Below are 72,089 nucleotides of genomic sequence, written 5' to 3' on the forward strand. Positions count from 1 at the left end.
CTCAAGGCGAGGACGTTTAGTCCTCTCAAGGTGAGGACGTGCAGTCCTCTGAAGGCGAGGATGTGTAGTCCTCTAAAGGTGAAGGCATGTAGCCCTACGAAGGTGAGGACATGTAGTCCTCTGAAGGTGAGGGTAACTAGTACCCAAGGCGAGGGCGGGTAGCCCTCTCAAGGCGAGGACGTGTAGTCCTCTGGAGGTGAGGACGTGCAGCCCTCTGATGGTGAGGACATGTAGTCCTCTCAAGGCGAGGACGTGTAGTCCTCTCAAGGTGAGGACATGGAGTCCTCTGAAGGCGAGGATGTGTAGTCCTCTAAAGGTGAGGGCGTGCAGCCCTCTGTTGGCGAGGACGTGTAGTCCTCTAAAGGTGAGGGCGTGTAGCCCTACGTTGGCAAGGACGTGTAGTCCTCTCAAGGTGAGGGCGTGCAGCCCTCTGTTGGTGAGGACGTGTAGTCCTCTAAAGGTGAGGGCATGTAGCCCTACGAAGGTGAGGACATGCAATCCTCTGATGGCGAGGGCGTGTAACCCTCTGAAGGTGAGGACATGCAGTCCTCTGATGGCGAGGGCATGTAGCCCTCTGAAGGTGAGGACACGCAGTCCTCTGATGGCGAGGGCGTGTAGCCCTCTGAAGGTGAGGACATGCAGTCCTCTGAAAGTGAGGACACACAGTCCTCTTAAGGTGAGGGCGTGTAGCCCTCTGTTGGCGAGGAGTGTAGTGCTCTGAAGACCAGGGTACTAGTACCCGAGGGTCCATCCTTATGAGAAAGCAAGAGATCGACTCATCGAGAGAGCCGGTCATCCCAAATTCAAAAGATTTGGACATTTAGATGTAGGGAATCTATGTAGTTAACATGATTTTGAGGGATGCAAATGCATGCAACCTTTGTTGTGAAATTTGGGTAAATGCAGACTTTATATGAAACAATGCAATGTAATGGAAAGTTGTACAATGTTCATGGCATTCTTTCCCTATTTTGTGATTTTGATTTTGATTTGATTTTTTTTTTTTTTTTTGGAAAACACAGATTGACTGCCCTTTTGAAAAAGGTGATAATTCATGCAACCTCATCCTATCTTTTTGCAAATCTCTCCGGGAACTCCCTCAGAGTGTATGTTCTTTTTGATTTAGTCACTTGACCATTTTGGAGTGACGGCAATGGAGTCATTTGATGTTTAATCAATCCATTGAAATCCTAGGGTTTGTCCCCTTTTTTTGTTAAAAACATCGATGGGTGAGAACTTTTGATCGACCCCTATGTTCACTTAAGGCTCATGCACGGTGCCCCTTATTGCCCCAGTGTAAGGCTTTGAGGTACCAATCGTTGTCTTTCGTCATGACCTTGTAGCTGGGAACCTATTGAGTGAGAACTTCTAATCTGCCCCTAGGTTCGTTTGAGGTTTATGCATGGGGCCTTTCATTGCCCCAGTGTAGGGCTTAGAGGTACCAATTGTTGTCTTGTTTTCACAACCTCGTAGTGAGGAAGAATGAAAGACGCAATTGATTCTTGCAAAAAGAATTTTCCAAGGACGAGAAATAGTTGAAGGATTATTCAGCTGATGGATTAAGTCAAATGACTCCTATGTAGAAGCAAGATGTTTTGATGTCTTGATGATGTTAAAGGATCAAGTGCTTCTAAGTTTTATTCAAGACAAGAATCCAAGAAAGTCAAGATATATGATCAAGTTGATTTCTAGAATCTTTTGGAAGAAGTTTCCAAATTGAAAAAACAAAAGGTTTGACCAAAGAATTCTATCATTTCAAATTGAGATTTGCTCTCTGGTAATCGATTACCATTAGTTGAAAATGTTTTAATTCAAATTTTTAAAACCTGTAATCGATTACATAAGTCTTGTAATTGATTACCAGAGGGGATTTTCAGAAAATAATTTCCAAGAGACATATCTATTCAAATGTTTTATGAATGGCCATTCAAATGTTTTAAAGAGAGTTTTTATTGCCCAAACAGTTTTATCCTCTCGAAAGATCAAGAGTATTTCTGAACTGAAATGTCTTATCCTCTCAAAAAGATTCCTTGGTCAACCACTTGCTTATTCAATAAGGAATTTTGATTGGTCTTCATTGTACAATCTATCCCTTTTAAGAGAGATTTCTTCTTCTTATTTCTGAAAAGGGATTAAGAGACCGTGGGTCTCTTGTAGTAGAGGATTCTTGAACACAAGGGAAGGGTTGTCCCTATGTGCATTGTTAATCCGAAAAGAGAGAGTGAAAGTTTAATTCGGGAATAATATTCGTATCTTAATTCAATCCCCTCTTCTTCTCAAGGTAACTGAGGCCATTTGTCCAACATCCTATTCTTGATAACTCACTTCTCTCTAAAAAGACAAAATGAGGTCACATGAACGTCTATATTTTTACTTGAAAACACAGTCAATCAAATGCCTTTTTATTTTTTATTTTGAAACTTATTTGTTTTGAACTTTGCTCGTTGTTTTACGGCACCCCCACCAACGTGCAAGATGAGTAATCTCTGATTGAACGGTCTTGGAAGTCAACACTCAGGAGCGCAGGTTGCTTGAGCAAACAGACCAATGGCTTACACTCACATCCCGGTGGAAGTTGAATAAGCAAAGATGTGTTCGTGAGAGGATGTCCATTTTATCTATATCATTTAACATTGTAACTGTGGTTTATGGCATAAACTTGAAAATCCTGATGAGTCATAACAACAGCTTCCAGAATTGCCCCATGTATGGTGTTGCTTGTTAATGTTAGGATTCAAAAAGCGATTCTCCTCAAATTTCAGCCAGCCCGTATCAATTAGACCTTGCACCTTACGCTTCAGAGCCCTACAATGCTCAATGGAACGCCCCGGGGCTTCTCCGTGACAAGCACACGTTGCGTTCGAGTCGTATTCTCGGAGAAATGGAGGTTGATGAACCTTGGCTAGGGTTATGGCTACCATTGAATTATCAAGTAGATATGGGATCAAGTTTAGCATATGACAACGGAATTTGGGGTGAACCCTACAAGCTTTTTGCTGCAAAATTCCTTTTTGTTGGTGTTTTTTTTTGGTTTGTGCTAAAGGTGGTCTTCGTCATTGGAAGTGCGGTAGACAGACTTTGTGGTTGATTTAGGGATGGCCTTTGTGGATAACTGGGTGGTGGGGTAAGGAGGAGGTTTGTTATTGGCTGAGTAATGACATTGTTGGGTTTGGTGGGAAACTTGGTCGTATAGGAATGGCAGTCACAGCATGGGTTTCTCCCTCTTTCTCACCCTCTTCATTTGCCCCAGTTTTCTCAGTCGTCCTAGTAGGATGATCAAATTTGCCTCTTTTCGGACCCACATCGATCCTTTCACTGGCGAAGACCAAATCCGCAAAGCTTTGAGGGTGCGTAGCCCACCATCTTTTCATAGTAGAGTATCGATAATGTGTCTACCATCACGATCATCGTCTCCCTTTCCATCATTGGGGGTACCACCTGGGCCGCCAGATCCCTCCACCTTTTGGGCGTGTTCTTTGAAAGATCCGTCCCCCTTTTTGCAAATGTTCTGTAGTTGCATCCTATCCGGAACCATATCAAAATTGTACTGATATTGCCTAACAAAGGCAACCATTAGGTCCTTCCAAGAATGGACTCGGGAAGATTCCAAGTTAGTGTACCAGGTAACAGCTACCCCAGTAAGACTTTCTTGGAAGGAATGTATTAGCAATTCCTCATCTTTTGCGTATTCCCCCATCTTCTGACAATACATCTTTAGATGGTTCTTGGGACAAGTAGTCCCCTTGTACTTGTCAAGGTCCAGCACCTTGAACTTGGGAGGGGTGATGATATTGGGTTCTAGGAACAACTCTTTTAGGTTAGCAAAGGCATAATCTTCACCTCCTTCAATGGCCCTGAGCCTTTCCTCTAGATGATCCAACTTTCCCATTTCTGCCATAGCATGAGGGTTTTTACTTGTCGTGGAATGCAAGAGGTGTAGTTGTGGGTGATACTGAGGGCCTTCCAAAGGGTTTTGTAGGGGTATACCACCAACTGCTTGCCCTTCCGTGGCATATCCGAGGCAAGGCTCGAAGTCGGCTAGATTGTGGTGGGGAATTTCATGTGTCCCCCCCACGGTTTAAGAGACATGTGCATGATCAGTTTGGGGTTGTTGGCTCTCAATGGGTATAGGAGTGGAGTTATTGACATTCTTATTGGGAGTGTACGCCACTTTGGGTGGCGTATAGTTGAGAGGCAAGCCATATGGCGGGAAGGCGTCCTCGTTTTGAATTTGTACATTATGGGGGCTGCCCGTACTTCCCAAATCTTTGCCTACCATATCTGAGGTTGGATGATTCATTTGGTTGATGCCGGATGGGGACATCAGGTTCACCTTAGCAACAACGCTGGTAGCGGCAATTGCAATCGCATTGGCTTCCATTATCTTTTTCACGCTCATCATGGCCTCCATCATTGTGGCCATTTTCTCTTTAATGGCCTCCATGTCGGCCTTCATCTTCTCTTGTATCTCCTCTACTTCACCCATTACTCTAGCTCTAGCACGAGTTCGGTAAGGGCGTCGTAAAGCGTGTCCCTTTCTTTTTTATAACAATGATTAAGTTCATTTTATTTTATTTTTTAAGGAAAGAGTGCAACGAGCAATGCAACCAATGAAAAGCATGGATGCATGCGAATGATGTACAATTGAAGTATTGCGAATTTTTACGCAAGATATGGGGTTGAATCAATTTAGATTTTCAACATGGTCCATGACATCTTTGTCAAGGTGAAACTGGAAGTAACAAGGACATCAATAATCCTAAATATGTTTGGCAGTAGACGAAGCAGTGATGTGACTCGATTCATCTTTTGCCCCAATTTTGCAAGACGGTTACTTCCATATTTCAACTTGACTTGATGAACCTTTTTGTAAAAGCATGAGCTTGGTTCAACCCTATAATCCAAGGAATGGCAATTCTGATCGCCAATACTTCAACAACATCTCATAGGGATGAATGACTCGGGCATACTTTAAGCTTATGCGCGGAAAATGTAATTATGAAATTGAGATGCCCGAAGAAACACCATTTCCTAGTTAACCATGCATTAGGTACCATGTTCAATTATTTTGTTTTTAAGTGAAACGGGTTTATGATCCCAACATGGTTGGCTCGTGGTGCCTAACACATGAAACTAAGAATGTAGTGTGAAGTTTCACGCTTCCCCCTTCTTTGTTTTTGTTTTGTAGAGGAAAACGCAAGGATGAGCAAACATGAAAACAAATGGTATGCAATTTTGTAGATCAAAAAGTTTGTTGAACGCATATGCATGATGATGCCATGACTCATGCAAAATGTGAGGCTGGAATATGATAACGGACAAATGCAGGATATGTCCATTATGATGTTATGAAGAGATGCTTATGCGATGCATGATATGAATGCATTTTACGGACACGAGAGCCCAGAAAATTATCTCTTCTTACTTGCGCATTTGGGGGCGCAGTGCCCCATGTGTACAATTAAGAAGGTGATATGGACCTTCCGGCTTCCCGTGACAAAGGACGAGACCAACATACAATGCATGCTAGAGATAAAATGCGGGAGTGACTTGATTCGCACTGATTTTTGGAGTAAAAACGTGGGATAAACTCATTTTATTCAAAAAGTTATAACTAGTCAAGATCTGAGCGACAATACAAACTTCCTAGCGGTTTCTAATCATATGGTCCATTAAGTCTATCATATGCTAACAATAGCTGAGAAGTCCGTGGATCTCCTCGGGGGCGGAGTAGGTGTCCGCCACTGCTTTGGCCTTGGCTAGCAATGGGGGAAGTTCTTGACTCCTGTTCAAAGTAAGAGCAAATCGGTCCGTCCACATTGTTGCCTCTTGGTGCAATGAATCAATTACCCTTTCCCTTGCTTCCCTTTCTGTTGATATCTTGGCGTACTCATCCTCTAGCCTTTGCTCGTGAGTCGCCGCTAGATTTAGCTTCTCTTTGCACTTATCGATGATGGCCCACATATTCCCTTCAGTCTCGCTTAACTGTTGGAACAAATTTCTTTTCGACCTAAGGCAAACCTTTAGCTCGTCCTTCAAGATCATGCCTTTGACCCGTGATGATTCCTTTCACCTCTTCGGAGCTTGAGCTCACTATTGCTGCCCTATAAAGCCCCTCAAAACTTGTTTTGGTCGTGTTCTTCCTTTCGGGCCTTCTTGGTTTCTCATTCCAAGGCTTCATCGGTGGCCATATTGACGTCCCTTAGTTCATCATACTCTCTTCAGACTTTGATGGCTATGGACTTGAACTTCTCTTTGACTACTCGGGCTCTTTCAAGCTTTGCCTTTAGGGCTTGTACCTCATCACTTTCTTCCGAAGCTTTAACCTCATTGTCTCTCACATTCTTTAGATTTGGGAGCCAATCCAATCCTTGTGTCCGGACTCTCAGCCACTTATGATAGCCGCCGATGATCCCATTACTGCTTCCCCTAAGTTCTCTGTCCTTTCTTCACGCCGCATCCCATGCCTTGCGAACTCCTTGGAGTACCTTTGCATTGGGGTCACTGAAACCCCGTGTAATGAAAGGCGTGATGCTTTCGTCTAATGGCGCTCCTCTCATGGGGTATCCAAGCTGTCTTATGGCGAGGACGGGATTATAATTAATACAACCCCATGTTCTCATCTAGGGAACATTTGGACATCCTTCGCATGAAGATACAATCCTGATTCTTCCTTCCTTCTAGCGAGGGAACCAATTAACAGACGCCCCTCCATGCTAGCCAAGAGTTGGTCCCAATTCGCCTTTCCTTTTTCGACGCACGAGCGGTGACCTTGTAGTGGATAGACGGGCCTACCTTGTTGGAGAAAAAGGTGTGAAACCAGCCACACATAGAGAGCCAGTGCACAACAAACAATTCTTGCGCCACTCTTTTCACATCCTCGGTCGAACGTGTCATACATGGCCAAAATGGCGATGACCGGGCTTTCCTTGCCATGATGAAAGGCGAGGAAAGCGTCAATCACTGCTAGGTCCACTAACCCTTCCATATTCGGAAAGAGGACAACTCCAAAAATCAAAAGCGCCAAGATGTTAATAAAAGAAAGCCCATTTGCCTTGATTTTTCCAAGGCCTTTGCCCTTTCCTCCAAACACTTCCTTGGTACTCCGACTACCCCATTCATGTTTTGCTTTACCTGGTCCAACTCTTGTGCTGAGATTTTCACTACCTTGGCAACTCTTGTCGTGGAAGGATAGAACCTAGAGAAAAGATATGGCTTCCTTCCTCCCAGTGGGCATCCCAGGATTTCTTCAAACTCTTTCAAGTCGGCACTAGCTGGAAGTCCTCAAATGTGAAGCACCTTAGGGGCTGGTCGTAATACTGGGAAAGGGATGCGATCGGTTCCATGGAGACTTCTACCCTAGCTAGGTCCCAAATCTTACCATAGGCTTTGCGGAAAGCTTGCCGCTGGAGCTGACCCATCAATCGCCCTAACTCTCTTAGACTGGTGATCCCTAGGCTCTTGACCTTGACTGGATAAAACCTCTTTTTAAGTGAAGGCTTTTGACTTGATAAAATCTAGTGCGAATCAAAACTCCAACATCTATCATGGGTGGAATGGATGAATGCATGAAGAAATGCATATGACACAGATGTAATTTAAGAATGCGGGTGCCCGGGACATTGTCTCCTTCTTAGACACAACGTCTAGGGGTAGCAAAGTGCCCCAACGTATGTATTTAAAACGGTGACCTGGACCCTCCGTTGATTTGTCCATAGAGGGGATCAAGACAGAACTCATATGTGATGCATATGCAAAAGACGCAATGCGGGAATGTACATAGCATGACAATATTTACTGAACATAAGCAAAAGGGTATATGATACTTATGCATGGCAGTGTGAAAAATGGCACGCAGCGTGTTTGCTCCGTGCCCCTATTTAAGGGACCTATAAGGGAGAGAACTAACTAGGCATTTAGCGATAACCCCCCCAAGGTAGTCATATCTCTCTTGATGGTTTCTAGAGGTATTATCCTCTTTGAAGAACATATTGTAGCAGTAGGGACTACTAGCAACAATAAGTTTTCAAAGAAAAAAGCTCTAGATGAGGGTTCACTGTAATCAAGCAAGTCGGAGACCTAGCATGATCACAGATTCGCCTCCACTCCTTATGTTCCCATGAACCCGGGTATAGGGCCCTTTTTCACTCACAGTGTGTGCAAATAGTGTTGGTGTTTGTGTGCATCAAATGAATAAATATTTACCTCATGCATACATTTTAAAACGTACTAAAAGCAACAAAGAGTTTATATACACAAGTACATAATGAAGGAAAACAACAAAGGAGTAAGTCATGGTAAAGCATTTGCACAAGATTAAATGGCCTAACTCTCTAAAAATTGTCCCCAGTGGAGTCGCCAACTGTCGCAACCTAACCTTCGGCGGGAGGGCGACGCGAGACTCGCGGGATGCGTGTTCCACGAAAGGAATACGCGCGGAGTCGCCACCAACGTTTATTTGAGGAAAACGTCGGAAAAACTGGAAAAGACGCGATCTACGAACTTTTAAGTGAATGGTTCGGGAGTTGTATTTACGCACAGGGAAGGTATTAGCACCCCACACGTCCGTCCCAAGGGACGGCAGCCTTTAATCGAATGTGCAAACATGACTTTGATTTTTATGTTCCCTTTTATGTTCTTATATCCTTTATACTCTTTTTATATTTTTTTCTTTTTTGTGGTCGACAAGGGTGTTTCCCTTTGCTCCTACGTATTCCTCAATTTGGGATGAGAAAATCAGACCTACGTAGTTCTTTCGGAACAAAGTGTTTGGTTAAGTTGTTTTTGTCTTTTTTTGCAAAATATGTTTTTATTGAACAAAAGGTCATTTAAGGTGTTGAACCATTAAACGGTCTTTTGATTTTGAAAGGGGAGAAACGTTAAGGCGCTTGGACCATTAACGATCTCTTGTTTTTGAAAGGAGAGAAACATTAAGGCATTGGACCATTAACGATCTCTTGGGGTGGTCGACAAAAGCGGGGCTTTTGCTCCTACGTATCCTCAATGAGGAACTCAGACCTACGTAGTTCTTTCTTATCAAGTGATTCTTTTTTTACTTAAGTGGTGATCATTTTAAGGCATTGGACCTTAAAAATGATCCATTTTACTTAGTGAGAAATTGAAATGACAAACTTCAAAAGCCTATTTTTGTGGACGAGCTTGACTAGGCGAGTTGATTTTAGCCTTAGTTTCACTTTAGTTATTAATCAATTCGATTAAGAATGAGAAATCCCAAAGAGAAAACGTCCGATTGATTTTCCGCTTTATTTTACTAAAAGATGTTTTTTTGATTACTATATTATTTTTTACCTCTTTTTTTTTATTTCCAACGTGGTTACGGCACGACCGAACGGTCGGAATTTATTTTAACCGAAGTTAACGGATAATACAATTCAAACGTTCGGTGGAAATTTATTTTATTTTTAAGTTAAGCGAGAAATGACTTAAGTAAAATGGCTTAAGCACGTCAACAGGGGGTATAAAAAGTAAACAAAACGAGAATAAAAATGCACGAAACACAATGTGGACCATTACGGGTACATAGAATGAATCGAAAAGCTTGGTTCGAGGTACTTACCCATTGAAGATCGAAGAACGATGAAGAACGAATGAAGAACGTCGAAGAACAGTCGAAACCTTCGCGAAATTCTTTACGGAAAACGTTACGGAAACGTTTCGGAAGCGCCTCGGCTTAGATTTTCTTCACGGAAACAATTTTTCCAAGCAAATTCGAAAGAGAGAGAAGTGCCAAAGGGGCTGACCCTTTTCTTCTTCACTTCCTCCCCTATTTATAGCAAAATAGGGGAGGTGGTTGTCGCCCAGCTCGCCCAGGCGAGCCAGGTTGCTTCCTCCAGAAGCAACAGCCTTCTGGAGGAATATTCTGGAAGGCCCAAGTGGGCCTGGGTGCTATTTGCACCCCCATTTTTACTAAGTACACCCCCCTCTGCTATTTTTTGGTGATTCTTTTTTCGTAAAGTTACGGAAACTTACGAATTTCGTAACGATACTTGTTTTCTTTCTGTAATGTTACGGAACCTTGCGGATTACATAATCATCCCCCTTTTGACTTACGGAATGTTACGGAACCTCACTTAATTATGCAACGATGCTTCCATTTGATTTCCGGTGTGTCACGGAAACTTACGAATTGTGCATCAATATTTTTTTGGTTTTTCGGCATGTCCTGGAATTTCACAAATTGCCTAATGATGGATGCCAAGCACCTCACAAGGACCAAAGAAAGGTCGCATGTCATCAAGCAAAGGTCCCCGGACGAAATTAGGGTATGACAACGTCCTCAAACTTCAGAGGACTACACGTCCTCACCTTCAGAGTGCTACACGTCCTCACCTTCAGAGTGCTTCACGTCCTCACCTTCAGGGGACTGCACGCCATCGCCTTTAGAGGGCTACGCGTCCTTACTTTCAGTGGGCTCCATATCCACGCCTTAAGAGGATTTGAGGTCCTCTTCCCTTAAATGCTTAACCGAGACTTGCGCTCCCGGCTAAGGTGCCAGTAGTTCCCTTTTATTAGTTCCTGGGCCACCCCTTGATATTGAAGGGAGACCAACTGTGCGAGCACGACCAGAGAGGGAAGCTATCACGTAGCTACTATGCATACCAGGGCAAGATTTCACCCGTGCCACTGCAAAGAAGCGAGTGCGGATCATGCGCACCAACATGACCACTCTTACACAGATATAGATGATGTTGCTACTTAGCAACATTTTGCCCAGCGACCGCAGTGCCGATCTCCCCCTGCGGAAGTATCAGTTGGTCTGTGCCATCACGACATAGGTAAGTATGCATTTGGTTCAAATGATTTCTGATGTCATCTATTATTTGTAGGGGTAGCGCCCACAAGACACCCAGTGGACCCGAAGGAGCCCAACAGGGCCCTGGGGTTTCCAGCTCTGGTTACGGGCCTCTATCAGTCCTACAGGGCGCCCGTCCCCCCAGCAAGTTCATGCCATCGTGGCATAGGTAAGTACGCACCTCCCCCAACTGATTTCTGATGTCATCTATTGTTTGCAGGGATCGTGCCCGCAAGACACACAATGGACCCGAAGAAGGCCAATAGGGTATTGGAGTTGCCAGCTCTAATTACGGGCCTCTGTTAGTTCTACGGAGTGCCCGTTGCCCCCGGCAAGTTCATCAGGCCCCCTATTAACCGGACTTTCATCAAGAAGTACTGCACCCCCAGGCAGGCGCAAGGCGAAACACCACAGCAGCCTGGGGAGGGCCGGCAGCGGGCAACAGACGCACCGCCACCACCTCTAGAGTTCACCTCAGCTCATCCACAAAAAGGTTAGAGCATTGCCTACGGCACGTGGCCGACCAATAGGCGACCAAATCCAAAGCCAAAGGTAAGCAAAGTATTAGGTCCGTGACTGACAAGTCATAAGGCGTCCAGCTCAAGACGTTAAAGAAGCGCTACTAGGAGGCAACCTAGTAACTTTTAAATTTCTGCTTGTTATTTGATCACCTTTTGTTTCTCAAGTCACAGTAGGACACACCTAGTTGCTCATGATCCTAGGAATTTAAATAAATCAAGCACAAGCTCGAAAGCTGGTCATACCTCACAAAATATATATATGTATGTTTAGGTAGAAAGATACCTTAGATATGCACGTATGTAACAAAAAATACTTCACAAAATATATATATGTATGTTTAGGTAGAAAGATACCTTAGATATGCATGTAAGTAAACAAAAAAAAACACTTCACAAAATATATATATGTATGTTTAGGTAGAAGGCTACCTTCGATATGCATGTATGTAACAAAAAATACTTCACAAAATATATATATGTATGTTTAGGTAGAAAGATACCTTAGATATGCATGTATGTAAACAAAAAATACTTCACAAAATATATATATGTATGTTTAGGTAGAAAGATACCTTGGATATGCATGTATATAGCAAAAATACCTTACAAAACATATATATGTATGTTTAGGTAGCAAGATACCTTGGATATGCATGTATATAGCAAAAATACCTCACAAAAATATACACATGTTTAAGTAGCAAAATACCTCATGAAAAAAAAGGAAAAAAAACAAAAAAACAAACAAGAAAAAGAAATAAACAAATGATAATGATAAAAAAAAGGAGAAAAAAGAATAATAAGTTGTCTAGCTAAAAAACCAACATGCTTTTGAACAGAGATAACTTCCAGCTTTTCTTTGAAAAAATTCACTGATCATAACCAATTTTTGAAAAAAAAATGTGTGTACACATTTGAAGGGTAAATGCTATGAAAGTTTTTCCGAACACCCAAGATAGACTCGGATGAATGCACAAATTGATAAAAGAACATATTTTGGAAATACTGGGTTGACTAAAATAGAGGAAATGAATCCTGAGCCCTAGCATCACATGACCATAAAAATTTGACACTTGAGTGTCCACATAGGTGCATGCATGACCAGTTTTGCATAAAATTTCCAAATCATCATTTTTGCATTTGTGTCATGGAAATAATGTGGGGCATTCCTTTTATCCTTGAACCAAACCAAACCCTGACATGTGTCATGTCTAGCCATTTACAAGCCTTGAGCCAAAAATCCTAACTTACCATAAACTTTGACCCAGGGTGAGAATGTCAATCCTTACCCTTGGAAGAAAAAGAGTAGGAGAAAGCAAAAAAAGAAAAGAAGGAAAATTCCCAAATCAAAGAGTGGGAGAAAGCAAAAACGAAAAGAAGGAAAATTCCCAAATCAAAGAGTGGGAGAAAGCAAAAAAGAAAAGAAGGAAAATTCCCAAATCAAAGAGTGGGAGAAAGAAAAGGAAGGAAAGAAAATTCTCGATCAAGGATCGAAGGAAAACAGAGGAGATGTGCAGAAAGGTCGTTGGACCAGGCGATATCTAAACAATACAGAATTGTCACCAAATAAACAAAAAGAAGGAAAGGAAACCACGACCTAAAGTGGTCTTCTCCCTTAGATTGCCAACCAAAATCTTATGCGTCGGTGACTTGTTCGCCTCGCGTAAAACAAAAACAGAAAAGAAAAAGGCCAGAAAACTCAAAGCCAAATTTCCCACCAAAAGAACCCATTCCCAAGAAAAGTCCTATTGATCCATGATCGCGCATGTAATCTTTGATTTGATAGGAAATGATTTGCAAAGTCAAGTCATAACCTATCTATGGTTCGGAATTAAGATGAAACACTTACCTGTGCGAGATTGATACACTTTGAGTGAGTTTCTTCTATTTTTGTTGAACCCAGTATTTCCTCTAAATGCTCATTTAGAAGCGAAATGCTAACATCCAAAATCTCATTTATGGTTATGAGAAGATTTCATTAGTTTACATTCCTTCCCTGGTAGACACATTGTTTTTCATCCAAAAAATATGTTGCTCTAATTAGCTGGAAGTTTTGTCCCTTTACTAAAGCATGTTCGCATTTTAGTGAAGAAAACACCGAGACTATTTTTAGTCTCACAAGTTATCCAGAACTACGTAGGTCTGAATTCCTCATTTGAGGATACGTAGGAGCAAGAGCCTCGCTTTTGTCGGCCGCCCCACAATTTCTGTCATACTGACACTGGAGTCACGTGACATGCGGAGATACCCAAGTGGTTGTCCGCACTTTCAAAACATTCTTTTGGTATCTGTAAGACAGAAAGCCTGATAGCATGCAGAGACTAACATCGTCTTCTGCACCCTTCGTCAATCGCGGCCCAACAAGCCCGTTGACACGCGGAGATTTACGTCATCTTCCGCGCTCACAAGATCTGTCATATTCACATTTGAGTCACGCTGACGGGCGGAAATACCCGAGTGGTTATCCGTATAAACATTCTTTTGCTATCTGTAAGACAAAAAGCCTGATAGCATGCATAGACTAACGTCATCTTCTGCACCCTTCGTCAATCGCGGCCCAACAAGCCCGTTGACACGCAAAGATTTACGTCATCTTCCACGCTCACAAGATCTGTCATATTGACATTTGAGTCACGCTGACGGGCGGAAATACCCGAGTGGTTATCCGTATAAACATTCTTTTACTATATGTAAGACAAAAAGCCTAATAGCATGCAGAGACTAACGTCGTCTTCTGCACCCTTCGCCGATCGCGGCCCAACAAGCCCGTTGACACGCGGAGATTTACGTCATCTTCCACGCTCACAAGATCTGTCATACTGACGTATGAATCACGCTGACAGGCGGAGATACCCGAGTGGTTATCCGTATAAACTTTCTTTTGCTATCTCTAAGACTCAAAGCATGATAGCAAGCTGAGTGGGTAAACGCGCAGATACATATTCTGCGCCCTTTATCATTCAGGAACAGCAAGCTGAGTGGGTAAACGCGCAGATACATATTTTGCGCCCTTTATCATTCAGGAACAACAAGCTGAGTGGGTAAATGCGTAGAGATAGATTCTGTGCCCTTTATCATTCAAATTTCACAAGTTGGGTGATAAATGTGCAGAGACAAATTCTGCGCCCCTTGTCATTCCGCACACCTTTTCGCTACCCAGAGGCGATCGTGTCCAACAAAACGCGGAGACAAATTATGGTCATTCTGCGTCTTGTATCAACCGAGAGGAACCAATTCGACAGTATCGGGATGATGTGTCGATACTGATCATTCTCAGATTTTTGCAGGTTCTGTTGACAGGGAGGTTCACTGGCCGAAAGGTGTTTCGCTCGAACGAAATTAGTGTCTTATCTTTACTTCCCTTTTACCTCCAATAAAAGACAAGTAAAGAGGGGCAACTGTCATACCCTAATTTCGGCCGGGGACCTTTGCTTGGTGGCATGCAACTTTCATTTAACCATTTTGAGGTACTTGGCACCCATCGTCAGGCAATTTGTGAAGTTCCGTGACATGCCAGAACTCAAAAGGAAGCATCGTTGCACAACTCGTGAAGTTCCGTGACATGCCGGAACTCAAAAGGAAGCATCGTTGCACAATTCGTGGGGTTCCGTAACATTCCATAAGTAAAAAAGGGGATGATTTTGTAATCCGCAAGGTTTCGTAACATTACGAAAAGAAAACAGGTATCGTTACGAAATTCGTAAGTTTCCGTAACTTTATGAAAAAAGAATCACCAAGCAGAAATGGGGGTGCAAATAGAAACCAGACCCACTTGGGCCCTCCAAAAGGCGGTTGCTTCTGGAGGAAGTCACCTTGCTCGCTTGGGCGAGCTGGGTGGCAAGCATCTCCCCCATTTTCCTATAAATAGGGGGAGAAATGAAGAAGAATTTCGTTCAGGCCTCCTGGTAATTCAAGAATAACTTGAAATTAGTGACAAAAATTGGTTCCGTGAAGAAAATCTGAGCCGAGGCGCTTCCGTAAGGTTTCCGTGGGGATTTTCGCGAAGATCTTCAGCCGTTCTTCGACGTTCTTCGTTCGTTCGTCATTGTTCTTCGGTCTTCAACGAGTAAGTTTCCAAATCGAGCTTTTCAATTCATTCTATGTACCCGTGGTGGTCCCCATTTGTTTTTACGTGCTTTTTATTTTCATTTTATTTAATTTCCGTACCCCCTTTTGACGTGCTTTAGTCATTTGCTTAAGTCATTTTTTCATCTAATCAAAAAATAAAATAAATTTCCACCGATCATTTGAATTGTAATATCCGTTAGTTTCAATTAAAATGAAATTCGACCGTTCGGTCATGCCGTAACTACGTTGGAAACCAAAAAAAGGGTAAAATAATAATATAATAATCAAAAATATCTTTTAGTAAAATAAATCAAAAAGAATCAATCGGACATTTTCCTTTGGGATTTCTCTTTCTTAATCAAATCGATTAATAACCAAAGTGAAACTAAGGCTAAAATCAATTCATAAACCAAACTTTTGACGTTGCCTAAAAAAGCCATTTTCAAAGGTCCAAAGCCTTGAAATGGTCTTTTCCGCTTTTATCGATTAAGTGTAAATTTCAAAAGGGCTAAAATCAACATTACCTCTTTCAAAAATAAAGAGAACATTAAATGGTCCAAATGTCCTCTCTCTTTTTCAAAAGAATCGAAAGTTTGTTTAATGGTCTGACGCCTTAAATAACCTTTCATTCAACAAAAACATATCTTGCAAAGAGGATAAAAACAACTTAACCAAACATTTTGTTCACAAAGAACTACGTAGGTCTGATTTCCTTATCGCAATTAAGGAATACGTAGGAGCAAGGGAAACACCCTCATCGACCACAAAAAGATAAAAAGTATAAAAAGTACAAAAAGAAATAAAGGCGTAAAAGGGAACATAAAAAATTGAAGTCATGTTTGCACATTTAATTAAAGGTTGTCGTCTCGTGTGACGGACGCGTGGGGTGCTAATACCTTCCCCGTGCGTAAATACAACTCCCGAACCTTTCACTTAAAGTTCGTAGATCACGTCTTTTCCAGTTTTCCCGACGTTTTTCTCAAATAAACGTTGGTGGCGACTCCGCGCGTACTCCTTTCTTGGAACACGCACCCGCGAGTCACGCGTCGCCCTCCCGCCGAAGGGTAGGTTGCGACACTGGTGAATCACCAGTGCTGAGTCCCCGTATACTTTGAGCAGTTTGACATTAGAGTCAATTACTGCCTGGACGGCCATGACACACGCTTCATACTCAGCCATAATGTTGGTACAGTCAAACCCCAGCCTGGCTGTGAAAGGTATACATTGATTGTCTGGAGAGACCAATACTGCTCCAATGCCATGGCCCAGAACGTTTGACTCTCCGTCAAACCATACGGTCCATTTGTATGGGTCCTCATCTAGTTTCTCCTCAAACAAGGCCATGATGTCCTCATCCGGGAATTCGGGATGCATGGGCTGATAGTCGTTGAAAGGCTGCTGAGCCAAATAATCTGCTAAGGCGCTTCCTTTTATCACCTTTTGGGTGACGTAAACTATATCAAACTCAGATAGCAAGACTTACCACCGGGCGATCCGTCCTGTGATAGCAGGCTTTTCAAAGATGTACTTAACCGGGTCCATCTTGGATATCAACCAGGTGGTATAGCTCAGCATGTATTGTCTTAGGCGGTGGGACGCCCAAACTAAAGCACAACACATTCTTTCGAGCAGGGAGTAATTCATTTCACAGGCAGTGAACTTCTTACTCAAGTAGTAGACATCGCGATCTCTCTTCCCGGACTCATCATGTTGCCCCCAACATACACCCCATCGACTCGTCCAAAATCGTCATATACAAGATGAGAGGCCTTCCGGGTACTGGCGGCATAAGCACAGGAGGGTTCATGAGACACTGTTTGATCCTTCCAAGCGCCTCTTGACAATCCTTGTTCCAGCGGACGGTTTGGTTTTTGCGTAAGAGTTTGAACAACGGCTCACAAATAACAGTGAGTTATGATATGAATCTGGCAATATAGTTCAAACGACCCAGGAAACCTCGGACTTGCCTCTCGGTACGGGGTTCCGACATCTCAAGGATGACCATCACCTTTTCGGGGTCCACCTCTATCCCTTTCTGGCTCACGATGAAACCTAGCAATTTCCCTGATTTGACCCCAAAGGTGCACTTAGTGGGGTTTAACCTCAATTGATACTTCCTAAGCCTTTCTAACAACTTCCGCAGGTTGACAAGGTGCTCCTCCTCGGTCTTAGATTTGGCAATTATGTCGTCCACATAGACCTCGATTTCTAGGTGCATCATATCGTGGAACAAAGCTACTATAGCCCGTTGATAAGTTGCCCCGACATTCTTGAGTCCAAAGGACATCACCTTATAACAGAACGTTCCCCACAGGGTGGCGAAGGTAGTCTTTTCCATATCCTCCAACGCCATTTTTATCTGATTGTAACTGGAGAACCCATCCATGAAGGAAAATAAAGCGAAATTGGTCGTATTATCCACGAGGATATCGATATGTGGCAAAGGAAAATTGTCTTTGGGACTGGCTCGATTCAAGTCCCGATAATCCACACACATTCGCACCTTCCCATCCTTTTTAGGGATTGGTACAATGTTGGCAACCCATTTTGGGTACCGAGCGACAGCCAAAAAACCAGCGTCAAATTGTTTCTTTACCTCTTCTTTTATTTTCAAGGATGTCTCGGGCTTCATCCTCCTTAGTTTTTGTTTTATCGGGGAACACTCGGGATTTAGAGGTAATCGGTGCTGTACAATGTCAGAACTCAAACCGGACATATCTTGGTACGACCAAGCAAAGATGTCTTGGTAGTCTTTTAGCAGGGTTGTCAATTCTTCACGGATGGGTGTGGTCATACCCGTGCCTATCTTTACTTCTTTTTTCCCACTCCCGATTCCTAAGTCCACTAGTTCTGTCTCTTCTTGTTGAGGCCCCATCTCTTGGTCCTCATGGGTGACTATCTTCTCTAACTCCGGGGGAAGTCCCACATCCTCGTCCTCTTCATCCTCCGTCTGATTCGTTTCTTGCTCGAAATCGATGGTCAGGTCCCAGGTATTAGTACCTTTGAGGGACTCGTCGTCGGATCTGGCATTTTAAACGTAAAGAAATAAACATGCAAATGGATGAGAATAGGTAGAGACGTAGGAACAGATGAAGAAAGATCTTTGTATTATAAATTTAGGAACAAAAGACATAAAGCCTTTAACAAAAGGAAACTCTAAAGCCTAGGCCCAACTGTAGAGTTTAAAAGCCACACAGGGTTACATTATGCTTGTTGCGTAAGTGTCCGGGCGCTCCTCCACTCGCCAATTTCCTAGTCAGAAACCAGGAGGGCATGGTCGTACCAAATCCGACCCACTTGGAAAATCATCTTCGCATATCGCAACGACTTGGCCTTCGTGTCCTAGACCTGCGCTTATAAAGCTTCTACTGATGTGGCAGGGCGGGCCTCCTTCGACTTCTTGTCCCAATCGTGAGCCTTGACCTCTACTCTTCCTTCCTGCAACGCTTTTCCTTATGTCCGCTAGTGTGGGTTGTCGCAACATGCCTTTTGCGGGCGAGCGAGGCGAGGCTCACGGGTGCGCTTTCCAAAGGAGGAAAGATGCGCGGAGTCGCCACCAACGTTTATTTGTGGAAAACGTCGGAAAAACCGAAGGAAACCGGTCAAAAAGAATATTCCAAGTTCGGGAGTTGTATTTACTTTTGAGGAAGGTATTAGCACCTCTCACGTTTGTCTCAAAGGACAACAACCTCATTTTTTAGAATTGTGGAAATTGTGTTACCTTAATTTTTATTTCTTTTTATTTTTTGAGGTCAACAAAAGCGGGGCTCTTGCTCCTACGTACCCTCTATCGAAGAGGAAATCAGACCTATGTAGTTCTTTTTTAAGGGTGAATCAAGCGATTCTTTTTACTTGGAAGGTGATCATTTTAAGGCGTTGGACCTTAAAAATGATCCATTTACTTGGTGAGAAAAATTGAGATAGTGAACTTTTCAAATCCTTTTTTAGTGATTTTTGTTGACGAGCTTGACTTTGCGGGTTGATTTTAGCCTTAGTTTCACTTTAGTTATTAGTCAATTCAATTAAGAACGAGAAATCCCAAAGAGAAACGTCCGATTGATTTTTCCGCTTTATTTTACTAAAAGGTATTTTTTGATTATTATATTATTATTTTACCTCTTTTTTGATTTCCAACATGGTTACGGCACGACCGAACGGTCGGATTTCATTTTAACAGAAATTAACGGATATTACGAATCAAATGATCAGTGGAAATTTATTTTATTTTTTGATTAGGCGAGAAATAACTTAAATAAATGACTAAAGCACGTCAAAAGGAGGTACGTAAAGTAAATGAAACGAGAATAAAAGTACACGAAACAAATGGGGACCACTACGGGTACATAGAATGAATTGAAAAAGCTCGGTTTGGGGTACTTACCGGTTGAAAACCGAAGAAAAACGAAGAACGAATGATGAATGTCGAAGAACGGTTGAAAATCTTCGCCTAATTACCCACGGAAACGTTACGGAAGCGCCTCGGCTTGGATTTTCTTCATGGAAACAATTTTCCTCAGCAATTTCAAGAGAATACGAAGTGCCAAGAAGGCTGAACCCCTTCCTTCTTCACTCCTCCCCCTATTTATAGCCAAATAGGGGAGGAGCTTGCCACCCAGCTCGCCCAGGCGAGCCAGGTTGCTTCCTCCAAAAGGAACCGCCTTCTGGAGGAAGAATCTGGAAGGCCCTAGTGGGCTTGGTTGCTATTTACACCCCTTTTTTACTAAATACACCCCCTTTACTTTTTTTTGGTGATTCTTTTTTCGTAACGTTACAAAACTTTACGAATTTCGTAACGACGCTTATTTTCTTTTCGTAAGGTTACGGAACCTTACGGATCATGTATTTACTCTTTTTTAGCTTTCGAAAAAGTTACGGAAACTCACGTATTGCGTAACAATACTTCCTTTTGGTTTCCGTCACATTACGAAATTTCATGGATTGTGTAACCACGCTTCCTTTTGATTTCCGGTGCATCTCGAGACTTCACATATTGTGCAACAGAGGGTGCCAAGTATCTCAAAGCGGCCAATCAAAGGTTGCATGCCATCAAGCAATAGTCCCCGGACGAAATTAGGGTATGACAGTTGCCCCTCTTTACTTACCTTTTATCGGAGATAAGAGGAAAGCAAAGATAAGACACTGATTTCATCCGTCTTCTCCCTTTCCGCGATTAGTCTATGATGACTCCCGTCTCTCCTTCTTCTTTCTCTGCACAACACAAAACAAACACAAACCACAAAAAACAACAATAACATAATATACATATATACACATGTTTGGCGAAGGAACCGATCCGAAAAATAACAAAAACCACATTTCCCAGTCACCGGAGGCTCCGCACTTGATGGTGGAGGACACATGAAAAGCGCTAGGCAATCAATTCACGGGTCTCCGAACAAGATTTCGAGGGTGGAGGATAGGCGAACAGCGCTAGGCAATCAATTCGTGGGGCTCCAGACTCGTTGGTGGAGGATGCATGAATGACAATCAATTCATGGGGCTCTAATAAAAGTGGAGAATGGAGAATTGGCGAACAACGCTAGGCAATCAATTCATGGGTCTCCGAACAAGATTTGTTGGCAGGACCGAATGGTCCACCGGATTTTTTCCACCTAAAAAGGCAAACATGCTTTTTGCAAAGAAAAATAAATCATTCGCGGGAGCACCATATCTTAGAGAAGAAATATACCCATGCCAAGGGTAATCTTCCTTGTAACTGGAAATGAAGGGCAGGACGTCAACATTTAGCTTTTAAATGAACATTCAGGGGAAACATCGGGTTAAGCTGAAACTGGGAATAAATAACTCATAGTGTATAAAAACTCACACAGGCAAGTGTTTTACCCTAACCCCAAACCATAACTGCACCATGACTTTATTTTGCACACGATTTCCTATCGAATCAAAGATCACACATATGATCACAGATCAATAGGATTTTCTCGAGGGTAGTGTTTTTGGAGAGGAAGCTGGGTGTTTCAGTCTTTTCCTCTTTGTTTATGTGGGGCGGGATATCGCCAGTCGAGAATGACTTTGAATGGCAATTCGAAAGGAAGAACCACCAAAAAATGGGTTTTCCTTTGCCGGCAGTCACTTACCTTGCCGAAAATTTATCTGGTCTGAAGATTTTTTGTTCTCTTTCTTTCATTGATCGGGAATTACTCTGTTTTCCTCCGATTTTTCCCTTTTTTTACTTCCTTCTGATCTTCGATCGGGAATCCTTCCTTTCCTTTCTTTTCATTTTTTCCTTTTCTTTATTTTCATTTTTTCCTTTTCTTTCTTTTCATTTCTCCTTCTCCATTCCTTTCTTTGGGAAATCGGGTTTTAGCATTCTATTTTCTCTCCCTTGAGGAGATTCCATTGTCCTTTGCTTCGAGGGAAAGGATGAGGATTCTTTTTATAGGCCAAGGTTTAAAATAGTCTAAGGTTGTGTCTCAATGGGGTCTTTTATTGTGGGAGCCCGATCTTGATATCTGGGGCAAAACAAATTCGTGTGTCAAGGTGTCGGTCTCAAGCCGAACTTCCATATTATTCCACAAGGCACGCGCAACAATGATGATTTGGAAACAACGTGAAAAATTAGTCATGGCCACAGCCAGGTGGGCACTCAAGCATCCTGTTTATGGCATTGCGATACTACGGTTGGGAATTTACACAAACAGACCCAACGTTTCCAAATTATGTTCTTTCATCAGTTCAATGAATTCATCCATTCTTATCTCGGTTATTCAGGAAAATAAACTCTTACCGTCAGTCCCTTGTTTCCAGAAGATATGTTTGCTCTCTACGAATGATTTATGCTTCCTAACCATAACATGCCGACCGTCGAGGTCTTTCTTTCTTTTTTTGTTTCATTTTTGTGTTCACAAAAACTATATATCCATTGCCATCTACGAGAAAAACTTTTCTTTGTACACCTACATTCCTATACATGACGAACTTTTTCTGTATACGCATTAGAACTCTTTCTCTTTACGTCAACACGGTCTATATACAAACCCTATTCATGTTCAAAGATTTCTTTTTTTTCGTTTTTCCCAACACACACATGTGGTTTATACAAAAGTTTCTTTATATACACTCGTCGCTCACACACACACATTATTTACACACACAAAAATCCTTCTACACACATTTTCCTTTTACATACATACATATAGAAAAACCTTTTTCTTTTCTTTATATACGTAGACATTTTATTCACAACGCTTCTTTCTTTTTATCATGATTTTGGTTCATTTTATTTTTAGGACGACATTCTTAAATGAAAAACTCTACACGATTCCGGAATTTCAACAAACACTATTGACAACAACGAAGTAAGTACTAACGTAACAATTTAAATGACATGCATGCACAAAACAAGAGTCAATCAAAACGAAACAAACGTTAGTCCCTTAGTTTATACAAAAATGATACGTAACAGATAAAAGAGGAAACATAAAAAGAGAATAAGGATCTAGGGATCTCCTGGTCACGTGGCTCCGCTCCCTCCCAAGAAATCGAGCAAATCGGTCATCTCCTCGTCCATGCGGGCCTCATCTGCATCGCCGGGAACCTCTACCAATGCCTCCCCTGCCTGGGCCTCAGGCCAATCCCCGGGCCATGCGACCTCTGCCCTGAACTGATCCGGAGTAGGGCATGGAAAAGAAGTGAAACCCTGGCTCTGCAGGCTAAGGCTGAGCTGGTAGAGGCAGTCATGGGTCTGCACGTGCGCCCTGTGGTTGGCCGCCGGCTGGCGAACCAAATTCCATAAATACCGCTCTGTGTCAAATGACCCAACTGGGTCAGCCTGAGGAGGTGGCGGCGGTGCGTCTGGGGCCTACGGGTCGCCACCCTACACCTGTCTGGGCGTGCAGTACTTCTCTATGAAAGCCCGGGTGATCGGCGGTCGAATCACCTTACTAGGTGTGACAGGAACCCCGAACGACTGGCAGAGACCCGTGATCAATGCCGGAAAACCCAGGGCCCTGTTAGACTTATTTGGGTCTAGAGGGTGCCTCGTAGGTGGCATACCTGCAAATAAATAAATGGCATCAGCGATCAACTGAGCCACATGAATGCTCATCCATGTCAGGATGGCATACACCAGCTGACACTTCGGTAGAGGGAGGTCAGAATTATGATTGCTGAGCAGCAACGTCATCCAGGTCTGGGTCAAAGTAGTCATGTTGGTGCGCATGATTCGCACCCGTCTCCCGGCAGCGGTCCGGGAAAAATCCTGACCTGGTATGCATAGCAGCTGAGCGATGGCCTCCTCATCAAGTCCATCGGCCCGGTTCCTCCTCTGACCATATTCGCATTCTTGGCCCTCCTCCAATACTAGCGGATATCCCAAGAACTGACTGCGGGCGTCTGCATCGAAAGGAATCCACTGGCCCCTCACCCATGACCGGAGGTCCCGTACGCCCTCCTCTGTAGGCCAAGCATTGGCATAAAACTCGAGGACTACATCTGGATCGAACTTGGCCATGGGAGTGACCAGCGATGTCCAACGCCGGCGAGCTATCTCCTCCTGGAAATTCGTGTACTCGTCGTCCCTGAGCTGGATGTGTCTCTCTCAGTGGAAGGACCATCCCTTGATGACTTCGAAACGCTGCTGGTGCTCAGTGCTCCTGAAACGATGGCTATCAAACTCGGAAGCGACACTAGTCCCTGCGGCCGCGGCGTCCTTCCTAGATCTATTTGAGGCAAGCTTCCTCGGGGCCATTTCCTATGAAGGCCAACATTTGGAAAGTTAGTCTACAAGATAATGCTTATTTTAACACAAAAATGACATGCTAATCCTTCCGATTTAGAATGAACTCATGCACACATTTAATGTAACACATTTATGAACATGCGTATGTGTAAAATATCCTACTATTTATGTCAACATACAAAGACATCCAACACATTCTAGTTACCACACATATATACATCTTTAAAAAGAACACACATTCTCGTGCTCAAGGCATTGTGTCAAAATTTACACCTAATCACATCCTAAATATTCTGCTATCACAAACTACCTATACGTATTTGAAGTATTTAACATACAAATTTATGTTGTTTCTCTCACATTTATTTATATGCACATTGGAAAGCTAATTACGCCATGCGTATACTTGCATTTGAAAAGGAAATTCCATGCCATCTATATACATTTGAGAAGCGTCCTCAGGCCCTTTTTGACATGGGTACCTTTTCTAAAAGGCTCCTAATGCTACCCATCCTCAAATACGCACATGTTAAAAGGCATTTTTGCTACTCATTCACACTTTGCAAGGCATTTTATGCCATATATTAACATATATTGAAAGGTGTTTTCCATGCTACCTATATTCACACACATATATACATACCATTGAAAGGTATTTTCCATGCTACCTAGATGCAAAGTAACCCTCATGGGGCAGCCAAATTCTAGTAAAAACTCTCTCAATCATGTCCTAATTTTCATGCCTTTCCACTTTCAAAACCAAAATTTAGATTTTTAGACATAAGCCATGTTTCCTTGCATTGAAACTAAAAGCTTGGGTTCCTAAGCTTAGAATTGCATGTGGGCACCTATTTCGAATTCTCTATGCTGTCCCTATGTATATAAAACAGTCCCACAATCCCAATCTTACAAAACTATATTCATATGTCATTGGGGCATTTCACCGAGCACTTGGTGGGCGCGTGTTTAGGCATAAATTGCAAGAGAATGGGGGGAATGTGGCATCCCCCATTGCTTCAGAATACAACATAGGCCTAAGGCCATCCCCTACAACCCCTCAACTCTAACAAATCAAGCATAAAAAGCAACCCAAAACTGCCCCACAAATATGAGTACATTCTCACAATTTAGAGCACCAAAAGATGAACAAAAGGCACCAATGGAAAGCTAAAAACTCAAGGATTGAATACTTACATGCTGGAGTGAGTAGGAATACCGAAAATGAAAGCAAAATGCAACCAAGAGTGACTTGGGGGAGCAAAAACCACAAGCCTCGTGAGTTCTCTCTTTTTGAATGAGGGGGGGAAGTTTTTGGGTGCAAAAAACGTTCCCCTCCCTCCTTTTTTATAATCTGGTGCAGGGGTTGCTCACCCAGGCGAGCTAACCTGCCAATTTTTTTTTAGGGGAAACATAACCATGGCCCCCCATACTTAAGTTAGATCAGGCATCCGTTACTTATTTTAAACTAACAATAGTAATAATTACTGTAAATTCAAAGGATACTGGGCTACCTTGCAGCGATGTTTTCTGCTTGTCCAGCACCGGGAAGGGACGACGATCTGTTGGTCATGACCCTATCCTCCATTTGCATTCGTCCCTAAGTACCTGAAAGTAGGAAACAAACAATGTGCGGCAAATCGTGACCGGGTCATCGTCTTACCTTGGTTGATTTCTACTATCAACTTTGTCTTGACTTCTGACCGTGGCCTAAGACGATTCTGCCCCTGTTATCACAAAACATGCATCTGTATGTGCATGCATGAATGTTTTCAATGCAATGATCTTCTTAGTGAAAGCTGGTTAGGTTCAGTTTTAAATAAGCGTTTGGGGCACCCCATGAACTAAGCGAAAAGGACTTAGGTTATTACAAACTAACACAAGGTTTAAAACCAAAGTGAGGACTGAAGCCTCAACCCATCTTCTCTTCTTTTAAAGAAACGTGACGAGACAATTACAGTGGATGGGAATCCCTAGAGGAAACCAAGAAGAACAAAAAACTCAGAAATAAAAGAACATGTAGCGGTTCCCTTAATTGCCTCAGACTTCAAGCGTAATATCGCTTAACGACATCGGAGTTCATGGGCGAGGGTAGTTCCTCGCCATCCATGTTGGTGAGTATCAGAGCACCCCCAGAAAAAGCCCTTTTCACAACGAAAGGTCCATCGTAATTCGGGGCCCACTTTCCTCGATTATCCTTAATAGCGTGGGATATCTTTTTCAGCACAAGGTCCCCCTCGTTGAACTTGCACGAGCGCACCTTCTTGTCGAATGCGTTCTTTATCCTTTGTTGATATAGGCGCCCATGGCTCATGGCCGTCAAACGCTTACCTTCAATAAGGTTGAGTTGGTCGTAGCATGCTTGAGCCCATTCTGACTCTTCTAGGTCTGATTTCGCTATTATCTTCTGGGAAGGGACCTCTACCTCAAATGGGAGTACCGCTTCCATCCCATAAACCAAGGAATATGGCGTTGCCCCAGTAGAATTTCGTACCGAGGTTCTATATCCGTGCAAGGCGAAAGGCAACATCTCATGCCAATCTTTGTATGACACCGTCATCTTCTGAACAATCTTCTTAATATTCTTATTTGCAGCCTCTACAGCCCCATTCATCTTTGGCCGATAAGGGGTGGAGTTATGATGCTGGATCTTGAAATCCTCGCACATTTCCAGCATCATTTTGTTGTTCAGATTGGTGCCATTGTCAGTAATGATCTTCCTAGGGAGTCTGTATCGACAAATCAGCTCCTTCTTTATGAATCTGACCACCACACTTCTCGTGACATTAGCATAAGAAGCCGCTTCAACCCATTTGGTGAAGTAATCTATTGCCACAAGAATGAAACGATGACCATTCGAAGCTTTGGGTTCGATGGCCCCAATGATGTCTATCCCCATTATCCGTGTATGCTTGACATTTATGTCATTTCCTTACATGGGCGCAGCAATCGCTCTCCATAGTGAGCCAGTAATAACCAGCCCTAAGGATCTTCCTGGCCATAGCATGCCCATTGGCATGTGTCCCAAATGAACCCCCATGGATTTCCTCAATCATGTAGTTCGCCTCTTTGGCATCTACGCATCGTAGGAGGGTCATGTCGTGGTTTCGTTTGTACAGGATGGTACCACTCACAAAGAAACCAGTAGCTAATCTCCTTAACGTTCTTTTGTCATTGTCGGAAATCCCTGGTGGATATTCTTTGTTCTCAACATATTATTTGATGTTGAAGTACCACGGTCTCCCATCTCGCTCCTCCTCTATCGCACAACAATGTGCCGGCTTGCCCTGAGATCTGAATTCGATGTATGGCAGATCCCCGTGTGGGGCAAGTTGAAACATGGATGCCAGGGTGGCCAATGCATCGGCCATTTGGTTCTCTTCCCGAGGTATGTGGTGGAAAGAAATGTCGTCAAAGCATTCGGCTAACTTCAAGATGTGAGTTTGATAGGGTATCAACTTCGGATCCCTAGTTTCTCATTCTCCTCTCAACTGGTGTATTACCAAAGCTGAGTCTCCATACACTTTGAGTAGCTTTACATCAAAATCAATGGCCGCTTGAATCCCAAGGGCGCACGCTTCATATTCGGCCATATTGTTGGTATAATCGAAACCTAACCTGGCCGTGAAAGGAATACATTGATCATCTGGGGATACAAGGGCTGCCCCCCACTCCATGGCCCAAAGCATTAGATGCCCCATCGAAGCAGACAATCCATTTGTCTATGTTCTCATGCGTCCGCTTCTCTTCGAATAGGGCCATGATGTCTTCATCCGGGAACTCAGGGTGCATCGGCCGATAATCCTGGAGGGGTTGCTGGGCCAAATAATCTGCCAAGGTGCTTCCCTTTACCACCTTTTGGGTGACATACACGATATCGAATTCAGATAGTAGTACCTGCCACCTAGCGATTCGTCCCGTGAAGGCCAGTTTCTCAAATATGTATTTCACGGGATTCATTTTGGAAATAAGCCACGTGGTATGACTGAGCATGTACTGCCTAAGCCGATGTGACGCCCATACCAGAGCGCAGCACGTCCTTTCTAGCATTGACTAATTCATCTCACATGCGGTAAACTTCTTGCTTAGATAGTAAATGGCTTGTTCCTTTTTTCCCAGAGTCATCGTGCTGACCCAACATGCACCCCATAGACTCGTCTAACACAGTCATGTACAGGAAAAGAGGTCTTCCCGTTACAGGTGGCATGAGCACCGGGGGGTTCGCGAGGCTCTATTTGATCTTCTCGAAGGCCTCTTGGCAGTCGCTATTCCACAGGACCGCCTGGTTCTTACGTAATAGCTTGAAAATGGGCTCATATGTAGGGGTGAGTTGCAAGATAAATCTCGCGATGTAATTCAACCTGCCCAAGAAACCTCGAACCTGCTTCTCCGTGCGTGGTTCCGGCATTTCAAGAATGGCCTTCACTTTCTCGGGATCTATCTCTATCCCTTTCTGACTTACGATGAATCCCAGCAACTTCCCCGACTTTACCCCGAAGGTGCACTTGGTTGGGTTTAACTTTAGTTGGTATTTCCGCAACCTTCCAAACAGCTTACCCAGATTGACGAGGTGTTCGTCCTCAGTCCGAGACTTGGCAATCATGTCATCTACGTAGACCTCTATCTCCTTATGCATCATGTCATGGAACAACGCTACCATGGCACGCTGAGAGGTTGCCCCAGCATTTTTCAGCCCGAAGGCCATTACTTTGTAGCAGAACGTTCCCCATAGGGTGACGAAAGTAGTCTTCTCCACATCTTCGGGTGCCATCTTTATCTTATTATACCCCGAGAAACCATCCATAAACGAGAAAAGGGCGAACTTGGCTGTATTATCTACCAGTATATCAATGTGTGGCAGGGGAAAATCCTCCTTAGGACTGGCTCGGTTTAAGTCCCGATAGTCTACACACATTCGCACCTTGCCGTCCTTTTTCGGGACCGAGACAATGTTGGCCACCCACTCCGGGTATCGAGCTACAGCTAAGAAACCCGCATCGAACTGCTTTCTCACTTCTTCTTTGATCTTTAAAGACATCTCGGGTCTCATCCTTCGTAGCTTTTGCTTAACTGGGGAAGACCCAGGATTCAATGGCAACTTATGCTGCACAATGTCGGAGTCCAGACCGGGCATGTCTTGGTATGACCACGCAAAGACGTCTTGATATTCTTCAAGAAGGGTTATCAAGCCTTGGCGAATAGGTGCGGTCATACCGGTTCCTTCTTTTACTTCTTTCTTTCGCTCTCCGGTCCCTAAGTTTACCAATTCAGTTTCCTCTTGGTGAGGCTTCATTTCGCGTTCTTCCTGAGCGATCAACCTCTCTAACTCTGGTGAAAGGATGTCCTTTTCCTCTTCTTCGTTCATCGTTTGGCTTACATCTCGGTCGAAATCGATTGTCAAACCCTCGTTGTTAGGATCCTCAAAGAATCGACCCTCATATCTATACCAATCAAGACAAAAGAAAAAAACATGCAAAATGATATGAGAAAAGGTGGAACAGCAAGAACAGATGAAACAAGATCTCTTTGTTTATTTAATAAGGTAGGTTTCACAAAACAAGAGAGAAAGGAAACTATAGCCTCTAATTACATTGAATCAGTGGTATAGACCTCTGACTGGCTTATCACGCGCCAGTTCCCCACTTGGGAATCGGGATGGCATGGCCGCACGAAATTTGGCGGGTCTTGAGGGCACTCCTCTCCTATTGCTGCCACCTCTTCCTCAGACATTATTCCGGCACTGGTGAAACACTGGCTAACATGGCCGGGCCATGCCCTATTTGCCCAGAATCTTGACTGCACATTCCTCCTTCCCGGCATCCCGGGTTCATACCCCAACCCATATTTGTACGGGTTTCCCCTAATATCGACCACGTCGGCATTCCCGAGGCCGTCCTTGCCCAGACCCATTCCAGGCTCATATCCGTGCTTGAGCATCACTTGTGCCACCATTATGGCCGCATTAGAGAGAGAAGGTAGCAGCGGGCTCGTCTCCACAGAGGCACAACTCACCACCTCGAAGGATTGGAAAGTTGTTTCCAAAGATTCTTCTACTGCTTCTACATATGGTGCGGAGGAGGGGCAGCTCACCAACATATCCTCTTCGCCTGACACTATCACCAAAAGTCCACCAACCGCGAACTTCAATTTCTGGTGAAGCGTCGAAGGGACCACTCCCAACGCATGAATCCAAGGTCTTCCCAAGAGGCAGCTATAGGTGGGATTTATGTCCATCACTTGAAAAACCACATTGCAAGTGTGGGGGCCTATCTGAATGGGGATGTTGATTTCCCCCATCACTTCCCGCCGACTATCGTCGAAGGCTCGTACCACCATCGAACTTGGTTTTAAACGTGACGCACTAAAAAGAAGCTTCTCCAAGGTAGTCTTTGGCATCACATTTAAACTTGAACCATTGTCGATGAGTACCTTCGTAACGGCATGGTCCATACATCTGACAGACACATGTAGAGCCTTGTTGTGTCCTCTCCCCTCAACGGGAATCTCTTCTTCCACAAACACGATATAATTATTGGTGCTTATATGATTAACAATGCCCTCAAAACCCTCAACTGAGATGTCGTGTGCTATGTGGGCTTCGTTAAGGACTTTTATCAACAGTGCACGATGAGGCTCGGAGTTTATGAGCAATTCGAGCAAAGAGATTCTTGTCGGAGTTTTATTCAGTTGCTTAACTACCTTAAACTCGCTTTGTTGGATGAGACGAAGGAACTCATAAGCCTCTTCCGAAGTCACCGTCTTTCCTTGAAGACCTTCTTTCTTTTCAGCTCCTTTTACCACCGAAGGATCCACTTCTTTCGAGGGGGCGGCTACGTCTGTGGGCTCTTGGTCCATGGGCGCTTTCCCCATGGAGGGCAATTCCGCTGAATGAGGGGGAGCAAACACCCGACCACTACGGGTTATGCCACTAAGGCCGGTGATGTTGGTCACCTTGGCCGACAAGGAGTCAACTTCGATTGCAACTCTTTCTCCAAAAGCGGGAGGGGTATACTTCCACAGAACGGCCTTATTGCTTTGATATGCAAACGGCGTCGGCTTGGGCGCTGTGCGGGGGTACATGGGCGTGGAGCCGGTCCCTTTCCTAGTGAAACATATTACTAGGGCTTTGGGGGTTGGGAGAACCTTCTTTTCTTCCAACTGCATGCAAATCTGTGGTTCTTCCCTCCCTCCTTTGGACACTTTGAGCTGCCCCCAGTCCATGAGCCACTGAAGCAATTCTTCCACCGCGGGACAGGTTTCCATGTCGTGCGATTACCCAAGATGAAATAAACACTCGTCCCTTTCGTCTCCGCCACGAGAGACCATGCATGCCGCTTGCAGCGACTGGTAGATAAACCGTCTAGATGTAGCCACATCTTCCAATCTCTTTGCCTGTGATGGCCCATCCTCTTCGATGGCATTTACGCTAGCCCCTCCATGATTGGCCAGTGGAATGGTTTTAACGTTGGGACCCTCCTCTTTGAATGATAGCCAGCCGGCGTTTATTAGGTGTTGCACCTTATATTTGAACGGCAGGTAGGAGTCAATGTTGTGTCCGGGAGCTCCACTATGGTATGCACACTTGGTGTCTGAGTTGTACCACTTGGGGTATGGTGGCTGGAAGACCTTCCCGGGTATGGCCACCACCAAATGATTTTCCAACAATGAAGGCCACAACTCAGAGTATGCCATGGGAATAGGAGAGAAATCATCTCTCGGAGGGGTGCGCCGTGCATTATTATAGCTCGTGCCAGGAGTTGTATTATTGGCTGGCCGGGGTGTGGCTGGAGCTGTGTGTTGGGCAGGCCTTCTTTCTGTTGCGGGAGGTCCTTTCACTTGAGTTGAGAGGGAACTCCCGGCTCGGACCGAAAAGTTCGGGGGGTTGTGCTGGTATGAGTTTTGGATATTTTGGGGCGCTTTCATCCATGTTGGGGCGGTGGTGACCGCGTGAGTATCTCCTTCCTTTTTCTTCGTGCCCACCACTGGGGCTCTTCTGTTGTTGTTGGGGGTAACGTTGGAGGCATATTCAAACTTGCCTTTTCTTAGTCCGGACTCGATCCTTTCTCGGGCGAAGACGAGGTCCGCAAAGTTAGCTGGGATGTACCCTATCAGCTTTTCATAGTAGAACGTAGGCAACGTATCTACCATAATTGTGATCATCTCACTCTCAGTCATGGGCGGAACGACTTGGGCTGCGAGGTCTCTCCACCTTTGGGCATATTCTTTAATGGACTCATGTTCTCGCTTGGTCATGCTCTAAAGCTGGTTCCGATCGGGAGCCATATCCGTGTTGTATTGGTACTGCCTAATGAAGGCAGTTGCCAAGTCTTTCCATGACCGGACCTGAGAAGCTTCCAGATTGGTATACCATGCCACTACTGCTCCGGCTAAGCTGTCTTGAAAGAAATGCATCAACAGCTTTTCATCCATAGAATATGCCCCTATCTTCCGGCAATACATCCGAAGATGTCCTTTTGGACATGTCGTCCCTTTGTATTTATCAAAATCTGGTACTTTGAACTTGGGAGGGATGACGATGTCAGGTACCAGACACAGATCTGCCAAATCCGAGAATGGGTAGTTGACGAGGCCTTCTACCGCTCTCAGCCTCTTTTCAAGTAAATCAATCTTTCCCTTATCTTTTGCGAAGGGAATGGATTCCTTAATGGGTGCGGGTGGAGACGGGACATGGCGGACTATGTTTGGTTGGGGAAATTCATGGGGGGCCGGATCCTTGAGGGGCAGCAGAGGGCCTAGATGGGCATCTTCTTTATCGTCTTCTTGCAGGGGATAGTCGGCATAAGGAGGGAGTTGCCCCTCGAAGGTAGGGGCTTGGCTCAAATCGTCCGGAGGCAAGCCATAAGGGTAAGCTTGAGGACTATACCTCCGACCGAACATCGTCGTGTTTATATCTCAACCCAAGTTTATTGCGGGCTGTAGCACCGGTTCTGCTTCCCTAACTGTATTGGAGGCGGTCGCCGTGGCATTATCCTCTATAGTTTTATGAAGCTTTAGCATGGCCTCCGTGATAGAAGCCATTTGATCTTTTAAGGCCGATAGGTCGGCCTTCATCTATTCTTGCACTCCCTCTTCATTATCCATTTTTCTGGATCGAGTGTTATAGGGGTGCCTCTGCGCTTTCTTAGTTATTGTGAGTTCCCTAAAGAAACAAACAATGGTGAGTATGCCACCAAAACATGAATATGCTAATGAATGATCGGAGCACTTGGATCCACCTCAAGATTTTTAGATAATGTGATGAGTTTCAGAACTTCTCGCTTTATAAAAAGGAACAAAGCTTTTATCTAGCCAAGATCATACAAAAGTGTTACAACAGAACCTAACGGTTTCTAATTATATGGGCCATCAAATCTATCATGTGTTGACAGTAGTTTATTAGCCCGTGAATTTCCTCGGGGGCTGTACACACTTCAGCGATGGCCTTTGCTTTGGCTAATAGTCGCGGGAGGTCTTGACTTCCATTCAAGGTCAAGGCGAACCTATCCATCCACATGGTCGCTTCTTGATGCAATGCATCAATCACCCTCCCTCTTGCTTCCTTCTCGGTGTATGCTTGCGCGAAATCTTCTACTAGCTTTTGTTCATGGGTCAACGACTGGTTTAACTCTTCCTTGTATTGCCCTATGATAGCTAGCATGCTTTGCTCCATGGCTTCCAAGTGTTGAGCCAAACTCCTTTTGGATCTAGAGCAAGCAGCTAACTCTTTCTTTAAGATCATGCCATGCACCCGTGACTGGTCCCTTTCCTCTCTCTGGAGCTTGACCTCATTGTTGCTGCCCCACAAAGCTCCTCGGAATTTATCTCGGCCATGTTCCTCCTTGCGGGCCCTTTTGGTTTCTTATTCAAGGGCTCCTGCAGTGGCCGCGTTTTCCTCTCGTAACTCGGTGCACTCTTTCCGGATGTTTGTAGCGGCTGTCTTGAATATTTCTTTGGCGAGTCTTGCCTTCCCTAGCTCTAATTTTAGAGCTTGGACTTCTTCATCTTCCTCCGGAGCTTCGAAGTTCTCCTCATCGATAACTTTCAACTTGGAGAGCCAATCTAACCCTCGCGTATGAACTCTTAGCCATTCATGATAACCATCGATGACGCCATTACGGATGCCCCTAAGTTCTTTATCCCTCCTCATCGGACTTCTCCACGCCTTGTGGACTCTTTGTACAACCTTGAGACTTTGCACGCCGAAATCTCTCACAAGGAACAGCGAGAGGCTCTCTTCCGTTGGCGCTCCCCTCATGGGGTACCCTAGTTGTCTTATGGCAAGTGCGGGATTATAGTTAATACAACCCCTCGTCCCCATTAACGGAACGTTAGGGTAGTCCCCACATGAGAAAAGAACTCCCTCCTTTCCTTCCTTCCATCGAGGAAACCAATTGATTGTGCTACCTCCTATCCCAGCTAAGTGTTGGTCCCAATCGACTCTTCTCTTCTCGACGCACGAGCGATAACTTTGAAGCGGACACGGGTGTCTTATGTCTTGTTGGAATAGGTACGAAGCCAACCACACACAAAGAGTGGGTAAGCAGCAGACGATCCGTGCGCTGTTCTTCTCGCACCTTCGGTCAAATGTATCAAATAAGTCTGCCAAGATAGCCACGACTGGGCTTTCCTTGCTATGTTGATATGCAAGAAAAGCATCAATTGCGGCTAAGTCAACCAAACCGTCCACGTTCGAAAAGAGGACAACCCCAAAGATCAGCAAAGCTAGTATATCCGCAAACGGGACCCACTTTTCTTGACTTGCCATATCCCTTGCCTTGCCTTCCAAGTATTTCTGCGGTAGGCCCACTACGCCGTTTCGAGTTTGCTTCATGCGATCCAACTCTCTAGCCGAATCTCCGACCACAGCTGCAATCTTACTCAAGGAGGGAAGAAACCCGAAGAAAAGATACGGTTTTCTTCCCCCAAGAGGGCATCCTAATATCTCCTCAAACTCTTCAATAGTCGGTACCAATTGGAAGTCCCCAAACGTGAAGCATCTCAACGGCTGGTCATAGTATTGGGCGAGGGATACAACAGATTTCGTAAATACCTCCGCTGCGGTCAAATCTAAAATCTTTCCGTACACTTTGCGGAAGGCTTGCCTTTGGAGGGGTCCCATCAATCGTCCCAACTCCTTAAGGCTGGTGACATCTAGACCCTTAATCTTGACTTGATAAAATCTTTTTCCATTTTGACTTGTCCCCATCATTTACCTAAAAAAGGGGTGGATCAAGACTCCGATATGAATGATGCAATGCGTATGCATGAAACGGAAAGAAAACAAAACACAGGGGTAATTTACATATACGATACCAAAAAAGACCCATCTTTTTAATACTACGTTTTAGGCATTATGGCGCCTCAACGTATGTATTAAAAAGTGACGTATTACTCTAGAAAAACCAAATACCACTAGCAAAACTACATTTTATGTGCTATTTGCAGAGAAATGCATGAGAACAAATGGCACAGAGCGTGTTTGCTCTATGCCCCTATTTGGGAACCTATAGGATGATATCTAGGGGTCTCTAATAACTACTCCCAACGATTCATAACTCACATGGCTGTTTTCTAGAGGTATCATCACTCAAGATAATAATATTGTGGCGGTATGGAATACCAGCGACAACATATTATAAAGAGAGAAAGCTCTAGATGAGGTTTCACTATTATCAAGCAAGTCGAAGATCTAGCATGATCATAGATTCACCTCCACTCCTTAGATTCCCATGAACCCGGGTATAGGGTCCTTTTTTTACTCAAACCCGTGGGTGCTTAGAATGCAGTGTAAAAATGTGGAAAAGACAGCAGTTATTACATTTTACACAGTTCAACAAATGCACAATTCCACAATTCCTTAAAATAGGCCTAACTAACAAAAAATCATCCCCAGCGGAGTCGCCAACTGTCGCAACCTGCCCTTTTGCGGGCGAGTGAGGCGAGGCTCACGGGTGCGCTTTCCAAAGGAGGAGAGATGTGCGGAGTCGCCACCAACGTTTATTGGTGGAAAACGTCGGAAAAACTGAAGGAAACCAGTCAAAAAGAATATTCCAAGTTCAGGAGTTGTATTTACGTTTGAGGAAGGTATTAGCACCTCTCACGTTTATCTCAAAGGACAACAGCCTCATTTTTTAGAATTGTGGAAATTGTGTTACCTTAATTTTTATTTCTTTTTATTTTTTAAGGATGACAAAAGCGGGGCTCTTGCTCCTACGTACCCTCCATCGAAGAGGAAATCAGACCTACGTAGTTCTTTTTTAAGGGTGAATCAAGCGATTCTTTTTACTTGGAAGGTGATCATTTTAAGGCGTTGGACCTTAAAAATGATCCATTTACTTGGTAAGAACAACTGAGATATTGAACTTTTCAAATCCTTTTTTAGTGATTTTTGTGGACGAGCTTGACTTTGCGGGTTGATTTTAGCCTTAGTTTCACTTTAGTTATTTGTCAATTCCATTAAGAACGAGAAATCCCAAAGAGAAATGTCTGATTAATTTTTCCGCTTTATTTTACTAAAAGGTATTTTTTGATTATTATATTATTATTTTACCTCTTTTTTGATTTCCAACGTGGTTACGGCACGACCGAACGGTCGGATTTCATTTTAACAGAAATTAACGGATATTACGAATCAAATGATCGGTGGAAATTTATTATATTTTTTGATTAGGCGAGAAATAACTTAAATAAATGACTAAAGCACGTCAAAAGGGGGTATGGAAAGTAAATGAAACGAGAATAAAAGTACACGAAACAAATGGGGACCACTACAGGTACATAGAATGAATTGAAAAAGCTTAGTTTGGGGTACTTACCGGTTGAAGACCGAAGAAAAACGAAGAACGAACGATGAATGTCGAAGAACGGTTGAAATTCTTCGCGTAATTACCCATGAAAATGTTACGGAAGCGCCTCGGCTTGGATTTTCTTCACGGAAACAATTTTCCTCAGCAATTTCAAGAGAATACGAAGTGCCAAGAAGGCTGAACCCCTTCCTTCTTCACTCCTCCCCCTATTTATAGCAAAATAGGGGAGGAGCTTGCCACCCAGCTCGTCCAGGCGAGCCAGGTTGCTTCCTCCAGAAGCAACCGCCTTCTGGAGGAAGAATCTGGAAGGTCCAAGTGGGTCTGGTTGCTATTTACACCCTTTTTTTACTAAATACACACCCCTTTACTTTTTTTTGTGATTCTTTTTCCGTAACGTTACGAAACTTTACAAATTTCGTAACGACACTTATTGTCTTTCCGTAAGGTTACGGAACCTTACGGATCATGTATTTACTCTTTTTTAGCTTTCGAAAAAGTTACGGAAACTCACGGATTGCGTAACAATACTTCCTTTTGGTTTCCGTCACATTACGAAATTTCACGGATTGTGTAACCACGCTTCCTTTTGATTTCCAACGCATCTCGGGACTTCACATATTGTGCAACAAAGGGTGCCAAGTATCTCGAAGCGACCAATCAAAGGTTACATGCCATCAAGCCCCAGACGAAATTAGGGTATGACATGGGTTTATAGCCTAACCCAAACTTCCCACGTTTTCCTCTGGCACTTATCAGGTTGGTTCTACCGCCGTTGTCCTTGCCTAAACCCATTTCGGGCTCGTAACCATTCCCCAACATCACTCGGGCCACCATTACTGCCATATCGGATAGGCAAGGTTGCCCAGAGAAGGAATCTACAGAGGCAATGCTTACCACCTCAAAAAACTAGAAGGTTGTTTCTAATGACTCCTCCGCGGCTTCCACATATGGCGTAGAGTACGGGCAACTCACCTAGATGTCTTCCTCGCCCGATACGATAACCAAATGCCCCTCTACTACGAATTTCAATTTTTGGTGGAGTGTAGAGGGAACAACTCCCACCGAGTGGATCCACGGGCGCCCCAAAAGGCAGCTGTAAGCGGGGTTAATGTCCATTATTTGAAAGGTAACCTGACAGGTATGGGGACCTATCTGTACAGGGAGGTCGATCTCTCCCCTAACCTCTCGACGGGTGCCATTGAAGGCACGGACTACCATGGAACTTGGCTTTAGATGGGAAGCATTAAACGGTAATTTCTCCAAATTGCTTTTGGGCATTACGTTTAAACTGGAACCGTTATCGATGAGCACCTTGGCTACGACGTGGTCCATGCACTTGACTGATACATGCAAAGCCCTGTTATGTCCTCTCCCCTCGGCAGGGATTTCTTCTTTGGCGAAGGCGAGATAATTGTTGGCGGTGATATTATTCACGAGTCCCCCAAAGCCCTCTACAGTGATATCTTGAGCCACATGAGCCTCGTTCAAGACCTTTACTAGCAAAGCCCGATGAGGCTCAGAGCTCATGAGTAGTTCCAAAAGAGAGACCCTGGTCGGGGTTTTGTTGAGCTGCTCAATGACCTTGAACTCGCTCTGCTAAATAATGCGGTGAAACTCGCTTGCTTCCTCTAGCGACATTTCCTTCTTGCCATAACCATCCCTTTTCTCCGGAAGACCTTTCACTGGAATATCCTCGTTAGGAGTGGGGGTCGTTTTGTTATTTTGTTCTTCCACCACCTTTGTCTTCCCCTTAACGTTTGCGGGTTGTGTCGGCAGGTCGGGGGGTGCAAACATGCGACCGCTGCGGGTAACACCGCTCAGCCCCGTGATATTGGTTACCTTGGTCGACAACGAGCTGATGTCGGTGGCCTCTCCTTTCCATTCACTCGGAGGTGTATACCTCCACGGGACTGCGTGGCTGTTTTGGTATGGGAAAGGAACAGGTTTAGCTGCCTAGGGGTATCGGGGCTTTTGTGAAGCTGCGTCCTTGGTGAAATATATCACCAAAGGTTTAGGCCTTCCAAAACTTCTCTCATCCGCGGACTGCATACATATATGCTGCTCTTCCCTCCCCTCATCACCGACTTCCAGTCGGACTTCATCTATCATTCATTGCAACAATTCCTCCACTACTAAGCATGTTTCCATGTCATGCAGCTCGCCAGGATGCAACAAACAAGAATCCTCTTCATGCCCACCGTGGGGAATTACACCTCCCTTTTGTAGGGCCTCATAGATAAAACTCCTAAGGGTCGCCACGTCCTTTAAAGGCTTAGACCAGCATGGCCTATCTGACTCAATGGCATTAACCGCTCCCCCTCCATGATTGGCGAGCAAGTTTGTTTTTACGTTTGGCCGATCCTCTTGAAATGTCAGCCATCTGGCGTCTATCAAATGTTGGACCTTGTATTTAAGGGCCAGGCATTTTTCGGTGGAGTTTCCCGGGGTTTTCCCATGGTACGTGCAAGTTGCGTCAGGATCATACCACTTTGGGAAAGGATGTTGGTGGATCTTCCCGGGAGTTATTACGACCATTTGGTTGGCGATGAGGGATGGCAAGAGGTCTTTGTACATCATTGGGATCGGGGTGAATTCTGGAATAGGCTTCGGGGGAAAGTTTCTCATCGCGTTGGAACCGGCACCAAAGTGGGCATTTTCGGTCGAGCGGGTCGTGGTTGGAGCCAGAGCTTGGAGGGGCTCCCTCGGGACGGGGGCGGGCGCTCTAGGCTGCGCGGGTGCTGAATTGGAGGAGTTCCCAGCGCGAGCTGAGAAGCTCGGATGATGTTGCGCGTACTGATGTGTACCATGAGAGGTTTGCGGGGGCTTGACCCATGTGGGCACCAAAGTGACGGCATGGGTATCTCCTTCCTTCCTTTTTTCCCTAGTTGCTCCTATTCTCCTAGCATTGGCACTTGTGGAGGAGACGTAATTGAACTTCCCTCTTTTTAACCCTACTTCGATTCTTTCCCCGGCAAATATCTGTTGGGTTACAAGTGTGAGGTGAAGTCCCACATCGGGTAAAAGTGGAAAGGCTGAATACCATATAAGTGAGGAGAAGACCCATAAACCTGAGCCTTAAGGTTTTGGGTTAGAGTGTGGTGTCAGGTCTCCTTATGTGGTGACTCGTGGTCCACAGGTGTACCCCTCAAATCTCCCCAACAATTGGTATCAGAGCCGATGGTTCAAGTTGGTGACCGGCTCAGACGAGTATGCAAGTACCGCAGGTGGTCAGAATGGCTAGCGGTACAGCGTGCCCCGCAGGTGGAGCAGGGTGGCCAGAATGGCTAGCGATCAGGGCAAGTACCGCAGGTGGCCATGGCTATACTCGTGGATGATAAAAGACTTCCGCTAGAGGGGGAGACTACCATGTGGAAGAGACTCACACTTGAGGGGGAGATGTGTTGGGTTACAAGTGTGAGGTGAAGTCCCACATCGGGTAAAAGTGGAAAGGTTGAATACCATATAAGTGAGGAGAAGACCCATAAACCTGAGCCTTAAGGTTTTGGGTTAGAGTGTGGTGTCAGGTCTCCTTATGTGGTGACTTGTGGTCCACAGGTGTACCCCTCGAATCTCCCCAACAATATCAAGTCCACGAAGCTGGAAGGCATTTAGCCTACCAACTTCTCATAGTAAAATACTGGCAAGGTGTCTACCATCATGGTAATCATCTCCCTTTCGACCATGGGAGGGGCCACTTGTGCTGCCAGGTCTCTCCACCACTATGCGTACTCTTTAAAGGTCTCACCTTCCTTCTTAAACATATTCTGTAGCTGAGTGCGATCGGGAGCCATATCGGAATTATACTGATATTGACTTAGGAAAGCAGTAATCAGGGCCTTCCAAGTACGGATGCGGGAAGTTTCCAGATTAGTGTACCAAACAACCGCGGCTCCAGCCAAGCTATCTTGGAAAAAGTGTATTAACAACTTTTCATCCCTAGAGTGCGCCCCCATCTTACGACAATACATCTTGAGATGGTTCTTAGGACAAGTTGTCCCTTTATACTTGTCGAAATCAAGCACTTTGAATTTTGGGGGGATGACGACATCCGGTACCAAGCAAAGATCCGTCATGTCCGCGAATAAATAGTCACCAAAGCCTTCAATAGCTCTCAATCTCTCCTCGAGGAGATCGAGTTTCCTTCTTTCTTCGGCCGCCGGGGGTGGTCCTTCTGTGGACAAGAATATTGGCTGTGCTGTGAGGTTGGGCTGAGGAAATGTGTTCGGCGCCGGCCCCTCGACGGGGATCGGGGGGTAGAAATCGACATCCCCTTGGGCATACTCTCGATGATCTTCATGGACCTCGCCGGGCTGTCGAGGAGGCTCCCCTTCAAGGATGGGGGAAGAGACATGACCCGCATCATCATGCATGACTGGCAGCGTGTAATTAGGCGGTAATCCATAAGGGTAAGCCACCCGGTTGTATCCCAAATGGCGGTTGCTGTTGTGCCCTAGTGTGCTCATTTCTCGTCCTACCGCGTTTGAGGGAGGATGGTGCACGGTAGCTAGGAGAGTTGGGTCTGCTTCAGCAGCCGAACTAACAGCGGCAGCGGTGGCCACGTTTTTCTCCATGAGTTGTCTCATTCCTAACATGGCCTCCATCATGGAAGCCATTTGTTCTTTCAAAGCCGACATGTCGGCTTTCATCTGTTCCTGTGTCTCCTCTTGATCACCCATCGTTCTAGATTTGGATCTGGTGCGATAGGGATGCCTTGGGGCGTGTTTAGTTATGGTGTTTTTCCTAAAAAACCAAACGTGAGGAGTAGGTAAAGAATAATGAATGCATGCTAGAGATAAAATGCATGAGTGATTTGATTCGCACTGACTTTTGGAGTAAAAACATGGGATAAACTCATTTTATTCAGAAAGTTTATAACTAGCCAAGATCTGAGTGACAATACAAGTTTCCTAGCGGTTTCTAATTATATGGGCCATTAAATCTATCATATGCTGACAATAGCCGAGAAGTCCGTGGATCTCCTCGGGGGCAGAGTAGGTGTTCGCCATCGCTTTGGCCTTGGCTAGCAATCGGGGAAGTTCTTGACTCCCGTTCAAGGTAAGAGCAAATCGGTCCATCCACATCGTTGCCTCTTGATGTAACGAGTTGATCACCCTTCCTCTAGCCTCCTTTTTCACGTACATTTGGGCAAACTCGTCCACCACTCTATGCTCGTGGGCCGTGGCTAGATTTAGTTCTTCTTGGTACCTGCTGACAATGGCTAGCATGTTGGTCTCTGTTTCGCATAACCGCTGAGACAAGTCTCTTTTGGACCTTGAGCAAACCTTCAACTCATCTTTCAAGATCAAACCGTCTACTCGTGATTGGTCCCTTTCCTCTCTCCAAAGCTTAAGCTCGCTGTTACTGCCCCATAGAGCCCCTTGGAACTTGTTCCAGCCGTGCTCTTCCCTACGAGCACTCTTGGTTTCTTGTTCCAAGGCTTTGGTGGTAGCCGTATTTATATCTCTCAGTTCGGCATTCTCCTTTCGGATCTTCAGAGCTACTGATTTGAACCTGATGCAATCCTATCCCGCAAGGGCATTGGGTAGAAGACTCCAAGTAGATTGGGCTAGAGATCCAAGGGAAGGCCCTAGGGTTCTCATGAACCTTAGGGTAGATTTCGAGCCCATGGGCTAAGCATGAGCCCGCTTATCTTTGTAAATATTAGAATAGGTTTTTTTCTTCGTTTGGGCCTTGTATTTTGGCCATTCTAGTAGTATAGGGTTTTAGCCTTGTATTTCGGGGCATTTTGAGTAGTCTTTGTAGTAAGGACTTTTTTTTTTGTATTTTCATATTTTTTGTCATGGGGGTGAGCTTAGCTATTATAGGGGGTGTGTAGCTAAGCTCTAGCTTCTCATCTCAAGGAGGTGAGCTTAGCTATTAGAGAGGTATGTGTAGCTAAGCTCTAGCTTCTTTAGGAATCTTCTTAACGAAGCTTCTCAAGGAGGTGAGCTTAGTTATGATTGGGGTGTGTGTAGCTAAGCTCTAGCTTCTCAAGGAAGTTTTCTCAAAGAAGCTTCTCAAGGAAGTTTTCTCAAGAAAGCTTCTCAAGGAAGCTACCTAGTCTATAAATAGAAGCATGTGTAACACTTGTTGTAACTTTGATGAATGAGAGTCTTGTGAGACACAACTCAAAGTTCAACTTCTCTCCATTTTTCTTCCTTCAATTTCGTGCTCCCCACTCTCTCTTTCTCTTCCTCTTTCTTTTCCTCCATTGAAGCATCCTCTCCAAGCTTCTTATCCAAGGCTCATCATGGTGGTGGAGCTCCTTCTTCCATGGCTTATTCCCTAGTGGATGGAGCCTCCTCTCACCTATTCTCCTTTGTCTTCCGCTGCATCTCCATGGTGGAAAATCACCATTGAAGGACCTCATTGAAGTTCAATGATCCAGCCTCCATAGAAGCCCCACAAGCAAGCTTCCATCAGAACCTTTCTTTGACTGTTTAAGCTTGCTCGAGTTCTGTCCTAAGGGCCTGCACCTCTTCGTCTTCCTCTGGTGCCTCAATTTCCTCCCTTTTAGCGGTTCTCAAACTTGGGAGCCAATCCAAACCTTGCACGTGGGCTCTCAACCACTTACCTACCCTTCGGCGGGAGGGCGACACGTGACTCACGGGTGCGTTTTCCAAGAAAAGAATACGCACGGAGTCGCCACCAACGTTTATTTGAGGAAAACATCGGAAAAACCGGAAAAGACGTGGTCTGTGAAATTTAGGTGAAAGGTTCGGGAGTTGTATTTACGCACGGGGAAGGTATTAGCACCCCACACGTACGTCACAAGAGACGGAAGCCTTTAATCAAATGTGCAAATATGACTTCAATTTATGTTATCTCCCCCTTTTTCATGTTCTTATGTCTTTTTATGCCTTTTATATTTTTTATTTTTTGTAGTTGACGAGGGTGTTTCCCTTGCTCCTACGTATTTCTCAATTGTGATAAGGAAATCAGACCTACGTAGTTCTTTGAGAACAAAGCGTTTGGTTAAGTTATTTTTTTATCCTTTTTTGCAAGATATGTTTTTATTGAATGAAAGGTCATTTAAGGCGTTGGACCATTAAACAATCTTTCGATTTTTTTGAAAAGAGAGAAAACCTTAAGGCATTGGACCATTAATGATCTCTTTATTTTTGAAAGAGGTAATAAAGCTACGTGTTGATTTTAGGCTTTTAGAAATCCACGTTTAACCAATAAAAACGGAAAAGACCATTTCAACGCGTTGGACCTCAAAAATGGCTTTTTAGGTGATGACAAAAGTTTGATTTATGAACTTATTTTAGCCTTAGTTTCACTTTGGTTATTAGTCAATTCGATTAAGAAAGAAAAATCCCAAAGAAAAATGTCCGATTGATTTTTTGGTTTTTTCACTAAAAGATATTTTTTTTGATTATTATATTATTATTTTGCCTTTTTTTTTGTTTTAAACATGGTTACGGCATGACCGAACGGTCGGATTTCATTTTAACAGAAATTAAAAAATGTTACGATATGAATGATCGGTGGAAATTTATTTTATTTTTGATTAGGCGAGAAAATGACTTAAATAAATGACTAAAGCACGTCAAAAGGGGGTACCGAAAGTAAATGAAATGAAAATAAAAACACGCGAAACGAGTGGGGACCACTAAGGGTACATAGAATGAATTAAAAAGTTCGATTTCGGGAACTTACCAGTTGAAGACTGAAGAACGACGAAGAACAAACGAAGAACGGTTGAAAATCTTCGCGAAATCACCCACGGAAACATCACGGAAGCGTTACGGAAGCGCCTCGACTTGGATTTTCTTCACGGAAACAATTTTTCTCACTAATTTTAAGTGAATCTCAGATACCATGAGGGTTGAACATTTTTTTTCTTCCCTCCTTCCCCTATTTATAGGGAAAAGAAGGAGAAGCTTGCCACCCAGCTCGCCCAAGCGAGCTAGGTTGCTTCCTCCAGAAGGCACCACCTTCTGGAGAACTTCCTGGAAGGCTCAAGTGGGCCAGGTTGCTATTTGCATCCTCTGTTTACTAAATACACCCCCTTGTCTTTTTTTGCTGATTCTTTTTCCGTAACGTTACGGAATCTTACGAATTACGTAACGATACTTGTTTTCTTTCCGTAATGTTACGAAACCTTACGGATCACATAATCATCCCTTCTTTGCCTTCTGGAATGTTACGGAACTTTACGGATTGCGCACTAACACTTCCTTTTAACTTCTGGCATGTCACGGAACTTCATGGATTGTGCCACAATGCTTTCTTTTGACTTCCGGCATGTCACGGAACTTCACGAATTGCCTAACGATGGGCGCCAAGTACCTCGAAGTGGTCAAACAAGGGTCGTATCCCAACAACGGATGGTCCCTGGACAAAATTAGGGTATGACACCACTAATACATATGTTTTTGTTCTTTTTACAGGTGTTGAGGAAAAAAGCCTAGAGTTTCAAGAACCTTGGGATTTGAGGTCAAATCCTTTTCAACGGGGAGGGAATGATGCAATCCTACCCTGTAAGGGCACTGGATAGAAGACTCTAAGAAGATTGGGCCAGAGATGCAAGAGAAGGCCCTAGGGTTCTCATGACCCTTAGGGTAGATTTCGGGCCCATGGGCTAAGTATGAACCCGCTTATCTTTGTACATATTAGATTAAGGTTTCATTATTTTTTGGCCTTGTATTTAGAAGTCCTCTTCATCATCAGATTCTTCTTCTTCTTCTTCTTGCATTGAGGAGGAGGCTTTAAGTGCTATGCTTCTTTTCCTTTGGTTGGTCTCTTCATTTTGGTTGAGACGTTGAAGTTCCATTTCATGTTCCAGCAGTTTGCCAAAAAGAGTGGCAAGAGACATGGAAGAAAGATCTTTACTTTCAAAAATGGCAGTTACCTTGGGCTGCCATTCCCTACTTAAGCATCTCAAAACTTTACTAATTAAATCTTCATTAGGAAAGGATTTTCCTAAGGAGGCAAGTTGATTGACTATGTGTGTGAGTCTTTTTTGCATGCTTTAGACTAATCACTCTGGTAACTTAGAAAATTAGAGAAAATTCTTTCGTAAAACAAAACTGTGCTATTTGGTTTTTGAAAAAATCTTTTAATACTTATCCTATATGAAGTCTTGACTTGTTGCTTCTTGATTTCTTCTCTTGAATCTTCAATCTTGGATTGGATTCTTGATGCTTGATCTTGAAGTCTTCAATCAATCACTTGGGCTTTTGGCATCCTGAAAATTGCTTGGTTCATGAACATGAAACTTGCTTCTACAAGAGCTTGGAGGAAGAAGAAGATGAATGAAGGGAGAGGAAGAGAAGAGCACGAAATTTTGTGCTCTAAAAGAGCTCTAAAATCTGAAGTTTAATTTTCAAATGATCAAAAATGAAAAAATTCACACACATGACCTCTATTTATAGCCTAAGTGTCACACAAAATTGGAGGCAAATTTCAATTTCAATTCAAATTTCACTTGAATTTGAAATTAAATTTGTGGAGCCAAACTTTGGAGCCAAAATTTCACTAATTATGATTATTTAATTTTAGTTATGGTTCATCCCACTAATCCAAGATCAATTCCAAGATTCTCCACTAAGTGTGCTTAGGTGTCATGAGGCATGTAAAGCATGAAGGACATGCACAAAGTGTGACTATATGATGTGGCAATGGGGTGTAGTAAGCAAATGCTCACCTCCCCCTCTAAAATTTAATTGGATTAGGCTTCTACCAATTCAATTAAATTTATTTCCAACCACACACATCAAATATTCACTTAGTGCATGTGAAATTACAAAACTACCCCTAATACAAAAACTAGTCTAGGTGCCCTAAAATACAAGGGCTGAAAAATCCAATATTTCTAGGGTACCCTACCTACATTATGGAGCCCTAAATACAAGGACCAAATATAATGACATCCTAGTCTAATATGTACAAAGATAATTAGACCCAATCTTGGCCCATGGGCTCAGAAATCTACCCTGAGGTTCATGAGAACCCTAGGGCCTTCTTCAGAAGCTCTAGCCCAATCCTCATGGAGCCTCTTGCTCATGGCTCTAGTGACTGGTCACTTCCTAGGGAGGATTGCCTCATCCCCTTCCACTAGAAGAGGATTTGACCTCAAATCTGTTAGATCCTCCTCAATATCAGCTCCACTTGTAAAAGGAATTAAATCAGAAATTTTAAAAGTGGTGCTGACTCCATACTCTTTTGGGAGGTCCAACCTATAGGCATTGTTATTGATCCTCTCCAAAACCTAAAAAGGTCCATCCCCTCTAGGGCTAAGCTTGGATTTCCTTTTAGTAGGGAATCTATCCTTCCTAAGATGGAGCCAAACCCAGTCACCCTCATTAAGAACTAGTTTTTTTCTTCCTCTGTTGCCTTTAGTTGAATACACCTTTGTTTGGTTCTCTATTTGGTTCTTAACCCTCTCATGCAACTTCTTTACAAACTCTCACCAAGATTCCCCTTCTTTATGTATAAAAGAAGTGTCCAGTGGGAGGGGAATGAGGTCTAACGATGTTAGGGGATTGAACCCATAGACAACCTCAAAAGGGGACTGCTTGGTGGTTCAATGAACCCCCCCTGTTGTAGGCAGATTCTACATGAGGAAGATACTCATCCCAAGACTTATGGTTGCCTTTCAGAAGAGCCCTTAAAAGGGTGGATAAAGACCTATTCACTACCTCTGTTTGCCCATCAGTTTGTGGATAGCAAGTGGTAGAGAAAAAAAGTTTAGTTCCAAGCTTAGCCTATAAGGTTTTCCAGAAGTGGCTAAGGAACTTAGCATCTCTATCTGACACAATGGTCCTAGGCAAACCATAGAGTCTCACAACTTCCCTGAAAAAGAGTTTTGAGATGTGGGAAGCATCATCCACCTTGTGGTATAGTATAAAGTGTGCCATCTTGCTAAACCTACCCACCACCACAAAGATAGAGTCTACACCTCTTTTGGTTCTAGGAAGCCCAAGGACAAAGTCCATACTAATGTCTACCCAAGGTGCAGAGGGGATGGGTAAGGGTGTGTATAGTGCATAAGGCATCACCCTAGACCTGGCTTGTAAACAAGCCACACACCTAGTGCAATGCTTATGGACATCTTTCTTCATATGGGGCCAATAAAACTTTTCTTTGAGTAAGACAAGGGTCTTGTCTATCCCAAAGTGGCCCATGAGCCCACCCTCATGGCTCTCTTTCACAAGTAATTTCCTAATGGATCCTTGGGGTATGCAAAGCATTCCCTCTTTGAACAAATACCCCTTAGCCAAATAGAATCCATCTTGGGCCTTTTTCCCACAACTATCATAAATGGGAGAGAAATGTCCATCTAAAGCATACAAGTCCCTAATAATATCAAATCCTAAAATTTGAGCTCCTAGGGAGCAAAACAATGTGTGTCTCCTAGAGAGGGCATCAGCTACCACATTTGTTTTTCCCTTTTTGTATTTGATAACATATGGAAATTGCTCTAGGTACTCTACCCATTTTGCATGCCTCTTGTTTAACTTGTTTTTCCCTCTAATGTACTTAAGTGATTGATGATCACTATGAATAAAAAATTCCTTGGAAACAAGGTAATGTTCCCAAGTTTGGAGGGCTCTTATTAAGGCATAAAGCTCTTTATCATAGATGGGGTAGTTGAGGGTGCCACTATGAAGTTTTTCACTAAAATAAGCAATAGGGTGCACACCTTATAACAATACAGCTCCAACTCCCACTCCAGAGGCATCACATTCTAGCTCAAAAGTTTTAGAAAAGTCAGGAAGAGCTAGAACAGGTGCCTTAGTAAGCTTTTCTTTGAGCAAAGCAAAGGCTTGCTCTTGTTTTTCACCCCAGGTAAATGCCACATTCTTCTTCACCAACTCATTGAGAGGTGATGCAATTGTAGAGAAATTAGGAACGAACCTTCTATAGAAGCTTGCTAACCCATGGAAGCTCCTAATATCTCCCACACTTTTTGGGGTGGGCCATTCTTGGATGGCCTTGATTTTCTCAGGGTCCACTTGGACCCCATTTCTACCAACTACAAAACCTAAGAAAACTATATTATCTACACAAAAGGTACACTTCTCTATATTTGCATAGAGGGTGTTTTTCCTAAGGACTGAAAGAACTTGCCTGAGATGTCCTAAATGATCATCTAGGCTCCTACCGTACACTAAAATATCATCAAAATAAACAACTACAAATCTACCTATGAAATCCCTTAAGACATGATGTGTAAGCCTCATAAAGGTGCTTGGTGCATTAGTGAGCCCAAAAGGCATCACTAGCCATTCATACAAACCAAACTTGGTCTTGGAAGCGGTTTTCCACTCATCACCTTTTTTCATCCTGATTTGCTGATAACCACTTTTAAGATCAATTTTTGAAAAGATATTGGCACCATGCAAATCATCACTTATAGGAATGGGGTGCCTATACTTTACAGTGATGTTGTTGATGGCCCTGCAATCTGTACACATTCTCCACGTACCATCGTTTTTGGGCACCAATAACACTGGCACAGCACATGGGCTTAGGCTCTCTTGGACCCAGCCCTTCTCCAACAATTCTTTAACCTGAGACTCTATCTCTTTAGTCTCCTGAGGGTTAGTCCTATAGGCTGGCCTATTAGGAAGGCTTGTTCTTGGGACTAAATCTATTTGTTGTTCTATTCTCCTTAAAGGAGGTAGCCCAGGGGATATCTCTTTGGGAAATATATCACCAAATTAATGTAAGAGTTCTTGGACCTTTGGGGTAAGGTCTCAAATGTAGGAATTGTGGCAATGCTAAGGGATGTTTCCCTTGATAGGAGAAGGTAGAAAGATTGTTTAAGAAGGAGTGCTCTTTTAATAGCACCTTTTGTTGCAAAATGATTTTCCTTCTTAACAATCTTCTTGGAGGAATCTTTTTCCTTCCCCTTGGCCTTTGAAGATAACGCCTTACTATCCTTCTTTTTCTTTTGTTTTTCTACTTTTTCTTCCTCATCCCTCTTATCTTTCATAGTTAGTTGATCTTTGGCCACCTGTAAAGGTGTTTGAGGATGCAACACAAATTTAGTGCCAAGATGGGTGAGGGTAATCTCATTAGTTAGGCCATTATAAATGATCTTCCTATCAAATTGTCATAGCCTTCCTAAAAGAATATGTCCTACCTCCATGGGAACTATATCACAATTAACTTCATCCTTATATGTCCCGATGGAGAAAGGTACCTTCACTTGTTGGTTAACTATCATTTCCCCTTGCTCATTGAGCCATTGAAGTTTATAAGGTTTTGGATGGGGAATGATAGTGAGGTTCAACTTGGAAACTAATCTTGTGCTACAACAATTGCAACAAGATCCACTATCCACAATGAGAGAACAAGTTTTATCTAAAATTTTGCATCTTGTATGAAAGATGTTCTCTCTTTGGGATTGAGATAGATCACAAGATTGACCTCCAAGGAGCCTTCTAACCATTAAGAGGTCACCTTCTTCATGGGGGTAGACTTCCTCACTAGACTCTTCACCCCTTACATCATCTTCACTTCCACTAAAGGAAGGGGAAGAAGTAGTCTCCTCTTGACTACTATAAATGTCTTGACCCCTCATAATCATGGTTTTCTTTGTGGGGCATTGAGAGGCAATGTGACCTCTCCCAAGACATTTGAAGCATTTAATGTTGCTAGTCCTTTCTTGGGAACTAGTCTTAGGGGTGAATTTCTCTATGGTCTTACCCTTATCTTCCTTGGGTTTTAAAGGTGCAGCCCCCAAAATTCCTTGGGCTTCGTCCTTCCTTGGATAAGAGTGAAAGCCATAAGATTTTGAAGAAGGCTTTCTTTTAAGTTGTTGCTCCACTCTTATACACAGTTGGACTAGCTCATATAGGTCCCTATGTGGAAGGAGTTCAACCTTATCCCTCACTTCCATATTAAGCCCACCAAAGAACCTAGCTATGCTTGTTCTTTGCTCCTACCTAAGTCCAGCTCTTAAAAGGAGTAGTTCTATTTGTTGTCTATATTCTTCAACACTCATACTCCCTTGTCTAAGCCTTTGGAGCTTGTCCATAAGCTCCCTTTCATAGTAGGAGGGAATGTGCCTCTTCCTAAGGACACTCTTAAGATCATTCCAATACTCTACTGGAGGATCCCCATGAATCCTTCGTTCCCTAACAAGGGAAGTCCACCAATAGAGGGCATACCCTTGAAAGCTAAGGGTAGCCAATGGAACTTTTCTCTCTTCACTAATATGATGGCAAGCAAAGAGTTGTTCAACCTTCATTTCCCAATCTAAGTAGGCCTTAACATTATCTTTTCCATGGAAATATGAGAGGCTAATGTTAACCTCTTGAGGCCTTCTATCCTTTTCTTTTCCTTGGGAGTGATGTTTAGTATGTGAACTATGGCACCCTCTACAATAGTCGCTAAGTTCTTCACTTAAACTCTTGCAAGAGTCATGACTACTATAGGAGGCATGTTTTTCTCTTTTCATTTCTTTCATTATTTTTCTTCTTTCTTCCTCTCTTATTTTCTCTCTTTCATCTTGACTTATTTCTTCCACTCTTTTTTTACCTTTTTATTTTCTCTCTTGTTTTTCTTTCCACAACTTAAGGGATCTCAACTCATCTAATATCTTATACAAGGGGTCCTTAGGAGTAGAACCCTCACCATTAACACTAGATGAAGAATGAAGACTCATGTTGGTTCCTAAGTTATGGTTCTTTATTGTTGGGGGTTTGGAAAAAATAAAGGTAAAAGAAAATATTGTTGAAACTAACCAAAATAAACACTAAAAGAGGTGTGAAAGATAAGGTAAAAACTAATTGGTAAAAGGCAAGCTATCTAGGCGGTTTGACAATGGAGGTTAAAGGAAATAAGCTATGAAAGTAAGCAAGAAATTAAAGTGCAAGAAATGCAAACTAGGCAGATCCTAAGAGTGTTTGAATGACCTTATTTAAGGTTCCCAACAAAACATTCCCTATACTAAAGGAAAATTGCCTAAAATTATTACCAACAAATGGAAGTAGGGTGACCTATTGGAGGCTCCCAACTTACTTCCAATGAAAGGCCTTTTTGTTACAATGTTTGAAAGCAAAGAAAATTGCCAATTACAAAATACAAAAAAAAAAAAAAAAAAACCACAATTTTGGTAGCTATTCTCTCTTTTGTGTTTCACTCAATTTGGAGTGCTTCTTATTCCAATAGCTCTTAAGGTGGTTGGCCCCTTGCTTCTTGACTCAAATTCTTCAAGGGATGACATCAATCCTCCTTTCCAATTCCTTATATGGCAACTCACAAACAAGGAAACAAAGAGACAAACAATAACCAAAGACCAAAAAATGAGATGAAAGCTAAACCAAAAGAGTTTTTACAAGACAAATTTTCAAGGATGATTCAACTATTAAAGCAACAAAAAGCACATAAAAGCAAGCTAGGACTCAAAGAGAAACTTAGAATGGCTCTAGAGTAGAGTAAAAACACTATAAAAAAAAGACTCAAGAAACCTCTAGTTTTGGCACTTGTTTTCACAATAATTTTCAATTGAAATTTCAGAACTAGGATTGGTATAAAATAGGCACCAATTATAGAACAAATTTAGAGCCAAAACAACAAGCACACTTCCCTTTCACTTTTTTTTTCCTGGACACTGATTTTTCTTCCAAATTGTGTGATTTTTCATATTTTTTCCTTTAATCTAAATCGCCTGGTTCTTTTTTGTAATTTTGGTCCAGATGTTTAGAAAATTCAGTAAAAATTTCAGCTCAAAACACGTAGTGACCAATTCCCAGCAATTTATACAAGTTTGTATGTTCAAGCTGCCAGCACCAGCGATTTCAACCTAGAAATCAAGAGTAGTATTTATGTTGCTTAAGGCTTGGATAGTTACAACTTGTGTTTGCTTATTCTCAATTATCTTGAATAACACAATTCAAGAGAGCTTAAGACTTATTTGATTCACATATCCAGCCACAACTCAGCACCACAACTCAACTTCATCATAGGCATCATGTAGGAAACTTAGAAAACAAAAAAAAAAGAGTTCAACAACAAAACTACTTCTAGGAATTGATTTAGATCATGTTATAAACTAAATAACATGCATGAATTAGACTCAAAATTCAAAAGATAGACTAAGAATTACAAAAATACATGAACAAATGTATCTAGAATTCAATAAACAAAATAAAAATTCAACACAAACTTAGAGCATAATGTGACAATTATTATGACTAAACATGACTCTAAGACAACATGGATTAAGTGATTTACACTTAAATTTTTGTGTTTTTTTTTCTAATCAATATTTTGGAAGAAAATTTAGATCTAAAGTTTCAGCACAAGAATATTATGAATGAAAATTCATAGAACCTAAAATCAACACAAAAACAAGATTCAAGAGTAGATCCTCAAAATTTGAACCATAGAAATGCAAGAACAAGTGTAGATCTAAGATTTAATCGGTTTATTTTTTTTTTTAATCTACTCTAAACAGCACCAAACCACAAGAAAATGGAGGATATACATGGAGAATAAGATGAAGAACAAGGAATTAAAGAGAATTCACCAAACAAAAAGATAGAGGAAGCAAAAGAACATCACCTTGATGAAGATGCTCTTGATACCGCAAGGTGTAAGCTCCATTAGAGCTTGTAGGCCTAGGATCTTCTTCATCAGTGGATTCCTTTGATTCTTGGAAGATGAATGGCATCGGAATGGAGAAGGAAGAGAGAGAGAAGATGCCACTTCAAGGAGAAGATGAGTCTAGAAGAAGCTCACCACCATAGGAGGCCATGGATAAGAACTTGGAGGAAGAAGGAGATGAATGAAGGGAGAGGAAGAGAAGAGCACGAAATTTTGTGCTCTGAAAGAGCTCTAAAATCTGAAGTTTAATTTTCAAATGATCAAAGTTGAAAAAATGCACACACATGACCTCTATTTATAGCCTAAGTGTCACACAAAATTGGAGGGAAATTTGAATTTCTATTCAAATTTCACTTGAATTTGAAATTGAATTTGTGGAGCCAAAGTTTGGAGCCAAAATTTCACTAATTATGATTAGTGAATTTTAGTTATGGTTCAGCCCACTAATCCAAGATCAATTCCAAGATTCTCCACTAAGTGTGCTTAGGTGTCATGAGGCATGTAAAGCATGAAGAACATGCACAAAGTGTGACTATATGATATGGCAATGGGGTGTAGCAAGCAAATGTTCACCTCCCCCTCTAAAATTTAATTGGATTGGGCTTCTACCAATTCAATTAAATTTATTTCTCAACACACACATCAAATATTTACTTAATGCATGTGAAATTACAAAACTACCCCTAATACAAAAACTAGTCTAGGTGCCCTAAAATACAAGGGCTGGAAAATCCTACATTTCTAGGGTACCCTACCTACATTATGGAGCCCTAAATACAAGGCCCAAAATTAAAGAAACCTTAATCTAATATGTACAAAGATAAGTGGGCTCATACTTAGTCCATGGGCCTAAAATCTACCCTAAGGCTCATGAGAACCCTAGGGCCTTCTCTTGCATCTTTGGCCTAATCTTCTTAGAGTCTTTTATCCAATGCCCTTGGGGGGTAGGATTGCATCACCAATTCCCGACTCCAACAACATGTTACAGAGACAACCGAGGATACCATCCTCGTATACCATGTAGTGTGAAAATTGTCAATCGACCTTCATCTGATAATTTCTAACAAACATTCCAGCATGATGTTCCATGCGACTCTCTTTATCTATAACTTTCTGCATTCCACCATGTATTCACGTCCGCTTGCACATCTCTCAAAATGTATTATACTCACTACTAGTCACATCAGTACTCGAGCCCAAGTCCCTATGAACTTTCACACAACAATGTGCATCTTTGGAGACATACAAGGGCTACTAGAATAGGGTTCTTGTCAACATCGGGACTTGTATTGAGTCCTTGTAACTACCACACAACAACATCAAACAAACAAGACAATTACATACTACAGTTGTAAACCAACTATATCACACAATAGTGACATGTTTTTTTAGTGCCAAGGTCACACCTATCGGTCTAAATAAAATAACGAACACAACAATAATTCCTGGGATTCACACTTTTGGAGTCTTTCAATCATTGAAAATAAAAGTACATTTTCATATATCAAAAATTAAATTTGGCAAGCCAACACTTAGTAAAATAAGCAACTTATCACAAAAAATGCACATTGCACCAAAGCCCTAAGCCCTGGAAAACAAAACAGAAATGTGGCCCAATTAAATTCAGCTCAAAGAAACTTTTTACACAGATTAAAGTTAATTTTCGTAGCCTTCTAGCATGGAAACCCAATTGATGAGAAAAAATCCTTACAATTCCACAAGGCAACAAGACAAAGAGGTTTCCAATTTTTACATAGTTAAAAAAGATTTGAAATTCTTCCTTTCCAAAAAATCAATTTGAGTGCTACTTTTACCGGCAAGGTAGAAATTGAGCCAAAACTCGTTTTCTACCATTCCTGGTAAAGTTTTATTTCAAACCTTTTTCCCTAACTTCAAAAATAGTTGAGAATGTATGAATACATGATTTTGATGATACCAAAGAATAATCAAACAAGGTTGCTTTCAAGATTACTTCAACTAACATTCAAAGGTTAAGCATTGCTTCAAGATTAATACAAGGTTGCTTCAACAAACAAGCATTGCTTCAAGATTAATTCAAGATCAAGCTTGTGCCTCAAAACAAAGTGTTTCCAAGAGATCAAGGCTTTGGTAATCAATTACCAGGCAGTGTAATCGATTACTAGAAAATAATTTTGAAGCAAAGGGTTTAAAAATGGTTTGAAATTTGAATTTTGAAAGCTGTAATCGATTACCATTGGTGTGTAATCGATTACCAGTAACAGAACTCCTGAAATTCAATTTGAAAAGTCACGACCCTTCAAAATATAACTGTGTAATCGATTACCAAAAACCTGTAATCGATTACCAGTGAAGAATTTCAGAAAAAGCTTTTTAAAAAGACACATCTCTTCAAACCATTTTGAAAAGGCACGAAGGGCCTATATATATGTGTGTCTGACTTCGAAAAGCAAGAGAGAGATTCTAAGAGAACTTAATTGCCAAATGCTCTCTCAACAACTCTTGGTCAAACACTTGCAAATCTATTGAGAATTCATCTAGGAACTTCAAATTGTATTATCATCTCTAAAAGAGAAATTCCTCTAGAAACTTCAATTTGTATCATCCACTTTAAAGGAGAGAAATCTTTTTGTTCATCACAGAAAGTTATTTGTAATCAAGAGACTGGTTGTCTCTTGGATTATGAGAATTGTAATCAAGAGATGGGTTGTCTCTTGGAGAATCTTTGAACACAAGGGTGAAGGATCCAAAGGTGTGTTCAAAGTCTGTAAAGGATTTACAGAGATAGTGGAAAATCTCAAGTGGGTTGCTTGAGGACTGGACGTAGGCACAGGAAGTGGCCGAACCAGTATAAATCGAGTTTACATTTCTCTCTTCCCTTACCTCATTTATGTTGTTGCAATCAATTTTGTCTTGCATGTTTAAAGAACATTATTAAATTGATTGTTGTTTCTTCTTTTACATTCTGAGTCTATCATTTAGAAGGAGGTTCAAAGTTTGTTAGTGGGAAATTTTGAAACTTAATTCACCCCTCCCCCTCTTAAGTTATTGAGGCCACTTGTCCAACAATAGTCCTTCCAGCAACCACTTTTTTTTGTCTTGCCTTTTAAAATTTGAAGGTAAACTCTATAATTTTCTAATATGCATGATTAAAATAATTTTCTCTATAGTTTAAGAAAATGTAAACACATTTTCAAGACGGACACCACACCACAAAGGTTCAAAATCAAAGAAACCATATACTGTCAAACTCAAATTGCACAATAGGATAGTCACCTTGCATGTCTCGGATAAGTCTTACTTTGACCTCATCTCACAAGGTATCCAACAGATGAGTTGTTGTAATTTTTATCTAGTTTAATTAAAGAGAAATTTGAAAAAAATGGGCAAATTTTGAGAAAATACCAAAATAATGACACTGGTCCAAAGAACCTAAAAATCCAACAAGCCTCACTATCATTGTGGTTGATGGTTTTACACTCAAAAATGTCTAAGAATTTTGAAAAAACAAATTGGGTAGAGTCTTCAAAACAAAATCAATTTCAAGACAAAGAAAATAGTACATGCATGCATTCAATTTCAAGACAATTCTCACTATAAAAACAATTTTTCTACAAAACCCTAGCTTCTGTTCAAAACAAATTTATTGTGCAAGCAATTTAAATGAAGGTTCATAACAGCCATGGTTGCCTCCTCCCAAAGGTAACCATGGGGTTGAGTTCATGAAAAGGCTTGGTCTCAAAGAAAAAATGAAGAAGAATGGTGAAGATGACCAAGGTGTGGCTTGTGGTCTCCAACTTACATGCAAAGCAAAAAACTGGACATGAACCCCTTTCTAGCTCTCTCGGCCAACAACTCCTATGGAGGGGAAACTATCACCAAAAATTCTTCTAAGTGTGGATTGTGAGAGAGAAAAAGATTTGAGAGGATTTGGGTGAGTGTTTTGGGGTTTGGTTGTGAATGGTGGGTTAGTGGAGTGATTAGTGGAATCCACATGTCAAATTAGGGTCATGCAATGGTAAGGTGTCTAGTTTAGGTGTCAACAAGTTGGAAGTTAGGTTTTATGTACTCAAGTTTAGTTTACACTGTAATTTTACACTATGTAATTATAACTTGATGTAACTAAATTTTATAAAACAAGTAAATTAAAAATTTATACTGGTTGATTAATTAAAATTTTATTTGTATAAAGTATTTATAGGTAAAAAATTCTTGAATACTAAATTGTTAGAAAAACTTAGAACTCAAGTAATTTAAGTCAACGACAAACAAAATAATAATTTTCAAACTCTATCATAATATTTGATTAAAATAATACAGACAATTCAATCATAGACAAATTTAATTACAAACAACAGTTAAATAAATTAATCACAGAAATATCTATGTGATATTGTAGATTCTTTAACATAACGCTTACTAAAATTATAATTTCCTCTATTTTCCAATCTTTTCCTTAATTACTCAGATAATTATTTATCATATGCAATTACTCAAGACACCTCTTTTCTTATTGAAACAAATAAATAATAACCAACTCACTTATGTGTCTACTTAATGGATCAAAATTTTGGGGTTTTACATAGATTATCCGTGTAACTCGTCTAAGTCCAATGTGCAAGTATTGTTAATTTTTTATGTTAAAATTTTGATCTTTAATTTAAGTTGTTATTGTTAATTTGTTATGTTTAAAGTGTTGGTATATTTTAGTGTGAAAGATTTTATTTTCCTACTTATCTGTGGGCTTTTATGGGCCATACAAGAACCTTAAAAGCAAGAGCCTTTAATTCACGGACTAGGCTTATCTAGCTTGCCTAATACAAGGGTGTTGCTAGGTGCACCCAGCAACATTGCTGGTGCACCCAGCACTTTTAGAAAATGCCAATTTTGCCCCTCTATTTTTTTCTTTAAATTGGCGGCGCTTTCAGCTTTTTTATGTTTCAAGCTTTGTTTCTTTCATTCTTCTCTGGTTTTTGCCGTTCGTGATGGTTTTTGCAAGTGTCGAGAAAGTTAGCACTTTCGGTTTTCTTCTCCGTTTTCAACCTTTTGGTGTTTTTTTCGACGGAGGTACACATTTTATCGCTTTTGTGGGTATCTTGTAAGATGTAACATACGGAAGAAGTTCTTCCATTAGTTTTTTACGAAAGAACTTCTTTCGTAAGTGTAAAAAGCTGCATACGGAAGTAGGTCTTCCATAAAAAGGTTACGGAAGAACTTCTTCCGTAAGCTTCTTATGGAAGACCTTTTGTAAGTGTAAAATGCTTCTTACGAAAGAACTTCTTTCGTAAGGTTCTTAGTTTAATGTTTTTTTTAGTTTTAGTTTTAAATTTTTTTAGTTTTTGTTTTAGATTTGTGAAAAAATTAATATTTATGAATATTATATATTTGAAGTATAATAATTTGTATTTGTGGATAAATGGTTTAATTAGGTATAATAATTTAGCCTAAATATTAAATAATTTAGGTATAATAATTGTATTTTGTTGTAGTAGTAAAATGTTGAATTAGTTGTTAGTTATTGTTGTATATATTTTAGTTGTTTATTAGGGTGCAAATTTTGTATTTGTTTGAAGTATTTTTTTGTGAAATTAGATGTTTCATAAAATTTATTATTATTGTGTTTTTGTAGTACATATTGGGTAATTTGTTGTAGAAATTTAAAATTAGTTAGTTATTACAAATTTAATATATGATAAGTGAAAATTGAAATTATTTGGTCCAAAATTTGTATTTAGTTTAAGTAAATTATTTAGTTATAAATTTTGAATGTAGTTGTATTAGTTGGTAATATGTATGTATTTATTATTTAGTCTATTTTTAGTTTTGCTAATATGGTAATTCGTATGTAGTTGTAATTTATTTATTTGTCATTAAGATTGACGAAGATCAATGGACGTATGACAATACGATGTCTCAAGAAGTTGATATGGATTATGAAAATGAACAAGAATATGGTGTGAATGAACCACCACATTTTGATTGTTCGGAAGCTTTTAATACTTCTCAGGTAATGATGTTCATATAGGTTGAGTCATTTGGTTGAATGTATGTTTTGTATAAAAATTAATATGTCAGGGTTGTGTTGTAGGTCTTTGGTACCCGAGATGATGTTTTGTTGTGGGCTCGATCGGTTGCCCTTGAAAACGAATTTGTTGCAATCATTACGAGGTCTAGCACACATACTGGTAGTAGAGGAAGAACTTCTTTTGTGTTAATTGCTTGTGAAAGGAGCGGTCAGTATAAGTGTAGGAAGAAAGAATTTGTTTGAAGAGACATTGGGAGTAGGAAATGTGGTTGTTCCTTCAAGCTTCGTGGGAAACTAGTGCATGGAGGGAAAGGTTGGATGGTGAAGTTAATCTGTGGGATTCACAATCATGAATTGGCCAAGACCTTAGTTGGACATCCATATGTTGGGCAATTGACTAAGGATGAGAAGAATATTATTGCTGATATAACAAAGTCGATGGTGAAACCAAGAAACATCCTGCTAACGTTGAAGGAGCACAATGCCAACAGTTGCACCACAATCAAACAAATTTGCAATGCAAGAAGTGCATATCGTTCTTCCATTAGAGGAACTGATACTGAAATGCAACATCTAATGAAGCTTCTTGAACGTGATCAATACATTCATTGGCATAAATTGAAGGATGAAGTTGTGGTATGTGATCTGTTTTGGTGTCACCCAGATGCAATGAAGTTAAACAATGCATGTCATTTGGTGTTTTTCATAGACAGTACCTACAAAACAAATAGGTACAAACTCCCACTACTTGACTTTGTTGGGATGACACCAACGGGAATGACATTCTTTGCTAGGTTTGCATATATGGAGGGTGAACGTATTAATAATGTCGTATGGGCTTTGGAACGGTTTTGAGGTCTATTTTTAAGAGGTGATCGCTTCCCTATAGTTATTGTTACTGACAGAGACCTAACATTGATGAATGCAATCAAAACTGTATTCCCTGAGTGTACAAACTTGTTGTGCAGGTTTCACATTGACAAGAACGTCAAGGCCAAATGCAAATCTTTAATCGGTTAAAAAAATGTCTGGCAGTATGTCATGGATAACTGGGGTACTCTGGTTGACATGTGTAGTGTTTGGAATGCTATGAACAACATGATCATGCTGCAGCACACCCAAATTAAAGCATCCTTTGAAACAAGTACACATATGGTTGGACATGTATTTAAAAAAACCTTATACAAGAGACTTCTTGGAATGGTTTCAAGGTACGCTTTAAATGAGATTGCTACTGAGTTTAAGCATGTACATTATGCTGGCAACAATCCCTCTTCTTATGGTTGTGTGATGAGAAACACGCACGGTCTTCCTTGGGCATGTGAGCTGTCTAGGTATGCTGTTGGCAGCATCCCACTCGATTCAATCCATATGTTTGGAGGAGACTTAGTTTTTCAGACCAAGGGTTATGTGAGGCCGAAGTCACCATCAAGGAAGAGATCGAGACCATATGTAAAAGATTTAAGGAACTTGATGCTGGTGGTAAAGTTACTCTCAAGAGTAAACTTCAAGAAATTGCATACCCTGATCAAAACTCTATGTGTCCTCCTCTATCAAAGGTCAACACTAAAGGTGCACCGAAGAAATCAATGAATAGAAGCCAAAGATTCACTTAGCGTGACCCATCTTATTGGGAGTATGTTGATGCTTTTCATTCTGTTCAGAGCAGCAACTCTTTAGTGAAACATAGTGCATCATCTTCTGACCCGCAGAAGCCACCGAACCCAACAAGGATCATCTCGATGTTGGATCAATTTGAGCTATTTATACAGGGTTTCAGTCACGACATTGTGGATGTGAAAGCAGACGGTAACTGTGGATATCATCAATTGCCGGTTTATTAGGTATGGGCGAAGATTCTTGGTCATTGGTGCGCAACAAATTGATTAAAGAACTTGGCAAATGGTCACATGACTACATCAACCTCTTCGGTGGCACAGAGAGATTTGAAGAATTAAGGTTGTCCCTACTTGTTGATGGGTTTTCCAAGGTATTGTTCAGGTTATTTTTTTTTTAACAACAAACTTTAAATAACTTACATGTGTATGTTTATTTGATTCAGGTTAGTGTCGACAAGTGGATGGATATAACAGAGATGGGATATGTCATTTCATCAAGGTATAATGTAATCCTTGTATCGTTGTCCCGACAACAAAGCATGACATTTTTTCCTCTTAGAAGTCAACCACCACCAGATTCTTCTATGCACCGCATGATGTGTCAGTCACGTGTTTGGAAATTATTTTGTTCAGGTACATTGAATATAGTTAGTCTCATTTTTGGATTTATGCAATCATTTCTATTCATTTGAGTTAATAATGTTTGTTCATATACAACAGGTTTATTTGACAGATCATTGTCCTTTACCGCCTCTCGCATTGTTATGGTCTAGGAATTGTCAGCCTCGGGCAAAGTAGTGGTCAGCCCCATATATTAGTATAATGCAACAATACAGTAGCTTAAAGGTGTTGAAAAGAGACTATATCGACCTAAATGAAGACTGAACATGCATCATTGTTATGGACTGTGACACTTGTTTATCTAATTTTATTCATTATGCGATATAATTTGTTGTCAGACGTTTATCCTTAATTATTAAGTAATTGTTGCGTTAAGAAATAAATTAGTTGGTGCAACTAAAATCAATTACGCATGTATGATACATTGTTGTCAGAATTGAGAACACATAGTCAAGTGCATGCGTATTAAAGTTTGGGTGTGACACGACATTGATTGACTTGACAACACATTGACAGCTTGACATGACACCATATTGGTTTAGTTGGAAACACAAACACGAAACATCTGCACGCGTGTCTATTTTTAAAAAAAAAACTAAAGCAATGTTGGTGAAAACCATCTATATATATGAGACACAGAAACACGCTAAAAAATCAGATGTTCTCTCCCAATTCTTACAACAAAGTATGGCATTTTTAGGAGAAACTAACAGTCGGACGACTGTGAACTCAAGTTTAGGTTTCATTTTTCCAAATGGATCGATGATTCACAACGATAGTGGTGTTTACTTTCAAACTTCCACTCCAGTAGCCATTCGAGTACCAAATACTTGTGATTTTGCAACCCTAAAAACCAGAATACACAATACCCTTCAACTAACCAACAAACAATTTTTGGATGAAATTTACTACCGGCAGTCATTCACAGATACAGGTAACCAAATTTGTTTTCAATGTATGCAATTGAAAAATGATGACGATGTCAACACAATGTTAATGTTAATGTGTAATCATCAATTTTCGTGTGTTGGTCCAATTGAGTTATTATGCACCATTGGTAGAACACCAGATGGAATATTAAACTTACTTGAAGGCACTATGACCCCTACTCATGATGTGCTTCTGTATTACAACGGGAGGTGGAACATGCCACTCCAAAACAACTTTGTAGGTTACGCATTCACAGGAAAAAATCCAAAAAAAATTGACATTCCTTCAGGATGTACCATCGATGAACTGAAGGATTTGATAAAGCAAGTTGCACCTCAAGGGATTCTCCCTCATGGAATTCATATATCACAAATGGTAAGGCGATTATTTTTTCAACAACCAGGTCATTTTGAGTATTCAGACAAAGTTATCAAATTTAAAATTATTGAGCTGAAAACTAACAATGACGTGCTAAAGGTCTTAGTATAGTCTACCTATTGGAAACAATTTGGGCCAATAGAAATTTTAGTTGTTTTTACTAAACAGGTTATGGAAATGGAAGACGACGTGGCTACGTCGCTACAGGATTGAATGCAAGTTTTATTTCCGAGTTTTTCATGCAAATTTTATTTCTTTCCAGCATGTTGAAGTGAATGTAATGTTTGAATGTTCTTCTTCTTCTTCTTCTTCTTCTTCTTCTTCTTCTTCTTCTTCTTCTTCTTCTTCTTCTTCTTCTTCTTCTTCTTCTTCTTCTTCTTCTTCTTCTTCTTCTTCTTTCTTTTCAAAATTCTCCTTACCTCTAACCCTTGAATTTCAGGGTGTGTTGTTAACTTCTTTTAGACAACTTTGTAAAATTTATACAGAATATCACTTTTTTCTTATTCTATCTTGTTTATTTGTTTATTTATTTGATATTTTAAAATTAAAATAAACTTAAAAACATTCTTGGAAATAGATCATAAATGTTTCAGAAATTGACAACCTAAAAAAATTAAAAGACAAATGTTTGGAAAATAATGGGGCTTAAAATAGAAAGGCCTACGGAGTAGGGGCACGATGTAAAAATAGAAATGAAAAAGAAAAAAGAAAAAGAATAGAGATGATTTAACTTCAACATTTGGTACAAGGTTCTGTGATTTGTAACGATGATTCCTCAAGATTTTGGTGTACATCATTCCTCAACATTTTTTTAACTTGCATACTACTAACAATATTTTTATTTACTAGTTGACAATATTAAATTTTAGCATTCACAAATACATAAAAATTATTATAATTCTTTCAAAGTTGCAATGAAACATATGTAAAAGAAGAAGAAAAAAAACAATAATATTGCTACAACATTGGTAATCCTTACTAGACTTAATTCTTTTTCCACTCTTTTTTTTCTTTTTTTAAATCTACATCTAGTTATGTTTTAAACTTTTTGATATTTTTAATCTTAAATTACTTACAAGTTAGAATAATACACCTTTTTTATTTTATTTCTATTGTATACTTTTTTACGTTATATTTTTTATATTTCTTTTTAAGATAATTTGATCATCATATTATTATTTATTAATTTTATCAATTCTAGAAGGTGTGTGATATAGAGTGCACAAAAAATAAAATAATGTAACAAATAAATTCAATAAAAGTTATAACGTAACAAATACAAAAATGTTGTCAAATACAAGACATAAAATGATCTGTGCCTCATCTTCATCGCGCCCTAACATTTCCATCTGAGCTGTCACCCCCACCCGCCTAGTGATCCTGAGGCAATCTTCCACGATCTCATGTAACCCTGTGCCTTCAGTGACCATCCTTAGGTTGAGCACACACTCCAACCTTTCTGCAATTGCTTCACAACCATCCTATGACATTCATAAAAACACATTTATTACAACATTTAAAATAAACCACAATTTATAAAATAAAACATTAAAGCAACTAATCTTACCATTGTAGGTGCCTGTGATGGTCCAACGTCTACTCCTACTGGAACCTCCAGGATACCTGGCTCGATGTATTCCTCATGTTGTGGGGCAAGTGGATGTCTGGGCTCATCACCTGCCTATGTGGGTGTGACGAACGAATGAGATATCTGGAAGAACCTCTCCATGTAATCTACTGATACCTGCCCAGGCACAACAAAAATCTCACTCGCATCTGCTATATGGTCCTCGTAATGCATCCACATGTCATCGATATCCTCATATGACAAGGAGGCACTGACAGGCGGTGGAGGAATGGTTTGAACGTACCCGAACTATCATACCACCCTATCTGGTCGAACTGTGACCACAATAGGACCCCTTCTAACCTGGCCCTGGTAGCACAATATGAGTTCAAACCCCCTAACTCCTCGATGGTCACCAAAGGGCATCCAGCACACGTCAGTGATCGTCAAAGCATCCAAACGTGTCCAGTACGTCGGTGCTCGTAATCCCTTGATATAAACCTTCGTCGTAAGCCACCGGCAAGCATGTGGAGATGTCTCATCGTACGCATCATTAGTGACGCAGTCATGAACACTAGGAAAGTGCTCATATATCCAGCACTAGAAACATCAGATGACCATAAGATCAATGTCAAATACACATAAAAAAACATATTTACATCATAATCTAATTTAACATATTATAAACACAAAATTTACCTGTAATAAAGTAATGTACCTAGCAATTTGTTGTTGACTACTCTGAGAAGCTTCATTTAACTGGTCATACATATGCACCAGCGCGACAGCTCCCCAGGCATACCTCCCACTCTCACCCAGGTCTCAAAAAGCCTCCAGATGCACTACATGGACATGTGTTGCACTCTTGTTAGCGAAAAGGGTGAAACCAACCAAGTGGAGGAGATAAGCACGAGCTGCTACAATCCACCGTTGGGCCTCACATCTACTCAGATAGATATCTGGTACCCACGACAGGCGTACATATGCCCCACGCGCCTGTGCAGTCTCAGCTCTAGCCTCCTAACTCGAGACCTCGAGCAATTCCATCAACAAGACGATCGCCTCCTCCATAACTAGAGGCTCAAAGTTGTGCAAGGCGCCTGTGATCGGAAAATGGAGGAGTGACGACACATCATCCAGTGTGATCGTTAGCTCTCCCATTGGAAGGTGGAAGCTGCTGGTCTCCCCGTGCCACCTCTCCACAAGCGCAGATATAAGTCCCGGATCGCCGGTGACTACTGAACACTCGATCAAAGGGCTTAATCCTGTGGCAACGACTAGCCCTTCGATCTCAGGCGTTGTCCTCCCTATTTTCTCTACCTTCCTACCATGGGAGACCAATTTCAAGTCAGGACGTTCCTAAATTGAAGAACACATCATTCCAAATATCAGTATATCAAATATTTATTATCACAAACAACTCAACAATTCCAAATAATTAACAATTAACTTTACTTAAAAATTATAATACATCTCCAGTCCATATGTTGTGTGCAACATGATTAGGAAAGGAAGTCAGCACTGATGGGTCACATGGCCCACCAAGGAATCCCACAACAACATCATCTGCAACTGATCCCGCAACAACATCATCAGCAACTAAGCCCTCTACACCAGCTGCAGGTACATCTGTAGTCATTAGAGGAACATCCTCAGTCATATCAGCAACCTCCTCAGCAACACGTACCCATTGCCTACGGATGGATGCGGTAGGCCTACTTCGCCGGGGAACATCATCTGGATGATGCTCATCCTGTCCACCCCGGTCTCTGCCTATACCCCTACCTAATGAACGACGTAAACCTCTCGTTCTAACCATGATCTGCAAATCATGATGAACATGTTTTTTTTTTGTCAAATTCAATATTCATATATTTATAAACCTACATAACCCTAAGTCATCAGCCCTACATTATAAACCCTAAACACCCCATTAAAAAAATGTTGAGGTTGAAAAACACCCAAATTAAATTGAATGACTTATTTTTTTTCTTTCCTTATCGTATACCCATAATAAGTACCTCTAAACCCTAAACACTATCGCATATGCACTACATAAGTTAAACCCTAAAAACTAAATCCTACGCTAAATCCTAATCAGTAAACTAACCCTTAACCTAAATCCTAATCAGTACACTAACCCTAAGCTCAACCCTCTCAACTAAAAAATTCCCAACCATCCAAACTAAACCCAAGCCCTAACCCTAACCACCATATGTATATATTACAGCCTAACCCGACACCTAAACCACAACCTAAACCCTAACAAATAAAATACAACCTAACAACTAAAACTCTCAATAACATACCAACATAAATATTAAACCCTAATGACAAACCCTAAACCACTAAAATAAACCCTAACCCTAACCCCAAGCTCAACCAACCCTTGGCACTAGAATAAACCCTAACCACTAACCCTACCCTTTACAGATCTACCATTTCTAAAACAACCTACCAACAACATACCACAACATATATTAAACCCTAAGCCCCTACACTCAATCCTAACCCTAACATAAACACTCCTCTACCCCCTAAGCCCTACGCCCTAACCACACAGTCAGTCCTAGGCCCTTAACTAAACCCTAGCCATTAACCTTAATTTCTATTTTGATGCAAATATTTTAAACATCTAAAACATAAATGCTACCTAATATATACTATTTTCATGCAAATATATTAAACATCAAAATTTATTTCATACACCATGTAATGATACATATTTTTTCATTAAATAACAAAACATACCTATTTTTAATACAAAACAAATAAATACAATTAAATTTAAAAAAAGTAACTAAATTATTAAAAAAAGTCAAATGTACATACGAAAGAAGTTCTTTCGTAAGAGTAAGTTGTTTCGTATTCCACTTATGGAAGAACTTACACTTACGAAAGAAGTTCTTCCGTAAACTCCATGGAAGCACCTTAACATCATTCCATGGAAGCACCTAAGCTCTAAGTCCTCTACCCTACAACCATAATCAATGGAAAAAGCTCTAAGTCCTAAGCTCTAAGTGTCATACGGAAGAAGTTACACCATGGAAGAACTTCTTCCGTATTAACAACCCTAACGCCATTCCTCCATGGATGCAGTCCTAAGCTCTAAGTCATCTACCAATAATCAAAGAAAAAAGCAATTAGAGGGTAAGAAAAGGAAGCTAACCTCGACGCCGAAAATGCAAGTGAAAATGGAGAAGACAAAAATGGATAAGACGAAAGGGAGGAACGAGCAAGAAGATGTTGCAGAAGAAGGTAGTGGCGGGTGTGGGTATCACTTTTTTATTTAAAATTAACCAAGGACAATTTTGTCCATTCATTAAAGTGTTGGGTGCACCAGCAATAGTGCTGGGTGCACCTAGCAACACCCCTAATACAAAGGCTTCATGAGTCGGACCGGTCTATACACCTACCCTTAATTCTCACTAGATTCATTGTCTCTTTATACACACACACACACACACAATTATATTTAACAAAAAATTTGTAAAGGCAAATATCACAAGTAGAAGGATTGAATTGTGATTTTAAAAATTTTATAAACCTTTCTTGTGAAAACAAAAGTTTTCATTTGAAAAATAACTTTGTAAAACAGATAAAAAAAATTTCTAGTGGCAAGTTCAAACAATAGAAACAAATTTTGCAAAATAGATTATTTTTTCAAACAAAATCAAATTCAAACACTAAGTCAGTTTATGAATATAAGACAGAGAACTATACTTGTTTGTCTATATCACTCAGACTACATCCAACTCTTGGTTAACTACCAAGTTCTGCTAACTTCATAAAGTTACAAGTATTTAACACTACCACTTTTGACTCTTACAAATCAAGTTTTACACCAAGCTTGAACAAAACCAATATTCTTTGTCCTACCAAGCCATTATTCACTCTATACAAATCAAAATATTTGTTTGTTGTTTGATTTGACTCACTAACAAAATCTTAATCGTATTATAGAATGATAGGAAATCTAAGTACTTAGTCTTTTATCTCAAGATACATAAGATGTTTTGAGAGTTTTGAACTTTACAAGAAATGTACAAAAAGAATTTGAATGCTAGTGTGTAAGTTCATAACCCATTTCTTCAAAGCTTTTGGTATTTATAGGTCTTCATCTTCAAGAGTTCGTTGTCTCTAAACGGATAGAATTGTTCACTAGAGCTCACATTTGAAGTTTGTGATTGTCGGAGCATTTAATGCTTGCTTAAATGCAAGTCCTACTTCATGCTGGAAAAACCACTCTAGTTGGCTTTTCGTGTTGAGCACTACAACAGAAAATTACTTCCTTTGAGTCAGAGCAAGTTCGTCACAGTTGAGCACGTCCTTTGATGTTGTTTGGCAACTTGCTAAACTTGAACTTCATTTATTCTTCATGGGATTCAAGAGATCCTAGAAGAATGTGTTGTAAGATGGTTCCTACAAAATGAATTTCAAACACAGGATATTAAATAAAATCTTAAATGTTATTTTTAATTTGTAGCAGATCATCACTTAAACTTGATTTTGTCTAAAATTTTAGACACATGATCATGAAACATAGCCTAGTATAGCATTAGACACACCTTTATACTTAGTATTTATTTGTATCTAATCAAAATAATTAATGCGATTCATCTTAAGGCACAAATGTATTTTTACTTAACAAAATTAAAATATTCAAATTAATTATATTTATTACATATATAGATATTTAAGGATCACTTAATATTACAAATTTGTTATTTTTATAAATATATAAATCAATATTTTTATTTAAATAGTATTAATTATAATGGTGGTATTTATTAAATTTAATAACTATAATATAAACTTATTAAATGAAAATTGAATATTTTGATATTATATATATATATATATATATATATATATATATATATATATATATATATATATATATATATGAAGTTGTGATCAAAGAGAAAGAAACTGTGAAAAAGATAGCAATCTTGACAATTTATTTCACAATTAATAAAAGAAGAGACTATGCAGATGAATCAGTATTTCTGTATTTGTATATTAAGTATTTGAATCAATTCTATATATATTCAATTATATTTAAAACAGGAAAAAAAATCACATAATTAAATTAAAACATTTTCGTGAACGGTAATTCAAATTTATAATACTAAAATTAAAGTTTAAATATATTTTTTATTCTCATAAAATTAAAAATTTACAAATTTTTTCCTTGCAAAAAATTTTGTTTGTTTTTTATTTTCGTAAAATTAAAATGTATCAAATTTTGACTTATAGTTAAAGTTTGGATAAATCAAAACTTACACGTAACAATTTGTGGTAATATCTTGGGGTTAAAAATTGCCACAAATAAAAGAAAAACCACCACAAATTATATTTTAGATATACAAAGCTATAAATATAATAAATATATATTTTAAATATTTGATAAAGAATATGAATTTTGACAAAACAAATAATATAAATTTTTCCACCCAAATTAAGGAGAAGCTTGACAATTTCTTTCAGAACTACAACATTTACTCGTTCAATATATAATATTAAAATAACAATTAATTGTATTGTCATATTAAAAAGTAAAACCGGTCAGGCAAATTAGTAGTGATACATTAATTCTTTGAATTGAATATATACTATTAAATGCATTTATACTTCAAAAGCGCATAAATACGATGCAAGACAAAGAATTCAATAAATATTAAAGTTGTAGAAATTTGGTAATTAATTGAAATTTTAATTGGTTAAATTAAGTTTTTCTTTGCATATAGCAAGAGTATTTTATTGGGTAGAAAATTTCAAAATCAAGTATATCATTAGATAAAATAAAGTGAAAAATTATTGTTTTTTTAATTTAATTTGGATTAGTTTTTTATTCCCGTGTTCAAAATTAAACTGATTCAAACTAAATCAAATTTATTGAGAATTTTAAAAATTAATAAACGAATTTATATGGATAATATAATTATAATAATAATATTATTATAAATGTTTGTATTCAAATTATTCTAATGAAAACTATTTGATATAATAAAATACTAAATATTTATTATAGTTATAATAAGTATCAAAATTTCATAATTTCTTTGACGAATAAATTTCAAAATATTTTTCCCATATAAATATTATTTCTTATTATTTATCAGAATAGTTTTCTAAAAAAAAATTTAATTATATTATTATTTTCAACATTTATTTATTTTTAAGGATTAAATATATTTTTATTACTTCCGTGAAACTTGATTTTAGTCCGAGTATTTTAACTTTGATCCCTGATCTTTTGAAAAACAATTGCATTCATCCCTCTTCACATTAAAATCCAAAAAGCATGTGAGGAGATTTGAAAATTATTAGTATTTACAAGTTTAGAAACCAAAATGATTAAAGTTAACATACATGAACTATTATCATTTCTTATCGAAAGTACATAAACTAAAAGCTTATTTTTATCTTATTTTTAAATAATTCTCTTATAAAAAAAATAAAAACTGACGTATGTGAAAACTAATATGTCCTAACAATATCTTTTTGTCCTAGCATAATCACAAATGAAAACATGAAAGGAACTTCAACTAATATTGAATTAAATAACATTGCACTAAAACATAATTTGAAAATAAAAGCTTCCGATAACATTGTTTAGGCATTAAGCCTAGAATTCACCCTTTTCAGAAGATTTTTAATTCCAGCATCTAGTTCGGCTCTAATTTGGGGGGAAAGTCTATGCCCTGAACTCTCCATTGTTGATGCCATCATCTCCAACTTCTGTTTCATGAACTCAACGGAAGGAGGTGTCTCACTAGGCGGCATGGCAGTAGACCAAGTTTGTTGGGTAGGGGTCACATCAGGCGTTGCAATAGACCTTATTGGAAGGGTAGGGATCACACGAGGCATTGTTATAGACTCAATTGGTTGAATAGGGATCACACCAGGCATTGGCATTGGCATAGACCCACTAGGTTCGGTCACACCAGGCATTGCAATAGATCCAGTTGGTTGGGCATGGGTAACACATTGCTCCACAAGTGGACATGTTGCAGAAAGATGATAGAGCTTGTAATCAACAAGCGTAGAACCAAAGGGGAAATTGTTATACTCTAAACTATGAAATGCAGTTTCAGCATCTGCACTTTTGACAAAAACAACTTGAGCACTACAAGTATCTTTTAACAATTGAGTTTCACACACCTTCAAGGGACCAAACCGGTAAAATGTTGTCAGTAAATCTTCTTTCGATGGTAAATAAGCTCCAGGGGAAAAATGTAGGAGAAGACAAGTTCCAAGTGATTCTCCATTGCCAGGTGAATGCATAGCAAGTTTAGTATTGAGGGGAATTTTTATTGCTTTCTCGATGATATTTTTCCGTTCTGTTTTCTCTATAGCAAGTTTACTATTGAGAGGCTTTTTTATTACTTTCTCAATGCTATTCTTCAGTCTCGTTTTCTCTATAACATGTTTAGTATTGAGAGGCACTTCTGCTGTTTTTCCCATGCTATTCTTTAACTCAGTTTTATTTAAC

This window comes from Glycine max, chromosome 20 (genome assembly GCF_000004515.6).
Source record: "Glycine max cultivar Williams 82 chromosome 20, Glycine_max_v4.0, whole genome shotgun sequence".
Lineage (NCBI taxonomy): Eukaryota > Viridiplantae > Streptophyta > Magnoliopsida > Fabales > Fabaceae > Glycine > Glycine max.